Source organism: Cnephaeus nilssonii (assembly GCF_951640355.1).
Source record: "Cnephaeus nilssonii genome assembly, chromosome: 4".
Classification (NCBI taxonomy): Eukaryota; Metazoa; Chordata; class Mammalia; order Chiroptera; family Vespertilionidae; genus Cnephaeus; species Cnephaeus nilssonii.
The window spans coordinates 30,337,812-30,409,900 of NC_137075.1; the positions used below are offsets into that span (position 1 = coordinate 30,337,812).

A 72,089-nucleotide genomic window follows, 5' to 3' on the forward strand; every position below is an offset into this window, starting at 1 on the left:
TGTGAGTACTATCTTATTACTTCAATTTCTCCTGGACTGATGGCTACAGAGCTCATTTACTGATATTAATAGGACCTTTCTCTCTCTCTCTCTCTCTCTCTCTCTCTCTCTCTCTCTCTCTTGAACACAAATACACTGCTATATATATAAAAAACATTATAGCTTTACTAAATAGTTCTGTCCTAAATGAACTTAAAAATATGTTAAAATTACTTAGGAAATTCAAAAGACAAGCATATACTCAAAAGAATTATTGCTGAAGAAGTCATGACTCCTGTAAGGAGAGTTATGAGCCAAAGAGTGAACCTCATGTAGTCTCTGGCTGGTATTGTAAATAGATACATGCAGTACAGGGTCTTCTAGGAGGTATGCTGTTTTCATGTCTGCATAATTCTAGCATCAGGACCTTCACAGCAATAATCAGGAGCCCCTGCCAGTGATTTCACTTCTGGGAATATACCCCAAAAAACATGTGTTCATTGCAGAGTTATTTACAATAGCCAAGATCTAGAAGCAGCCCAAGTGCTCATCAGTAGATGAGTGGATAAAAAAGCAGTGGTACATTTGCACAATGGAATACTACTCAACTGTAGAAAAGAAGGAAATCTTACCTTTTGTGACTACATGAATGGACCTGGAGAGTATTATGCTAACAATAAGCCAATCAGAGAACCAGAAGTACCATATCATTTCACTTATATATGTAATCCAATAAACACACACAGACTAATAGATACAGAGAACTGTCTGACTGCTGTCAGACGGGAGGGGCTTGGGGGCTGAGTGAAAAAGGTGAAGGGATTAAGCAAAAAAATTCATAGACCTAGTACAGTGACTACCAGAGGGAAAAAACGGTGGGGGTAGGTAGAAGAGGGTAAAGTGGAGATAAATGGTGATGGAAGAAGACTAGACTATGGGTGGTGAACACACAATAGAATATACATATGACATATTATAGAACTGTACACTTGAAACTTAGATAATTTTATTAACCAATGTCACCTCAATAAATTCAATAAAATTTTTAATAAAAGAATCTTAAAACTCTAAGGAATAGATTTGTAATGTTACAATTTTCTGTAGCAGTTAGGTCTTATAAATATTTCCCAGTAGGTTTGTTCTGCCTCCCTATTTTTATCTTCTATTCCTAGGAGAAAGTGACATTAAAGTTGTGAAAAAATTGTATTTCTAACTGGGCTTCCAGTTTCTTTTTGACATTGAATGTGCAGAAATACTTTGATAATGAAACTCCTCTCCTGCATCTGAATTTCCATTAGGCCCTGTGGTAGGGAGGGGAAATAGAACTTTCCTATATTAAAAGGAAGAGATGCTTGGACACAGGATGGAATGGGATCAAGCCCAGATGTCTCATGTAGTCCAAGGTCATTCGCAAACCCCTTGAGACAAAAAGGTAGAACAGTCAAGCCTGACATAAAAGCTACTCTAATGATACCACCAGGTATTTGATTTGTGGTCTGCAAGAACCTCACTTTTTCTTCATCTTTTGAGTGAGAAGGACCAGAGGGCAGTTTTCACTGCTACAAATCTGGCATGATAGCAAAGCTATCATTAGTTTGTGAAATTGGACAATTTCTGGAATCACATTGTATGTTACAGAACTATCTTCTGATGAGATCTAGCCATTGTCAGGTACTCATTTTCTATTTTTGTTGTTGTTGTTAATCCTCACCCAAGAATATTTTTTTCATTGGCTTTTAGAGACAGTGGAAGGGACGGAGGTCGGGTGGGGTGGGGTGGGTGGGCAGGGGGATGGAGAGAGATGTGAGGGAGATACATCAATTGGTTGCCTCTGTCAAAGTTGGGGCACCTGCATAAAACCTGCAACCCATGCCCAGCCAGTGTTGCTCAGTGGTTGAGCATCCACCCACGAACCAGGAGGTCACTGTTGGATTCACCGTCAGGGCACATGCCCGGGTTGCAGGCTCTATCCCCAGTAGGGCGCATGCAGAAGACAGTTGATTAATGATTATCTCATCATTGATGTTTCTATCCCTATCTCCCTCTCCTTTCCTATCTCTGAAATTAATAAAAACATATATATATATATATATATATATATATATATATAATGTTAAACACACATATATATATATATATGTATATATATATATATATATATATATATATATATACATATATATATATATATATATAATATACAGTGAGTGGCCAGATTATTATGACCACCTGACTTTTGTAGGCAAACTAGCCGTATCCCATTCATATCCCATTCATATGGGATATGGAAGCCGAAGGCCTGTTCGAACACTTTTGCTGTCTGCAGTTACCAAGATAAAACGTCTCCAATTCGCACAGGAACACAAGGATTGGACAGTCGAGCATTGGAAAAAAGTCATGTGGTCCGATGAATCACGTTTACAGTTGCATCATGCAGATGGCAGAGTGAGAATTTCATGGAAACAGCATGAAAGCATGCACCCCACATGCATGAGTATAACCCTTCAAGCTTGTGGGGGCAAGTGTTATGGTTTGGGGCATATTTTCCTGGCATAATTTGGGCCCTTTAACTCATGTGGAACAACATCTGAATAGCACAACATACCTAAGTTGCTGATCAAGTTCATCCTATCATGTTGATGGCATATCCCAATGGAGATGGCTTCTTCCAACAAGACAATGCGCCATGCCACAGTGCTCGTATTGTGCAGGAGCTTGTATTGAACATGAGGGAGACTTTACCTTTGTTAGGTGGCCCCCACAATCACCAGATCTCAATCCAATTGAGCATTTGTGGGAAGAAGTTAAAAAAGCCATCAGGCAGCTGGTTCCACAACCATCAAATCTCATAGAACTGGACAGTGCTATTCATCAGGCATGGTGTCAGATTCCTTGCATCACCTTTCAACATCTCGAGGAGTCAATGCCAAGAAGAATCGCCGCAGTATTGAAGGCAAAAGGTGGCCCAACGAAGTACTGATGGGGTGATCAGAATAATCTGGCTACTCAGTGTATATATTAGAGGCCTGGTGCACGAAATTTATGCATGGGGGAAGGGGATCCCTTAGCCCGGCCTGCACCCTCTCACAATCAAGGACTCCTCAGGGGTGTCCAGCTGCCTGTTTAGGCCTGATCACTGAAGGATCAGGCCTAAACAGGCAGTTGGACATCCCTCTCGCAATCTGGGACCACTGGCTCCTAACCGCTCACCTGCCTACCTGCCTGATCGCCCCAACCACTTCCCTGCCTGCCTCATCCCCCCTAACCACTCTGCCTGCCTGCCTGATCACCCCTAACTGCTCACCTGCCTGCCTGATCACCCCTATCCACTCTACCTGTCTGCCTGATGGCCCCTAACCACTCACCTGCCTGCCTGTCTGCTTGCATACCTGCCTGCCTGATTGCCCCTAACTGCCTCTGCCTCAGCCCCCACTGCAGCTTCGTCTGGAAGGTCATCTGGAAGGACAATCAGAATGACATCCAGAAGGTCATTCGGCTGTCCGGTCTAATTAGCATATTCTGCTTTTATTATACTTATATATATCCTTGCAACTCAGGTAGGAGCCCTTGACCAGGAATTGAACTCACAACCCTTCAGAGTGCAGGCAGATGCTATAACCAGGAAGCCACATAAGCCAGGGTTCTCTGTATCTGTGAGTTAAAACTACTAAGAAAAAATCTGGCATATATAGTGAAATATCATATTTATATTTCTCTAGCTATTTTAACATCTCAATGGAACAAGATTACTAAAAGGTGGTATGCAGTATAAATCATTATTATTAAGCAATAATTATTAAATATTTCAAAGCTATGCAATGTTAAACAAGAAATGTTCACTTCCTAATCATTTGAGGAACAAAATTGTTCTAAGTGTAAATGCTGAATATTTTTTACCATATTGAGGGCAATCTTCTTAGAAGACTTCAATGTTAATTGTCAGCAACTTCACTTGCTATTCTTAGAAATAGAATCAAACTTCAATTAAGAAACCAGAACCTGTGGAAATGAGAGGGTTGGGTGATAAATGCTTCCCCATTCCTAGCAACTATTGTATTTTCTCTTCCACTCAAACAATGAAGAAGCAGGCAAATCTCCAAAGCTGAGCTTTTTTGGGGTGAGATTTTTCTCACAACTCCACACCTAATTATCTGTGAGTTCTATCAGCAGAGATGCTCAAGGTACTGCTTATTGAAACTGACCTGGTAGGCATCCCAGGTCTTAAGAATGAATGAATAAATAACTCTGCCGAATGCTGCTGAATATGTGATAACGCAATTAGTATTCCTGCCAAAAGAATTGAAAATGAGATGCTGCATCTCTAGGGACTTTTGTACTTCTCTGTAAATAGTTGCTCTTATAATGTGCAAGATACATACGAGCTAAGCAAAAAGGTTCTCTCTAAATTAAAGTGCTATTATGCTACAGATGATGTGGATGAAGGGCTTACTAAATTGTCACTCCCAGATTGACAGGAGAAAGCCATCTTTTGCAGATTGTCTAAGCACATTGAGCCCCAAAGGCATTTGGTTTCTTCAAAGGACAGAAAAAGCCATTTGGGTTAGAAATAATCCACCAGGGGAACACAACAGCGACCCATTGCTAGCATCTTCATGACTATAAAAATAAACATAAAATTTTATTTGATACTAAGCAGAAGGAAAACAAACTGTTTGAGATAAAGTACTTTCTTCTAGATTTCTAAGCGAGATTTTTTTTTTAAATGTGATGTTTCAAAATTATCTCAGATTGTTGCCTTGATTTGTTAAAACATTAAGGCATTTACCATATTGGCACCAAATCAAGTCAATCTAATCAATTTCCCCTTGGATACTTCAGTAACTTAGAATTTAAATGTTAATCAGTTCCATTTGGATTATTTACATACAGGTGCATAGGAAATAATCTAATGAATTGTTGTCCAATATTTGCTAGCTAAAACTGCAAAGACAAGAATTATATTTTCTTTCTTCCAGAGCATTTGCAAAGGATGAGTGAACTTCCTTCAGACTCAGCAGGATATCCTCAGGCTGGCTGTGTTTCAACTCAAAATGATTTCCTCCTCACAAATAAACATACGGATGCCAGTTTACCTCTCACTAGCAACAAGAATAGAAATGTATGTCTCATGGCTAAAGTCTCAAATCAGGAAAATATCTAGAGAGCAGCTGCTAGTAGGTTCAGTCACTTTAATGAAATCACTAGAAACTAAAATAAACAGAGGAGCGCAGACCAAACATTGCACCACGAATCAGAATAGTTGGTCTAGTGTTGCCACTAACAAGTTTTGTGACTCTGAGCAAGTCACATATGTTCTCTGAGCTTCAGTTTCCACCTGTGTAAAAGAAAATAGTTTGAACTGGTTGCTCCTTTATGTACTCAAATGTACTGAGTGCTTGCAATTTTACAGTTACTGTGATAGCTACTGGGATTTCTATTGGAGAACTGCCTCGTGGAGCCGGCACCCTGGTATGCTGAAGTAGGCTTTCTGGGCCTTTTTTGTTTAAATTGACACCTTCTTGGTTTATTGCTCTTAAAACTGACTGCGAAGAAAAGATGACTTTACATAAGTTGAACTACTCCTTCAAAACTTACAAAGCTAAGAACATGTGAATAATTAATGAATTTATAAGGATTGGCCTATTTTGAGTATCTCTGACTTTTATTAATGGAAGATTCTGTATCATTTAAAAACTAGAGGCCAGTGCACGAAATTCATGCATGAGTAGGGTCCCTAGGCCTGGCTGGCAATCATGACCAATGGGGGCCTTCCAACTGCCGGCCAGGGCCTCCCTTTTCTGGCTGCTGGCTGCTGGCCTGGGCCTTCCTTTGTTCCATTCCACCCTCTGGTGGTCAGTGCATGTCATAACAAGCGATAGAACTGGTTTCCCTGTGAAATTCCTGCAGGGACACCTTGCATATTAGCCTTTTATAAATATAGACTAGAGTCCCAGTGCACAAATTTGTGAAACAGTGGGTTCCTTGGCCGGGTCTGCGGGATCAGGCTGAAACTGGCTCTCCGACATCCCTGAGGGGTCCTGGACTGCGAGAGGGCGCAGGCCAGACCAAGGGACCCCACAAATGCATGATCAGGGCCAGGGAGGGACACGGGAGGTTGGCCAGCCGAGGAGGGAATGCAGTAGGGCTCCAGGGCATGCCCAGCCCGTCTCGCTCGGTCCCATTGGCTGGACCCCAGCAACAAGCTAACCTACTAGTCAGAGCATCTGCCCCCTGGTGGTCAGTGCACATCATAGCGACTGGTCAACCAGTCGGCTGTCTGCCCCCTGGTGGTCAGCACACATCATAGCGAGCGGTTGAGCAGCCTTAGCATATCATTAGCATATTACGCTTTTATTGGTTAAATGGATGACCAGACACCTAGCATATTAGACTTTTATTATATAGAATGGCTTCCAATCTTGGAGATGAGCTGATCACTAATCATTTTATAGATGTTAGTAAAACTTACCTGCATAGAGAGCACTATGCATTGTTTTGCCGAAACCGGTTTGGCTCAGTGGATAGAGCGTCGGTCTGCGGACTCAAGGGTCCCAGGTTCGATTCCGGTCAAGGGCATGTACCTTGGTTGCGGGCACATCCCCAGTAGGGGGTGTGCAAGAGGCAGCTGATCGATGTTTCTCTCTCATCGATGTTTCTAACTCTCTATCTCTCTCTCTTCCTCTCTGTAAAAAATCAATAAAATATATTTTAAAAAAAAGAGCACTATGCATTTTTTTTTTTAACTCTTGGTTCCCCAGTAACATGATCTTTATGTACTTAGATTACTTTCTCTTACTAATCTTTATTCATCTTAAACCAACCTTCTCTTTTTATCCAGGAACTTTGCAAGTTCCTACAGAAATATCTGTCGAATAATGTTAGCTTCCATTTAAAAAAGTGAGCAGCTACTATTTTGGGGACTTTATTTTTTAAATTTTATTCAATTATCGTTGACATTCAATATTATGTTAGTTTCAGGTGAACAGGGCAGTGGTTAGACAATCATATACTTTACAAAGTGATCCCTCAAGTAACTCTAATACCCACCTGTCTCCATACATAGTTATTACAATACTATTGACTATAATCCCTATGTTGTATTTTACATTGTCATAACTATTTTGTAACTGCCTATTTGTACTTCTTAATCCCTTCATCTTTCCAACCTAGCACACAAACCTCTCTCCCACCTAGCAACTGATTGTTTATTGAGCAATTACATGCAACAGTCTCTGAACTAGACTCTATATACATGCTCTGTCCTCAGATTTCTATAGTCCTAATGTTGTTATTCATCTTATTCATTCATTCCTTTATTTAGTAATTGATTCATTCGTTAATTTATTGCTTCATTTTTTTACATTTAAATTTAGTGGGGTGACATTGGTTAATAAGATTATACAGGTTTTAGTATACATTTCTGTGATACATGTTCTTTATATTGCATTGTGTGCTCACCACCCATAGTCAAACCATCTTCTGTCACCATATATTTGGTCCCCTTTATCCTTTATTACTCCACAGCCGCCTCCCCTCTGGTAACCACCATACTGTTGTCTGTGTCTACAAGTTTCAGTTTTATATCTCAACATATGAGTGAAATCATGTTTCTTAGCTTTATTTAATGCATGATTTTTGATCATTTATCATGTGTGTAGCATTATTCTAAGTGCTGGATATACAGCAATGAGCAAAACAGTTTCTGCCTTCACTATGAGCCTAACTTCCAGATAGATGACAAGTTTCTAGAAAGATGGGCCCATTTTATTTTTTTTTCCTTCATTTCTATTTGTTTTGTAATACATGCAGTAGAAAATAAATATTTGTTAAAAACCTATGGTTAAAGGGGCAAAAATATAAAAAAGTAGATGCAATAAGACTAACCACATGTATATTATGGGATATGAATTCTCATGTAGCAACTCTCCAGATAATTTGATTAAAATCAAGTGCTATTTTCATCACTGCCACTGTATTCACATTGAGCTGTGGTTTAAGCCCATCTTAGGAATGATTGAGAAGTAAAATGTGTGCTTTTTAGTGTCTAACTTATCCTTTCCTTCCTTTTTCCCTCCCTCCCTCCCTCCCTCCCTCCCTCCCTCCCTCCCTCCCTCCCTCCCTCCCTCCCTTCCTTTCTTCCTTTCTCCATTCCTTCCTTCCAGAAACATCTTTTTTCTTCTAGAAACATCTATTTTTTGTAATAGCATTTATTTCGGACTTTGTATTAATCATCTTACAAGTATTAACATTTAGGATATTAGTGGTAGAGGGGTATACATCCTATATAATAAAAGCCTAGGTGGCGTCATGCCCTCGCGCGACATTGACACAAGATGATTGCACACACAGTGGAGGCAGGGGTCCCGTGGCTCTGCGCAGCATGGAGGAGGCCAGTCTGGCATCTCCGTTGCCTTGCGCAGAGGAGGTGGATCCCAGTGGAGGAGGCGGGTTGTGGAGGGGAGGGCATTTGTGGGCGATCAGGCAGGCAGGGGAGGGCAGTTGGTAGAGATCAGGCAAGCATGGGAGGGCAGTTGTGGGCAATCAGGCTGGCATGGGAGGGCAGTTGTGAGCAATCAGGCCAGCAGGGATGGACAGTTGGGGGCAAAAAGGCTGGCAGGGGAGGGCAGTTGGGTGCCATCAGGCTGGCAGGGAAGGGCAGTTGAGGGTGATCAGGCCAGCAGGGGAGCAGTTAGGCATCAATCAGGTCGGCAGGGGAGTGGTTAGGGGGGGATCAGGCTGGCAGACAGAAGCGGTTAGGGGAAATCAGGCAGGCAGGCAGACAGGCGAGCGGTTAGGAGCCAGTGGTCCTGGATTGTGAGAGGGATGTCCCCCGAGGGGTCCCATATTGGAAAAGGTGCAGGTCGGACTGGGCCTCTAGTCCTACATAATAAAATGGTAATATGTAAATTACCATCACTCCGCTACGCCCATGATTGGGCCAGCAGGAGGCGCAGGGGGCGGGACTCAGGGTGGCCGGGGTAGCTGATTGGGCCAGCAGGACGCTGAACTCGCGGCGCCAGTGGCGCTGCGAGCTCAGCGTCTGTGCCATGGCTGCGCCGGAGGCTTTCGGAAGGCCTGGTGCACCGGCGGACAGCCAGCCAGCTCCCCCGCGATCAAAAGCCAAAGCGGGGGAGCTGGCCGGCTGTCTACTCCGGCACAAGGCCTTTCGAAAGCCTCCGCCGCGCAGGAGGCTTTCGGAAGGCCTGGTGCACTGGCGAACAGCCAGCCCGCTGGTGCACCAGGTGCATGATTAAATCATGCACTGGGCCTCTAGTTATATATAAAATAGAATTTCAAATATTGTAATTCAGCAGCAAGCATTTTCTAAACTTGACATACACTAACTTTTGAAAGTTTAATTCTAGAACCCAATAACCAAGGTACCTGAAAGATTATTGGCTGGAAAGTTTAAGGACAACAGAAAGAAAGGGAAACAAATCTATTTTTCTAAGGATATATCCAGCTGATCAAGCTTTCACTCTCAACAGCACACAGATTTCCTGACTTTCAATCTGACACCCATAAATATTCGAGCTCAGTGGGTCTTTGGGTTCCCCAGTCTCTATAAATATACTGTAGCTTTTGATTGTTTTTTGATGGAAGTTTATTTTATTTTATTTTTGCCTGCACAGTTGGCTTTGTTTTTTTTCTATGCTTTATAGACCCTTGTCTTTTTATTAGTTCAGTGTTCCCTGTTGATTTTGTGTTTTATATTCCTGCTGTCACCACCAGAACCTCACTGTAAACAAGAATGTTGTATCTCAGTGGGTTATTTTCTGTTAATGACCTGTGATACAGTATATAAATAAACCAAGGAGTCATCCACAGGTGCAGTTTATTAGAGTTATTGCACTGTGCCTTGGATAATGTGCCTCGGTTCTTTAAAACTTTGCTGCTTTGAGAAGCAAAGGGCCCAGCTAGCTGGCAGTTTTGAAGAGAGAAAAATGAGGCCATCATCTTGTAATAGATGGGAACCGGGCCTAATAATCATCATTTTAATTTCTCAGTGCCAGCATCTAGGTTGCCTTATGACTTAAAAAATTCCACTAAGCCAAATTACCTAGATAAAGATGTCTGGCCCGAATAGCTGTCTTGTGCAGGAGTTGAGAGTACACACATTGGTCCCTTCCCAGACATAAAAAATAAAACCGAGAGAAAAGCACACACACTATGGTGCTCAATTAGAACAAGAGGGATTGTTTGGGGTAGCACATGGGTGCATAATGAAGACTGATAATGATAGCTTATTAATGAATTCTCATAACCCCTAGCGAGGTAGGTATTAGTAAGACTCAGGTTCATGTGGGGCAATGGAGGCTAAGTAATTCGCCCAGGGCCTCCTGGTGAATTAGACCTATGTGGGAAACAGAGAGGCCAAATGAGCTTCTGCCACACCTTGTGCTGTACCCACTAGATCGTGGTCTGTCTTTGTCTTGGGATGAAATGAGCAGACGTGGAAGTGGAAGTGAAGAGTCGGAGACAGAAGGAATAGTTGGTAATGGTTTCAGAAGGGAACTGGAAAGTAAGAAAGGGCTCTGAGTACACTGGAACGTGCTTCAGGGAACAGATCTGGGCTTCTGGCCTTGAAGTAGATTAGGAATGGATTCTGCCACACATCGGAAGCGTTCAAAGCTCGGAGAAGACAAGAGAAGGAGCAAAGGTGAAGTGGAAAGTACAGTAGAGGAGACTAACTTTCTGGATATTTTATATTATTAATGTAGTGCACTGACAACATAATTTAGTTCCAAATCTTATCTTGTTGGTCATGCTGTGTAAAGAATAAGGCTGCAGCCTTCTCTCTTACTAATTGTGAGCAGAATATTAATAGATACTTCTTTATTTCTTCTATTTTCTTATTATTCATAATAAAATTATAATGTTCACTTATAAATATTTATAACTATCTAGTACTGGTGTTTTAAAAAAAAATCTCTACTTTATTTTACTTATTTTGCCACACATATCCAGGATAACTCTTTTCTGAACTAACAAAAGCAGCCCATGCATAACAAATCCCCAGTAATTTAAGATGTTTAAATAGTGTATGCACAGCCATACCTGTTGCTGGAATGATGAGTTTCACTTTGATGTATCTCAATCTTCAAATTTGTTATAGGTCCTTTATTAGACAGACACACTTATTTTTCTTTGCCGTGTTTGTTCTGGAAATATTTCTGCTTAGTGGAACTGCATGATCAGTTAGCTCCACTATTTTATCAAATATACCTAAAGCATGCAATCTATGCCACTACACAAAATTATTTTGGTGAGTTAGCATTCCAATATAATTAATTCAAATTTATTAATTGAACTGAGAGTAAACCTTTGATGCATAATCTTAGAAACAAAATATTAGCACATAGATTTCACAGTAGCCAAGTCATTCCTATTTCCAGTTACATGTTTTATTGTTTTACTTGCCATCCCACTATGTTGTCATTATTTAATTCTTGGGCAGCCTTATTGTTCAGTGAACACCTGTTACTTGATATGCTGATAGCAGAACAATGACATTTTTCTTTGTTATTGGTTTAAATAAGAGAAGCAGAGCTGTTGGAATGCAAAGCTCATACTTGAGTCCTCTGCTTATACACCTCATCTCTATAGAAATTTTCACTAATACACGCTTTTGGGGAATTGATGTCCAAGTCAGCAAAGACCTTCATCCATAAGTGTTTCTCTCTATATGAATTGTTTATGGGGCTTATTTCTTTATAATCTCCTTATTAATTATATACCAAGACATCAAGACGTGGTTAAGATGGTAAAAGAGAGGAAAGGCACCTGTAATAATGATTTCAGCCCTTTTTACTTTATGGAAACTTATAAATCATTATCTAACATTAAATCTACCAACTATTTGGCATAGCAGACAGAGAAATGAAAAATCTTACCTTTTGCTTGATTTGAGAAATGACTTCAGAGTGACATTTGAAACAAATGTTTGTATATTCTTGATTAAATGCATGCATGGATGTATATTAACATACATGATTTTTCTTAGTGATTTAAATGACATATTTCATAAAAAATTATAACAATATAGGAAAACACTATCAAAAGGGCCTCTAGAGGACAGAATAGTAAGATAATTAATTGAAAGAATCAAATAGCTCCTCCCTGTTGCTTCCCTTAGTTGGAACTTCTGGGAGCATCAGACACTAGGAGGTGCAGGGCTGAGTAGTTGAAAGTCTCTGGTAGGAAATGGCGTGCCAGAGGGAAGCAACAAAGTAGTCCAGGGAAAAGGATGGGATAATGCTACAGAAAGGCCCATGACACCTTCTGTGATTCACTGGAGGGTTGCGTGATGCATACATAGCTTTCTTCTTATTCCTCTCGTTATCTCACTACCAATATACCTGGTTTTCTCTGGAATAGGTAGGAATTTTGGTATTAGTAATCATAGTAGCTTAACTTTGAAAGAAAATCAGAGGTTTCCTGGAACTTGTTCCTAATGCCTAAATCCATATCACATTATCCTTGCTAAATTCTCTACCTGAATACTGGCAGCGACAGTGAATTTACCACATCTCAAAGTAGCTATTCCAAATTCCGCCTCTCTACAGCTTTCACTGATTTGTCTAGTCTGCCTTATGGGGCAACCATAATACACAACCCTTCTAGTTGTCATGCTTCTGCGTTTTGACATTAGTGAGTTCCTTTTCCTGATCTGAGATGCCATGTTCTGTAAGGTCTTTAGGACACGTGGCTCTGAGACTGCCCTTATCTGCTTGTCAAGATCCCAAAAATAAATATTTTCTAAGAATGGAAAAAATATTTCAGATATGGTCTAAACAATGCAGTTTATATTAAAAATACTGATCTCTAAGGTCTAGCTATCATATCTCTATTAATGCCATTTGAATTTGCTTTAAATGGTTGATCAATTATATTATAGAATTGGTCCATAGTGAACTTGAAGTCAGTTAAAACTTAAGGCCATATATAATATTCCAATTATGTCTTTCCTACCTTTTTTTATGTATCATAAGATTATTTTAATAAAGTGCTTAGAAAAGCAAGATAAAATAACCATTCTTTTTTTTAAAATATATTTTATTGATTTTTTACAGAGAGGAAGGGAGAGGGATAGAGAGTTAGAAACATCGATGAGAGAGAAACATCAATGAGCTGTCTCCTGCACAGCCCCCACTGGAGATGTGCCCGCAACCAAGGTACATGCCCTTGACTGGAATCAAACCTGGGGCCCTTCAGTCTGCAGGCCGACACTCCCTCCACTGAGCCAAACCGGGTAGGGCAAATAACCATTCTATTGTGTGCTTATAAGTTCTCTCTTGTGAATAAAATATGTGTGTTGGTTTGCAACCTTGGGAGCTTCCCAGGTTAAATCTAAAACTGGCATCTGAACATGGAGGGCAAGCAAGACCAAATAAAGAGCAGACCACTCCAGACTGGTATAGGTGGCAGGTCTAATAAGTGAGGGAATTTACATCTGAGGCTTATCTTTGGTGGCCACAAGAGCAGTAGATCTCAGCACTCACTCACCAGAACCTTAAGTTTATATAGAGGCCTTAACTGGGTTTATTCGCATGCACAGTCCAGATGGTGTCAACAACACCTACTCCCTCAAGGTTGTGTCCTTGAAACAGCGCCACCTGTGGTGATAGTGGGCAGAACATACATTCCGAGGACAGGGAAGAGGATAAAGAGCTTCCCATTGCCCAGGTCCAATTCAAGGGTCAACTGATAGTCATGTCTTCTCTATGACCTCCTCAAACATGTTAATTTCTGCATTTTTCACTTTGAGACATTGATATTCTGTAGCATTTGGGGGGGGGGGGGTGAAGGACAATAATTGTTAGGGGATTCAAGGAAATGTCCTCTGAGGAACTGTCAAAGGAACTGAAAAGTCAGCATAAAGAAGACATGATGTGACAGCTGTTTCTTTTGAGAGCACTCTTCGAATGTCTAACAACTGCTATCCAAAGATACAAGTTAAACTAACTGATATATGTTAAAATAAGGCAAAATTGAATCAACTATTAGGAAAAATTGTCTTACCATTAGATTTTTTTCAAAAGTGGCATAGCCAGTTTGGGCAATAGTGAGCTACCTGTCACTGATGGTTTAAAAAGTGGAAAATTACTGACTGAAAATACTGTTAAGGGCATTAACTTTTCTGATGGGGCCTTAGGCTAAATTATTTTTTTATATTAATGAGTTTACAAACATATTTGGAACCAAATCGCATTAACATTTATCCTCCTTAAATGTTATTTTATTACTTTAGCCCAGTCTTAATTTGTCGTATCTTGTAATTTGATGTAATTTGCATACTTTGTAAATGTTGTTTTTATATGGGCTCAAGTTGTTACTCAACACTGGGTAGCATGTGAAAGCCCATTAAGGTGTTAAGCAAAGAAGAGGTCCAGGTTGTAATAAAACACAAAAAGCATTTACTTGGGAAAAAAAGAGTTGCACTCAAGGAGATGCAGATTTAGGTAGCAACTTCAAACTGCCCTCTGGAGAGAACAAAGGCAAGGTTTATAAAGGCAAAAAGCAACCAAGTGTACTCCTTTCATGCAAATGAAAGATTGCTGGTGAGGTTAACAGAGATCGGTTAATTTCAATATTAATTAATTTCAAGGGGGCAAAAACTACAAGGAGGAGGCAAAGTCTATACGTGGCCATACAGCAGTTGTTCCAGGAGGTTCATGGTTCAGCCTTGAGATGAGTTTTTCAATAGGTTTAGCCACTTAATAGCAGCCCGATTTTCTTAACACCCTCCTGATTTTAAGTGGTCCTCTTCTCAATGCTTCTCCCATTTTATTTTCTCCATTATTATCAAAGGGAAAATTATTTAGTACACTTTTTACTATTTTATGCTACAAGATACGTTGGATGAATCTGTTCATATGAGCACACTTGTGCTGACTATAGATGTGCTGACTCTCTGACATAGAAACTACTGGAAGCTGTGGCCCAGATTGAGGGGTGGCATCAGGGCACAGTGGACTCCAAGTCTTGGGTCTGCTTATGGGGGAACAAAGAGTCCTGGGCTCAGTTAGAAATTCATATATTGTGAAGGCAAGACTATCCTGGACTGAAAAATGAAGCAGTGGTTTGGAGGAGGTTGGAGATGTAGGAGACTAGAGCTTCTACATTCAGAAAACAATGAAAGCAATAGTGGACATAGAAGAGGTGCAAGTGGTTAGTCAGCTGCAGAGCAGACAGGCTGAAGGGAGGTTTTATGGGGTCAGTCCAAAACAAACCTCATGGGCAAATCAGCTTTTGCTCCAGTATCCACTTAGATATGAGAGTGTGACCAATGGTAGACCCTCAAATTCTGTTTGTAACTTTTGCCTGCAACATACTTTCCTCCTTTTAGAAATTGGGACTTTTTCACATTTTGGGGCCTAATAATCTTTTTAATATATTTACAATTTTTTCAAGTTTTCTAAACAGTGACATAGGTTGTATCTGCACATTTTTTTCTGCCAATAAGAGATACCTCATTTGGACCTAAACATTTAAACAGTTTGGTTAAAAGATCCCAGAATCCCAAAACCTAAAAAGCTCTGAAACACTCAAGTTGTTTTTTTTCCCCCCCTTAAAGTTAGTTGTAATTTTTTCTTTTAACTTGTATTAATTGTACTTCTTTTAACTTGTATTAATTGTACTTCAGTGCCACTACTATATCCCACATGCCTTTTATGAGAATGAATATTTTCTGGCTTTTTTGTTATTTTGTGACTTTGGGTGTAATTGCATTAGGGAATAACAGAGGGGTGAAAATGCTGCCCCTCTATCAATATCAATAACCTAGAGAATAGAATTACTGTGGACGCTTCACTATGATAAATCTATGAAGTATGTTACCGAAAGGTAGGGTGTTGGAACCATGTAAGATTGAGAAAAACAAGTTGTTAAAGGTTTGCAGTGACAATGTGAATCCAAAAAAAGAAAAACTTGCATAGCATGAAGTCTAAATATCTTAACCATTTAATGATTGAGTTTGACATTAGAAAGATAATATAGGGACTGACTGGTTTGTTGATCATGAACAAGCTAGAATATACTAAAAAAAAGCATAAATTGAAGGTGAATATTTTCACTGGCACTGTGCTCCAACAAAAATCTTAAATATAGTCCATAAGTGAACAACAACAAAATAGGATATAAGGGATCCATTTCCTAGAATCTAATGCTATAGGCACACACCAATTGAAGATGTCAGAGATAGAGAAAGTTAGCAGAGATATGTTTGAAAGAGTTGTACAACTTATCTGTGCATTATTATGTGGATGAGAAATATTTTCTAGCAGTACAAGCTTGTTGTAAAAAAAAAAAAAGCTATGATGGAAAAAATTCCCATAAAATATTTTTACTTCTGGCCCCAAATCTCTCTCTGGGACTTCTTGTAAACATAAAATGTTTTGGCATTTGATTTCTCTCAATGAGATATTTAATCTTGTGATTACAAAGTTTTACCCTGTCCTACTCCAACCTGATACAAATGTTAGTGGTGACACTTATAAGGAAGAGAGAAATATTTTTCCTCTACCTATCTTAGTCTCATTGGCTACCACCCTGTAAATTAGACTGGCAAAAAACAAATTAACGGAGAAAAAGAAAAGAAAGCTTATTAACATGTGCATTGTACATACTCAAGGGAGCATTCAGAGATGAATAACTCAAAGGGGTGGTTAGAACTCATGCTTGTATAGTGTCTTAACAAAAGAACAATAGATTTTTAGAGAAGTAATATGACAAAGGAAAAGGATTTTGAGTTCATAAGGTGACAAATTATGAAAAGGTAAATATAGAAAAAAACTAATGGAAGATAGGAACTAGTTAGTAAAGTTTGTTGTGTAGATTTCTTTAGTTCTATCTCTAAGCTAATAAGAGCATCTTTTGTTCTTCCTGGTAGAGGGGGGAGGGAAGACACCTTTACACCTTTATATCCTGCATTTAATCTAATAGGAGAAAGGCAGAGAGCTTTTATTTTATTTTTGTATCTATTTTTTAAAATTAATACTTATGCTGAAATATTCCTGTCAGAGTGGCATATTTTGGGGTAGCATGTTCTATGCTTCACACAGATGTAACTCTTTCTTAAAGATACTCATGCAAACATAAGTTGTAAACATTTATGAAATGTATAGCACAAGTATAGTTTGAGTCTGTATATGTTTGGAATTTTTTGAAAATTAGAAAAAAATGTTTACCTCTCTATTTCATTTATCAGTTTATTTCTATGTATGTAAATGGTAAAGATACTTGAACTTATATATGACTTTTGGTGATTATTCATACATTTGGTTGGAGGAATTTTAATGTGGTTGATTAGGGGGTGCTACCACAAATTATTTTTTGAATATATAAATATATTGCCTTTGTGAAATTTTTAAGAATTGAATTTTGAAGTATTTTTGGCCTGCAGTTTTCAGATGTAGAGCTGTATATATTACTATGTGAATATTTATTTATTTTATCCCCATTAGATTATAAGTTTCACAAAAACAGGAATTTTGTATATGCCTTGTTTTCATTTCAATACCAGCAAATTTCTACATGCCTAGTAGGAGGTAAAGATCTATTTAGGAATGACTTAAAATAGGATGTTACTCTTAAATTTTCTCCTTTATTATCCTAAAGTATAATTTCTCTCTATCCTATTCTTCCATGTCTAGTTTGAAAGCCATTCACATTCCTGAAAATGATATTGGTTTGCATCCTCTCAGACATCTGATGTCCTGATATCCTTTTATCTAAGCTCCAGGCACATCCCTCTCTTCCTTGTTAGTCATCCTGTTGGACATATTTAAGTCTAGGTTTCTTTTTCAATGCTTCCCACTCCAATTCTTAAATCAGCTTGGATGCTCATCTTTTTAAATTATTCATAGGTTAATACCAAACTTTTGTGTGCTCTTGGCTTTGTGTCCCTGTTTCAAATTATGCACATTCAGTTTAAAATGTAAACTAATCAGATGGCCCTCTGAGTAACTGAAGTATTTCTTTGATACTTTTATTCCCTCATGGATCATTTGTAACTGTGTGATCCCAATGCCATTTCTAGAATCTATTGTATAAGTCAACTTTTCTCACAAAACTTCTTATCATGATGCCACACCAATCATTTCTTTAAGCGATTTGAAATGTACCTAATCTGAAGGAAAAGCAGTGAGTTGCATTGTTACTATTTACCAGGTGTTACCTCGCTTTAATAGTAATATCTCATTTAATTCTTATAGTGTCCTTAAAACTGAAATTCTTTTTTTTATTGATGATAAGACTAAAACTCAGAAAGAGTAAGTAAATTGCCCATGTCTTCCTAACTCCGAGGTCACTTTCACTCTATTACACTATATTTTCAACCATATCTAATGTTACCTTTACTTGTTATCATGAACTCCTATCTAAACATGTCACTCCTACCGAGGTTCCTGTACCTTTAAATTAAAACCTGTTTTATTTTCCTTGTTAAACACAATAATATCCCATATAGGCTTTTTTTGGAATTATTCCTTTTGTTTCATCTATGATTATAACTGTCAAAAAGTTATGAATTTCACAATTTTTTTGTTTATTTTTCCAGTAGGATTAATACTTTTTGCCTCTCTTCAACCTGTATTTAGAGAGGGAAAGTTTGAGTAAGACACTATCATTTGTTGAGTATATATTTTGACAAATGCTATTTCTTAATTTTTATTAGTTTGTTTATTTTTAGAAAACGTAAGATATTATATTCAAATGATTGTTCTTTTTCTTTCCACTTAATTGGATTAGAATGCTTCTTTTTAAACAAATATGATTAGTTGAATTGCCTTTCCATCTTTGCCTCCACTTCCTCCTTCTCACACATCAAATAAACAAGGCTACATGTGAGAAAGAAAGATATATCGTTTTGCCTATGTATATTTAGAATTTCTCATTATAGACATGAATGTCATGTTACCAAATTTCAGAGCATCCTATATAATAAAAGCCTAATATGCAAATAGACCAAATGGCAGAACAACCAGTAGAAGAACTGGGAGGTGACAGGTGGCAGGGCCGGCTGGTGAGTGGGCCGGTGCTGCCCCCCAATTGCCCCACCCCCTGATTGCCAAGCTGGTCGCCTCCCACAGAGGGAGGCCACTAGCAGGGGTGGCAGGGATGGGCCCAGCTAGCAGGCGGTGCCAGGCTGGCCAAGGCGGCTGCCAGTGGGCCCCCTCCTCCCGATCGCCCCGCTGGTCACCCCACAGATTGACCCTAATCACCAGCCAGGCCTAGGGACCCTATCCATGTACAAATTTCATGCACCGGGCCTCTAGTATAAGATAAAATGAACTTCCTTGTTCAACATTTCAAGTTGACTTTGCTACCTAGTATATGGATTGTAAGATGTTCAAAGACAATCAGAAATCTTTTTTTTTTTCTTCTTACTGGATTTCCTGATATTGTTACCTGAGAGCATGTGGAAAAAACATGTACTCTACTAGTAGGTTCTACTAGTATATCACATGTTGTCCTAGCTAATGTTTCAGATTTACTTATGAATGTAATGTATTTTTCCATATATTAATCAACTCCATTTAAAGTCTTTGTTCAATTGGGCAACTTACTTGCCAATAACATATTCCGCAGTGCTCCTTCTGTGCCTTCTCTCTCATATCTGGGAAACAATTTTACTTTCAGGAAGATAAAGCTCTAATGAGCACTTAGGAATCTTTGTTCAAAGATGTCCAGTCTACCAGGGATCAGCTATGAAGGTGTCTGAAGTGTGAATTACTTACTGATTAAAAGCCAACACTGAATTGTTCTGGTGGGGTTTTTTTTTTGGTGTTTTTTGTTTTGTTTTGTTTTTGAGGTCAACAATCAAATTCAATCTATGTTTAAAATTCCACCTAATGCTAAAGACTTTTTAAAAAAATAAACAAAGCCATTATTTTTCATTCTTTTTTACTGAGAAGAATATTTCAAATTCACAGCTTTCAAACTTTGTGGTGAATGAAAAATAATGCTTTAATAAATCTTGACCCATTTGCAAACAATGCATAATTAGATACTTTAAATAATACACTTGCTGACTCTCCAGGTCTAAAAATGTATTTTATAAACAATGGATTATTACTAAATGGTTTTATAATTATTAGAAGTTAAATATTTTAAATAATTTTATAAACAAAATCATAAAGCATTTGTAGGAGTTTTAAGGCATTTTAAAAGTGCAAAGAATACAAAAGAGTGATGAGTCAATCTCTTTCTTTCTTTCACTGAATTTTAGAAAAATTCCAGCTTTTAATTAGCTGGCAAAAGTATGGGGAAATCCACAACTATGTGTATACCTGATGTTCTTTCTCATTAGACAGAAAGCAACACCAGCTGAGATGCTATTTAGATCAGATGGAGTTCAGTCTGAATGAGGAATCAATCTTTTTAGGTGGCACAATTGATACTGTTAATAACCTGGTTATTATTAACAGGAAAGGAGGAAAGGGGAAAGTACTTAATACAGGCATGCCATTTACATAGCCTTGCCAGGAAGCTGCAGTTAACATTCTCCAAGTCTGTTCCCACAGATTGCTGGGGGAAGGGACTGGGCAATAGATGCATGCCCAGTAAGGTCTGGGTAACGTGGGAGTCTATCAGTCACACCTGGGAACAAGTAGCATGGCCACTACAAAATCTGAAATGCTTAACTCCTGAACAAAGGAGACCCCTCCCCCTTCTCTCTTGTGCTCTTGGCCCCTTACTCTCTTGGAACTAAAGACTCATGGCCATGTGGGACCCACAGAATGGATTGATGGAGGGAATCCAGCTTGATGCTACATTGGATGGACTCAGCTCTACCATAGAACAGAAACTCTGGACACTGGCCCTGCTTTTGCCTCTACTAAAGCCCCAGCTACACATTTTCCAGAACTGGTTTAAAGACAATGGGACTTTGCAAACTGAGGGATGTAACTCCATGAAAATAAAGCTTTTACTGCATCTCATCTTCCCCTGGGCCCACCAGGGTGTGTGGAAAGCTTGGCCTCCTCCATCGCCAGGGAAACCCAAGCCTCCCTCCTGCTCACTCGGTGGCCGCAGCCATCTTGGTTGGGGTTAATTTGCATACTCGCTCTGATTGGCTGGTGGGCGTGGCTTATGGGTATAGCTTGTGGGTATAGCAGAGTGATGGTTAATTTGCATATCACTCTTTTATTAGATAGGATCAGTTTCATTTTCATGTTAATGGCTATTAGAGAAAAGTTTCAGGGAACTCAGAGAGTTTGAGGTCATCTGAGGTCATCTTAAATGGACTAGTTTCTAAGGCTGCCTCAGTGTAAACTAATACCGCTGGTTGGTTCATCTTATGCAAAAGAGATACAGATCTCCCTGAAAGCTTCTATTTTTCTTTCCTCTCCTCCTTCTGCTTAAGGAACTGAATAGAAACATTAAAGTTTAAATTAAAAGACTCTTCTCTCATTCAATTTGGAGATGGGAAATTGGAGAATGTTTATAGAGAACTTCCAAAAGCTTGGTACCTAAATGTATTCTCTGGGAGGATTTCCCTAATGATGGGGCATCACTTGAATGCACCAAAGCTTCATCATTTACTAGGTAATAGTTTTGATACACAAGTAGGCCTCCACAGAAATAGGCTTGAACCAATGACAAGCAACAGTGTTTTCTTTGTGATAAGTTGACAAAAAGTCCAATCCTGAGAATCTCTTACATTATTTAGAGGACAGTGATCAAAGACAGAAGAGAAGAAAGGACTGGCAGCCCTGTATAGTCTCCACTGCTACTGAGGTAGTGTCAGTAATAGGGAATTCAGTTACTACCAGGCAGAGCTGAAGAGCAGCTTTAAACTTCACATTCATGTATCTTCTGGAAAAGTCAGGGCAGAAGTGGAAAAAAAATCAGCAACATCTCTTCCTGGAGTTTTTTCCTTTTTTTTTTTAAGTATGTCTTCCTTCCTTCCTTCCTTCCTTCTTTCCTTCCTTCCTTCCTTCCTTCCTTCCTTCCTTCCTTCCTTCCTTCCTTCCTTCCTTTCTTTCTTTCTTTCTTTCTTTCTTTCTTTCTTTCTTTCTTTCTTTCTTTCTTTCCCTTTCTTTCTTTCTTTTTTTCTTTCTTTCTTTTTAAATCCTCACCTAAAGATATTTTTCCATTGATTTTAGAGAGAGTAGAAGAGAGAGGGAAAGATAGAGAGGAACATCAATGTCAGAGAAACACATTGATGCACCCTGACCAGGGCCCAGATCAGGGAGGAGCCTGCAACCAAGGTATGTGCCCTCGACAGGAATCGAACCTGGGACTCTTGGGTCCTCAGGCTGACACTTGATTCACTGAGCAAAACTGGCTAGGGCATCTTCCTGGAGTTCTTAAAATCAGCTACCAACTGTGCTTCTCAATAGGACTGGGGTAAATATGAGTTTAGATAGAACAAAACAAAAGAATTGGGATGTCACTGGTATGCTATGGGAATGATACAAAAATGCCAAGGGTTGGCAAATGAGGGTGGTTTCAATCTAGAGAAAATTGAGTAATTCCCTTTTCCAATTTATACAATGTTCTATTGTCCAGCTAATCTTCCTAAAGTCTGATTTTTCTCCACATCACATTTTGCTTAAAATTTCCTGTGCTTCCCCATTGCTCATACATTCTAGTGTTACAAGATAACTCCACCAACTTATGGGACACTTTAAAAATTGCTCACTAAATTTAAATCTCATGTTATAAAATGTTTATTGGCAACTATACTATCACTTCCTCAAAATTTAAACAGTTATAAGCTATACAACACATATCATTCTAGCAGATCTTAATCATTATCAATGAAATATTAATTTATTTATGTATTTGCATTTATATTATAAAAACAAACATTTTCTTTTTAGATGAGACATGTATATGGTGATGCCTTACAACTAAAAAACATACTTCCAGTTTATTCTTTCTTATATGTTGCAGTTGGTTATTTTTTCATTGACCAGATTCATTCAATGACTTTTACAGTTTTCTATTTCACTCTTCCTCTTTAAAAAAAATGTTTTGCTGTTTTCAATATTTTCTTGATTTTACAGCGGTTTCCATTTGATTTTATAATCTAAGTGACCATATTCCAATATTTTGCTTCATGTTTTCTCAGCAATCTTACAAAGGTTTTATCTGTGTTCATGCTTCTTAAAATTTTTAAGCATTTGAGTAAGTAAAGGTTCAGAAATGTATACGATATTTATATATGATATTAAATTAAATTCTTATATATATATATATAACCTAAGATCAGAAGAATTATAATAAATTGGAGGATAGATAATTGTGTTTATACTATATTGTACCACTTTTTAAAAAATATGTTTTTATTATTTCAGAGAGGAAGTGAGAAGGAGAGAGAGATAGAAACATAAATGATGAGAGAGAATCTTTGATTGGCTGCCTCCTGCACAACCACACTGGGTAGTCAGCCCACAACCTGGGCATGTGTCCTGACGGGGAATCAAACCATGACCTTCTGATTCCTAGGTTGATGCTCAACCACTGAACCACATGGGCCGGGCTATTGTACCACTTTTGTGCTTATATCACAACATAATAATTAAGCTTTTATTGAAATAAAGGGCCACTATAAAGGGAAGTAGAATAACTCATGAGTTTGGATAACTCATGATTTGGAATTTAAGTCCTTAAACAATTTAGTTCAACTAGATCTTTCTAACTTAATACTATTTATTTCTCTATATAAAACTTCAACGTACTGTCCAATCACAACAGAACAGTCTTCCTGTTTCTCCACCTTGCTTATATTATTTCTCCTATAATAGTACTTAACCCCTCTGTTTCTTCTTTTCAGAACTATCTATGCTACCTGGGTCCCCTCTGTCATGCTCCAGTCTCATGTATGCCTTCTTGGATCTCCTGAAACCGTGTCATATACCCCCTTTTACAGTTAATCATAGTCATATGCATGTCCTTTGCTGGCAGCTTGCTTTGCAGACAATTGTCCATGTCTTTACTTCCTTCCTTCCCAGCTATATTATATAGCCTAAGAGGACAAAAACAGGGGAATCCCACTTTCATAGTAGCTGGTGATAATTTGATAGCTGTTGGAGAATAGCTGTTGGAGAGTAAATGACTTATAGAATAGCAATAAATATGCCTGGTCATCTGAGGGGGGGGGGAATAAAAGTTTTTAGATATATTTGTTTTTGAGGTTATCACTTCTTTAATGGAACAAGTGAAAAGGAAGATAAAGCAAAGGACTACTGCCTCTGACATTATGAGAATGTTCTAGGTCTTTGTTGAATGTACTATTGAGCTTTGTAACTTGAATCCTTGTCAGCATGGCTGTATTAATTATACCACTCTTCTGGATTTTATCTTATACTGAAATCTGAATGAGGGCATAGCTCTCCTAAAACAGGTAGCAGAATGAGCTGAGTGAAGGTATAGCTTATCAAAGAGGAAAGAGAAATGATGGATAGAGAAGGCCAAACAGATTAACTTGACAGTTTGTTTGGAATTCTTTGTATGAGGTATAAAGCCACTCTCCTACCTAAATTTGAGAATGTACAAATGATTTTCTGCTTCCCTAGTTTGATGTTCAGTGTCGACTTAAGCTCCCTTACTGTGTCTGAATACCTCCCATTGCCTGCTGTGAATATAGAATGCCTTCTCAGCAATAAGTAGACCCTTCAGGATACAGGATATAGCCCTGAGGATACAGGAAAGATTGTGGCACTCTTAGGAAACCATGAAAAGACCTTTTTGAAGCTATTGCTTTCTTAGAAGAAGAACCAACTTAGAAGGTGATTGGGTGAGGGCAGCCCTGATAATTGATAATTAATTTTCTATGAAGTCAAGACAGTGCTAATAGTAGGAAGGTCTTGGTTGCTTTGTTTTGCTTTGTTTTTTATAACAATGCATATGTTGGGCTCCACGGATATTGGAATGGTATTTGAGAGAGCTCAGTCACAGTAGCTGGATCAGCTGAAAAGGGCAGCAGGAACTGCAACTCTTTGTAGAAAGTTTCTATGCCTGGTAAGCTCCCATGGTGTCCCTATTTTGTTGGCTTTGAATGAGGCAGAACATTGTTTCCCAAAAATACTCTCACTTTCATTATGATCACCATTGTCATTATCATCATTATTGCTATTCTCTGAATCACCCATCACAGCAAACTTTTATATATTGACTGTGCCTGAATATAAGCACTTCAGTTACTTTTTCAAACAAGAGTCTGCAGGGTCACCCAGCCTTTGTAGCTTCATAGGCAGGGGCACTCCAATTACAGACAAATGTTCTGAAATTACCTTTGTGCTCCATTCACAAATCACACAGATGCATTTTTCCCATTAAATGTGATTCCATCATGGGAGCAAGGCAAAGTGGCACATATATATTATCCCGTAGAAGGTAAGGCCATACTAAGACTGTCCTATTCACTAGACAAAAATAGAACAAATGTCAAAAGTTGAGGTATTATGGGAGCAGATAAGTTCTACCTTGAAGGCCAAGGTGTTTCTGTACACCCAAAAGTTTCAAATCAAGTGTTTATTGCCTAAAACATGTCTGAGAAAATTAATGAGCTAAGTTATTACCCACCATGTCTGCAGTTTTTCCATTACCAGCTATAAAAGCAGGTAGCAATCTCACTCTACCTTGAAGGCATCATTCATTATAAATTACTTTCCTTCAATCATGAGTGGAATATAGTGAAAGGAAAAATACCAAAAAAAGGTCTTCATGTGCTTTGCTAGGAGACAAAAATAGGAGCATTGAGCATCCATGTTATTGTTAAACTTCCTCAAATGAGATATTTTGAATTCAAATGATTCATTAGTAACTGGGTCCTTGGTGTTATTTGAAACCATATTTTCTTTTCTTATATTTTTTTAAAAACCGATAAAAGCCAGAGGCAAACTTTCCTATCTAGAATAGTAACTCATGTTATGAGTGGAGACATATTTTTATTTGTATCTTGGCTCAGTCCTACTTTTGGTCCAAACAAGTGTTGTTGAAGATTAAAGGTAGAGGTGAGGAGAAAGTGTTCTGTGATTAAATCTGCTCCTGACCTGTTAGGGAAAGCCAAAATATAGATTTCTTCTTACGGGAACCATGCTTGTTTATAGTTCTAGATTATTTTTAGAGGAGGGCAAAAATCACCCTATGTTGATGGATGTCTGTTATCATGGAGAAGTCTTCAAGATGGCCAATCTATAACCAAGAGTGAAAACTGCATGGCCAATCACATAGACACCCCAACTTAAATCCAAATACATCTGCATATACAGATGAACTTGACCTACATGATTGCCAGACTTTTTAAAAGAATTTTTATTGATTTTATTTTAGTGAGAGAGGAAGGGAGACAGAGAGAGATGAGAGTGGAACATCCATTGGCTACCTCCTGCATGCCTTCTACAAGGGGATCGGGCCCAAACCCTTTTGGTGCACCGGATGACACCCAACCAACTGAGTCGCATCAGTCAGGGCAAGATTGCCAGATTTTCCCCTTATCCGGTGCTAGTTAAATCTAGACTTAACTTTTGCATTGTATTTGATTGGAGTGCATGATTTTTCACTGAAATAGGCAAGACTCTGGGACCATTGTTTAGTCTTATGGAGATAGCAAAGTTCGTGGAGCACAGAAGTTCCTCAGGATGATCCTTGTGATAGGGTATGAAATACTAATATTTTAACATATTTCTTCATTTGTGTTTTTTACCTTTTCTCCCACTTTATTTTTTAAAAATGTATCTTCATTGTTGAAAGTATTACAGATTTCCCCCATTTTTCCCCATTGGCCCCTTCTAGCCTAACCCCACCCCCAGAAAGAGAAATAAAGACACTCAAAGAGCTTACTAAAATTAAGTGCAGGAATAATTAAGGCTAGCTTAAGTGCTATTATTTTCTCTTATATTGACTATAACATACCCTCTCCCAGGCAGTAGGGGTGCTTGATGGATAGTCCCCTTAGAAAATGTGTGGTCATATCTGATAAGCATAGGCAGTATAACATCATTTATTTTTATCAAAGCTTCTCAGGCAGGAAAATTAAGATATAGAGATTATGATTCAATCTGTACGAACTAGGATCTTTATTCAGCAGTTTTTATAATATATGTACTTGAATATTTTCCTATACTTAAAACCTTGAAATTTCCAAGTTTTAAAATTGCTGCTAGTTTTCTTAGAGTACCAATGATAGTAACAATTTATTCTTAAATCTCCAATTTAGTACTGAATTCATCTTAGTGACTAAAATACATTACATATCTATAGCAGTAGTGGTTTGTGAAGGAATAAAATATCGTAATGAATAGAAATGCATTCTATATTCTATTTTTGTTTTTCATTTGTTCATTTAACAAATCATCATCTTCTTTGCACCATACAGTCTGCCAGAATTGGAGGCTATATAAGCTTTTAGTAGTCAGCTTACACTAAGTTTTACTGCAATAACAAAGAACCACTAAAAATCTTAGATGCCTACAGTGACCAAACCTTATTTGTTGCTTATATTAGATATCTTTTTTTTTCTCAGAGTTTAGGACTTTTAATTTGTCCCATAGCTGTTGAAGCAAAATTATGATAAAACATTCTGCTTTCCTTTATACCCCAACACACACACACACACACACACACACACACACACACACACACAAACTATTTGTAGGAACAAAAATGGTTTTGTACACTGGAAGAAAGAATATAAATTCAAAACTTACAGATAAAGGTTAGCTCTATCATGTATCTTTTGAAGGTTAGCTTTGACGCTGCTCCATGCCAATCTTCATTTTGCAATTTAGGCTGAAGGAGCATTCCCTATCCACTCATAACAGTCTCATTGTCATAGGAAAATAATAAAGATAGGATCCTGTGCTGGCTTTTAAAATATCTGCTTGAAAGTGGCTTATGTTACTTTGACTCACATTTCATTGGCCAAATTAAGTCACATCTACAAACCACTTAGTAAGAACAATCTTTCTGTCAAGAGGTCTTGGGAGTGAAGAGTCGTGAATGTATTTGATGATAACACAACTCACAACATTACCATAGGGAGCTTAGAGTCTAAATGGAATGCTGTAAGTTATGATACAGAAGTGCTACAGAGCATGCGACAAAGAGTTTTATATTAGCATCTATTAGGGTTCTTTGCCTTGCTCCCCATTAAACATTGCAAATGTGTGCCCTTTTAGTAAATGTTCCTGTTTTACTCATACTGAGTTAAGGCAGGCATTTGCCAAGAGAAAACCAATTTAAGCCAGGTTTTATGATAAAAATATAGCACTTAGAAATGTAGATCAGATAAATAGCAATTTCTCCATTGCCATGGCATATTGACTGACTGTCCAATCCAATTGATTGTACAGATATTGACCATGAGGATCACAGGAGGAAAAAGCTCTGATTTAATGGATAAATGACTGATTCAATAGTCACATATCAATATGGCTCTTGGTTATCCAATAACTATAGATCTTCTTAAAACCAAATATAAAGGGCAAAAAAGTGGAAGCATATTAATATTCTCATGAGGTACCTCCCCGACCCTTATGAGGTCAATGCTGGTTTGCTCTTAGCTCAGGCCTTTGTATCAGTCCATCCAATTCCAGAAGAATGCATATTGCAGACTGAAGTCTAAACTTCATCTGAAAAGTCTCATGCAATTTCATTTAGTATGAAATGCCTCTAACATCTAATAATATTTGATAATATTCAGTTGCCCAAAGGGGCTGATAGTTAAATTGAAAACTTGTGATTCAGTTTAGTCATCCTTAGAATTTATATTGTCAGTAAATGTATCATAGAAATCATTTAACTGCTAAAGAAAGATAAAATCTGTGAAAATGGTGGGATTTGCAAAACTTTCATTATATGCTTAACATTTGATGAGCTCCTAAATTAAATACAATGTACAGAGATTCATTGCTTAATGAAGGCTATTTTTTTAAAAATAAGTAAAATAGAGTGCTTATACTTTGATTGAAACTAAAATTACAAGTGAAATTCAGGTTTGGTCTAAGGGAGGAGATTGACCATTTTGATAAATTAAACGGACCAAATAGATTTAGAAAGTAATAGTATATAGGATGACCCTGTGTTATCAATGAAGGAACTGCAGACTGAAAAACAAGGCACGTAAACTGTACTCAGCTCTTCTTTCACAGAAATATGCTATCAGAGCAAATAATCTGCTGAGCCCAGGTCTTACCAATTTTGAGATCGAGTGATTTGGATCAAATGCTGATACATTTTCTGAAAATCATATTCGTTTTTATTCCTTTCTTCATTGATTGAAGTATAATAATTGAACTATTAAATGTTCTAGACACAAAGTAGGGACTGGATAATGTATCAATGAATAAAATAATCATGGTTCCTTCTCTTAAGAGTTTGGCACCAGCTAATGGCGACAAAAATAAACAAATTGTGAGTATCATTAAAGAAATAAAGCCCAGAAGTCTGGGACCATGCTCTGGAGTCACTGCGGGGGGGGGGGGGGGGGGGGAAGCAAACTCAGTAGGTGAGGACAAAAATGTCAGAAATGAACCAGAGGAGAGTAGTGTCCTGGAGGCAGGGGGTAATTATATTTCAAGAAGGGTGTGTCTACTTCACTGAATTTTATGAGTGACAGATAAAATTAGAAAAGAAAAAATAGTCTTCTTAACAACATAGACATCATTGATCATCCTATCTAATAATAGACAAATATGCAAATTGACCATACCTCCGACATACCCATAAGCCACACCCACCATCCAATCAGAGTGAGTATGCAAATTAACCCAAACCAAGATGGCTTCAGCCACAGAGAGCAAGGTTTCCTAGGTAACAGAGGAAGCTAAGCTTTCAGCCTGCCCTTGCCAGGCCTAAGCCTCCACTCAAGCTACAAAGTTTCAATTATAGAAGGTAAACAAATTCAAACAAATGGCGGCAGGATGGAGCTTGAGAGAGCAGGCCAGAGTTGCCGCCGGCAACAGGGGAAGCAAAGCTTTCCACACACCCTGGCCGGGCCCACCCGCTTAAGGCAACAAAGTTTCAATTATAACCCCAACACAAATGGCTACCGGCCTCGGACGGAGCCCCAGGCTTGGCTCCGCTCCAGGCTACAAAGTTTCAATTGTAGAAGGAAAATAAATTCCAGATACCAGGGCCTCTGCTTGGGTTGCCAGGGGGCGTGGCCGGCCTGCAAACCACCACAGGCCACCCCACACCCCAAGGGAATCCCCACCTGATCCGGGACGCCCTTCAGGGCAAACCAGCTGGCCCCCACCCCTGTACCAGGCCTCTATCCTATCTAATAAAAGAGTAATATGCAGATTGATCATCACTGCAACACACAATATAGCTGCCCCCATGTGGTCAAAGATCCTGCCCCCATGTGGACACGAGATGGCCACCACAAGATGGCCAGCAGGAGAGGGCAGTTGGGAGGCACCTTGCCTGCAAGGGAGGGCAGTTGAGAGGGACCAAGCCTGCAAGGGAGGGCAGTTGGAGGTGATCAACCCTGCAGGAGAGGGCAGTTAGGAGTGACCAGGCCGGCAGAGGAGGGAAGTTGGGGGCAAACAGGCTGGCAGCAGAGTGGTTAGGGGGTGATCAGGCGGGCAGGCAGAAGTGGTTAGGGGTAATCAGGAAGGCAGGCAGGCAAGCAGTTGGGAGCCAGCAGTCCTGGATTGTGAGAGGGATGTCCGACTGCCCGTTTAGGCCCGATCCCGGGCCTAAACGGGCAGTCGGACATTTCTCGAGGGGTCCCATATTGGAGAGGGTACAGGCTGGGCTGAGGGACAACCCCCTCCGTGCACGAATTTCATGCACTGGGCCTCTAGTCTTGGAATAAATAGCTTTTCAGTGGGAGGGTGAGGGAGAGGTAGCCCAAACCGGAGTGGAATGATGAGTGAATGTGATGAGAGGTAGTGGAGACAGGAGGTATAAACACTGATTTTATACCTGTTCTGTAGTCAAATATGGAAAAGGTGATATCTTGAGGATTCTTCTTGAATAATAAATACAAACATATTTGCTGCTAATGGGAAAGGTAAGACAGAGGAAGAGTTTGATGGTGCAATTAAAAAGGGTATGCAAAGCCTGGGAGAAGTGAGGTGGGGAGTTTAATCTTTAATAGAAGCATATATTTCCTCAATAACAGAGAAGGAGGTAAAGATGGGTACAGATGCAGGGAAGTGGAAAATGAGGACATTTTGGTTTTGTCATTGAAGTGTAATGCAGATGCATGACCTGAGAGGGAGGGCAGGTTTGGGGCAGGGATTTTGAGAGAAGAGAAATGTCTAGGCAAGGTGTAGAGAGCTTTAGGAAGCATTTACACATATGGGTGTTCCTAGCTTTGGGTGAAGGCTTGATACACATTTTTGGACAAATAGATTAAAGTATGACATTTTAGTTATAAAAACAGATTCACAGTTAATTTTCCATGGAAAACTAAGAAATACATTTGCACATATTAGACTTAGTTTAAAAATACATTCACAACAATCTCTTAAAGGGTCAACTATAAGAACCATGTTTGCCAATTCGCTCCAGCCATGGCATACAGAATATATCATTTTCTAGACCCCAGGCTAGAAGAAAACAGTCTGATTAGGTATCTTCTAATTGTCCAAATCCTCTAACCTGTGTAAAAAAAAAACTTATGCAGTCAAATGATTTGCTATATATATATATATATATATATATATATATATATATATATATATCAGAAATGACATGATTATATACAGATAACCATTTTGTCCATATTTATAACATTTATCATTTTGTATTTTTAAAATATATTTTTCTGTTACCTTATAAAAGCCCCTTTTAGTAGTTCTACTTGAGAAGGTTTTCCAAACCCATTTCCTAAGATAGCATTCTGAGTAAAAATGCTCAAAACCCCCTGGTAAGCCTCAGAGTATTGATTATCTTCTAATCTAGTTTTGACTTTGCCTTGAAACTTCAGCAATAAAAGATTTAAAAGATTTTGCCCTTCTCTAAAAGCTATCATCTGTAATCCTTCCACTTGCCCATTTCAGAGTCCAGATGACTAAATGTCACATTCACTTACCTTTATAAACCCCCAAATCCAAGTTTCTAATATCAACACTTGTCTCACTCATCACTCTTGCTTCTCAATTCCCAATTTATTGGTAATTCTTTACCGCCCCTTGCCACTTACTGTCTGCAGGGTTTGAGTGGTCAGAGCAGCTAAGCAGGCTTCTGGAGTCAAACAGCTTTAAAAGTTCCACAAATTTCATACAGGAAATGGGAACATATAAAAACAGTGCATGTCAAAATGTCATCCCGTGTTGACAGTAAATCACTTAGCCAACATTTAGTTTGTCTTTGTTGTTCCATCAGGAACCACTCACAGATGCTGTGTGTGTGTCTGTGTGTGTGAGAGTGCATGTGTGTTTCAAAGTCATTTCTTAAGCCCTCAGAAAATGCTGCAGTTTTATCCTCCATTCTTCTTTCTTTAACCTTTTACAAATAGCCAAAATAATGTATGGATGTGCGATTTCACTGTCCTTTTCTCTCAAATGCGGGCAATAAAAGTTGATTTGCACTAACAAGCTAAAAGCTCTGAGTGCTACCAGACCGTGAGATGCATTTCAGCGGGGAGGGCAGCTATCAGATCCTATGATGGTAGAAAGCATTTTCACAATAGACACCACAAAGATTTATAATCCAAGGCTGGAATCCAATCTATTTTTCAGAAGCCAGCTGGTATGAAAAAAAAAAGATTTAACTGAAAATTGGTCAGAGTGGAGACTACCTTCTTCTGTTGCTTTGGATTTCAGTATAGTCCATGCACCATGGCTGCTGCAATTCAAGCTCTCCCTATTGTCCTCCATCCTCTCTGCAAGGATTCTGGTTATGGTAGATTCACAGCAATCATAACAAGGCATCAAAAATGTTTGTGGGAAAATACATGCTAGAAATAGCCTATGTTTATGCCATTGGCTGGCAGTTAAAATGTCCATTTCTACCAAGAAAAGTAGAAAATGTAGTCAAAGAATATGTTAAAAATGATAATGTGCATCTACCCTTCCCATTTTACATTTAATTGGCAGATTTGCTAAAGGAGAAAAGATGTTAATTTGAAAAGATGTCGTTGTGGTCCTGCATAGAATTATGGGCTAGAAACACAAAGCTGCCAATTTGCTAATGTAGATTAGTCTCAAGTATATATAAGGCTTCTTAAAGGTGAAAGTATAACTGGATAGTTTTAAATCTCAACTAATATACAAAATAGACATATAAACACTAGGTAGCCATCATGATTATGTTATTCAGGTAAACAAAACGGTGTCCCAAGAAAGGATGGAGCTCCCATGAAGAAAGGAATGTCCTCTAGACAGATGAATATAGTCCATACTGATAAAGAGGCTACCCTATTTTGCATCGTGGTCTTTCTCTAATCAAACAAAATCAGTGGGACACAACCAGAATATCACACAGTTTAGAAAATAATGCTGGTTAAACCATGCAGTCACTTCATGCCATATAGATGGGAAATAAAGTGATAGTGGTCTAATAGCCTGAGCAGTGGAGCCAAATCCCAGCTGCCATTTGCATCTTGTGCAAATTGGGATAAAATATTTAACCTCATGAAGTCTCAACCTCCTTCTCTGTATAAAGGGACTCGTAATAGGATCCCTTTTATGTGAGGATTATTTGACAATATATGCAAAATTCTTGCTGGCACATCTTAGCTCTCAAATATTAAATATTATTAAGTAACTAGAGGCCCAGTGCACAAAATTCATGTGGGGGGGGGAGGGATTTCCTCAGCCCGACCTGCACCCTCTCCAATCCGGGATCAGGCCTAAACTGGCAGTTGGACATCCCTCTAGCATCTCTCTCGCAATCCAGGACCTCTGGCTCCTAACCGCTCACCTGCCTGCCTGCCCTAACCACTCTGCCTGCCTGCCTGATCCGCCTAACTGCCCTCCCCTGCCAGCTTGGTCACCCCTAACTGCCCTCCCCTGCTGGCCTGGTCACCCCTATTAACTTTTTTTATTTTAATCTTATCCCCTTCACACACAATTGTATTTGATTTCCTTATTGGCTTCTCCCTCTCACACAACTTTTTTCTCTCCTTTATGTAACACTTTTTTCCTACTGACTCATCATTTATAAACTTTTCTTTCCTCCTTATTTCCTACTTCTGTTCCATCATCCTTCTTCCCATATTTCTCCTACTCTTCCTCCCTCCCTACACTCCTTCTTTCCTTTAACTTTACCCCTGACCTCCCTCCCCTTTTCCTTCTTTCCCACCTTAAATTTTTCTTCACTTCCTCCCTTGGACCTGCTTTACTCCCCCCCTTCCCACCCATTTCTTCCTTCTTCCCATTCTCCTTTTAAGCTCTAACAGCTCCCCTTTAAAACTTTTCTTCCCTCCCTCTTTCTCTCTCATCCTACCTTTCCCATACATTCTTCTCTACTAACTTCCACTGTTTTAATATCTATCTGCCTAATTATTCTCTATCATTTATCTTTTTCTTTTCTAACTCCTACTTTTAAAATCTGTCCCCAGTACACAACTATACTTGATTTTCATTATAGCTCCTACAGTTCACTCATGCATCCTCTTTCCTTCTTTAACTCTGTTCTCTACTGACTCCTTTATAAAGTTCTTCCCTCCCTCCCTTCTTAAAGCTTCCATTTGGGGGGGCATTAACCCCCAGCCCAGGGTTCAGCCCTGGCCAGGTGTTTGCCATCCCCTCTTCTCTGGCCTCCCCACCTCTATCCTGCTCCCATTCCCTGCCCAGGACGCCTGGCCCAGGGAGGGTGGCCTAGGCCCCCGCAGCCCAGGCACTGCTGCTGCTGCTGCAAAGTAGGAGTGCTGCCACCCAGAAGGCCTTGGACTGTCCACCACTCCGTTCCAGACCAGTGGGCACCTCCCCACCAATGGCCTGTGCTGGGGGCTACTGCCCTCCTCCCACATCTGGGCGGGGCTCCTGCCCCGCCCCCCTCTGGGTGCACCTGCCCACCCCGAACTCCCACTCCCTGCTGTTGCCACCCCCTCCCACATGCAGCCCCTCGTTTCCTTCCCTTTTCCATTCCTGCGTCATTTTCTTGTTCCCTTTCTGAATTTCTGTTTCTCTGCGTGGCCTGTCTGCATGCAGGCCTGCCTTCCTCTCCCTCTCCTTTCTTATCTCCTCCTATTGTATCCTATCCTACCCTGGGCCTTGCAACTGCCTGAGCAGAGGGCGGGAATGCAGCCTGCTGATCCAGTCGTGACGTGACACTGTAACGGATAATTTGCATATTTCTCTATTATTAGTATAGATTGCAAACATATAATAAAGAAGAACAGTACATGTGGCTTTGAGAATTTTTTATACCACAAATAAATATCATACTTTCATAATTAACATTTTGTAGTAATAGGAGGAGGAGGGAGAGGAGCAGTGGTGGTGGTGGCACTAGGTACATAGTGGGATTTGCAACATCTTAATGTTGAAACAGAGTGAGATGGAGATTAGTCTGCAGAGATTTATTGGGAAGTGCTTCCTGAAACAACACCTATAGTGGTGTGAGGTAACTGGGATTTGGCAGAAAGAAATGTTGAGCTGTGATGTGGCTGCAATGGAGAACTCAATCATCTCAGGGTGTTCTCTGAAGTTGTGAAGCCTTCAGAAATACCTCAAATTGCCTAGTATTGTGCGAAGGGGACAGGAGACCTTTGTTCCCCATCAGTCAATATGTGGATACAGGCTGCTTGAGGGGAGACCATAATCCTGGGCAAGGCAGCTCTTCAGTGTTAGCAATTTTGGGGGGTGTAAGTTCCTGGTAACACACACCACAGCTTTGACTTCAGGTCATTACTTGTGTTGCTCAGATCCTCTTGCTTTATGTAAGCTCAACTAATCCTGGAACAGCTTTCTTCAGGATTCTGGTTAGACTCTTTTTTTCTGGGGAAATTTACAAAAAATAAAATAAAAATAGCACAGTCCCAGTTACAACAGTTGCCCTTGCGGCTACAAGAGATTTTCATCATCCCCTCTTATTCTACCTATTGTAGATACCCGTTGCCATTGGCTAGCAGCTCTCTGCTCTAACAGACTTGCCCAGTGATATGACCCTGGCCCCCAACCCTCAGGTCTTGAGGACTGATTGTTGTGCTCGTCTCAGGCTGGGGCTGCTATACTTATTCACTTGAAATTGTGCAGGAAGAGTACCTATCACCTTGGTGCAAATACAGTCTTCCCTTCTCTGCTAAGAATGTGGTTCCTTTCGTGGCCTGCTGGCCTCTTGGCACAAGGAACCTAAAGGAATTTCTGGCAGAGTAACTTAAAACTTAATGGGATTTTTGCAACATCCCCCCACCCCTGCCCGCCACCCTAGAAACTAAGATATATGGTCTCTCTCAGCTTACAATGGTGGGGATGAGAAAAATAAAATCTTTCAAGTGGGTCACTGGGAGTGTGATGAGTTCTTTACCTGTCACCAACCAGCCAAGCTATTTGTTATTACCCATGGGTCTTGGTGTATTCTTACCTCAGGTGACTTTTCTTTCCACAGAGAGTGGGAGAGTTTCCCTTACCACTGTCTTTCAGGAATATCCCTGAGTGGGGCTGATATGTAGCAGCAACATTTCTTTTCCAGCTTTCACATGTTCTCCCTTTGTCATCTAGTCAGAGGGGTCCCCCGTATAACCACAGGTGTGCTCTGACAAAGGGCAGCAGGGCCATGGGGGTGGATCACAGAGAGGACTGGGCGAACTTGCTCTTGAGTTATGATTCTGCTCAAGCTGACGTGTACTGCCACTGAATTACTCAGTGGTCTAGGCGCCCTTCTCGCCAGCACATCCATTATTACTTGGGTAAATGGCATGTCCTCTGTGCTCTTCCCTCACATGTGGTTGGCCGATGACATTTTCAGTTTCACATAGTATTATAAGCTAAATTGTGCCCTCCTCAAAAGGAAAAAATATATATATGTCGAAGCCTTAACCCCAGTGCTTCAGAATGTGACTGTATTTGGAGATTGGGCCTTTAAAGTGGTGATCAAGTTAAAATGATGCCATTGGGGTAGGCCCTAATCCAGTCTTACTGGTGTCTTTATAAAAAGAGGAAACTCACACACACAAAGAGACACCAGGAAGTGGGCACACAGAAAAAAGACCATGTGAGGACACAGCAAGAAGGCAACCAGAAGAAACCAAATGTGCCAAAACCTTGATCTTTGACTTATAGCCTCTAGAACTGTAAGAAAAAAATCTCTGCTGTTGAAGCCACCCAGTCTGTGGTATTTCGTTATGGCAATCTAATACAACGTCATCTTCATTCTACCATATATACTTCCTTGAGCCCTTTAATCCCTACATCTAATCTCTTCATCATTTCTTCATCACTGTGGGAGATTGTTTTCTCCAAGATTTTAATAGCCAACCTAGTAATGTGTTAGCATTATCTTGCAGGGTCCTTGCCAGAGTGTTAGCTTTTTGTATCACTAGTTTGCTTCCATATCAATAAGCTCATCTTTATTGAACTTTATGTTTCACCTCATACACTCTCCTAGATCCTTCCAGGACATGTTGGTTAGGTCCTGAAGCTCATTCAAGTTATATTCCCTTTCCTTGCACATCCCTGATTGGGTTTTGTTGTGACTTGATCTTAGTTATTGAACTGCTATCCAGGAAAGAGAGTGAGGTAGATCCTGGGAACTGGGGTTAGGGATGAGGTATGTGGTCTTGCAAAGCAGAGGACTCTAGATATCTTTAAGCAATGGAGGAGCACCCAACTTTAACAAGGAAGAGCTGGCCAGTTCTCAGGCTCAAAGGATTCAGGGAAATTTCAGATTTGAAGGTTTAAAGTTTATTGATCAGGGGTCTCCATCCCAATTTCAGGGTCTAATTCCATTTCAATTATATATGACCTGGTATAGCAAACTTGCCAGTGTTGCAAATTCAATGTTCTCTGGAACTCTGTTAGGTTAATAAGTATTATTAAATAAGTATTTAGAAATAAATATTAATAAGCTTAATATATAACTAAGAAGGGCCTCTCATTTTATTTTAACTTGATTATTACTCATCTTCAGTCTTTCATGACTTTCTCCAGTGCATCAATAGATGTCATATAAAAATTCTCATAATTGCTAGCTTTCTGAAAACCTCTAAAATGATGGAGATCTTGCAACTGCCAGTATATTCCATTCCAGTAAATCAGATTCTAGTTCACCACCATGACAATTATTCCTACTTCATGCCAAGGGCTGTCAGTACTAAACTTACAAGTAGTGATTGTTCTTCATTGCCAGCCTGCTACTAGGTGATCCAACTCCAAACTCTCATTTTAGATTTTCCTTAATAGGATTACTCAAGGCACCAACAGTTTCAGACTGGGTTCCCTGATAACAGTCTCTGAAATGAAGGTTTGCATTCAGCTGTATGTTGAGGAGTGCTTTTAAGAACAACAGAGTGAGGGAAGTAGGACTGGGTAAAGGGAAAATTTGAATTGTGATGGAATTACAGTAAGTGTTTCAGCCAATCCTAAGAAGAAATTTAAAATTGGAATTGGCTCTTCAGATTTGTTCCAAGTTGAAGTAAGTTTCTTGAGCTTTTATTCTCCTTCATTAAGTAGTCACTGAATGAGGGCTAACCCCAGGGAGGGCCATACTGTGGCCGTCAGTAGTAGGCTATTTCTGGGGAAGGGCTCAGCTGTGAGCTGTCAGCAGGTAACACCCCTAGAAGCTAGGACAATAAGCAGCTCAGTCCTAACAGGGAATTTTGGAGGTACACTACAGGATCCACTGTAAGAGATAATTACTAAGTCATCCCTGTCATCTGAATAGTCATCATTCCTATTTCAGCCCCTCCAATTATAGAAGTTGCATAAAAATAAGTTATTTAAGAGATATTTTTAATAATAATGTAACTTATAAAACAAGTTTTTGCTTGAATAACCCTTACTAAACTAGCATGTACCCTGCCTACCAAGTTTGCTTATCAATTGTTTGATGAACATGAGAAAATTTAATGCAAACCAATTGTACAAGTGAGTAATAAATAATTTGATTATCAGAAGTTTTATAAAGATTTTGAGAAAACTGATGGTATCCTGGAATATTTTATAAAAATATTTTTTGTGTGATTACCTTGCAAGAAAATATATGCAGGGAAAACTGAGAAGTAATATGATTTTAGAATTTTGTGGAAAAGACCAGCATTTTATTCATTCTTTGCTTAAAATATTAGTGCATAATTGCAATTTGAACTTAGATAGATGCTATAGAACCAAACAATTTTATTTAAGAATTTCTAGTTCAAAATTAAAGTCTCAAGCTTAGTTTTCAGTTATTTCACGGAATATTTTTTCTTCATAATTTTTTCTCAAATATCAATGACTTTCAGTTATGATTCTATACATAGAAATAGACAGCCAGATAGCACCTGTATAAAGTCTATGTTTTGATGTAATTTTAGTAGTTCTCTAGTGTTTATATAGAATGGAAAAAAAAGTTTATTTAGATTTTATTTTTAGAAAAAAAACTTTAAGCAAGTCTAAGTAAGCTCCAATTCCATTAAAAGTAATAGAAGGAGATAGAGATCAGCTCTAAGTAAATTCTTTGCAAAGGAATTTATCTTTCAATTATTCACCTCTTCTGGAAGATAAGAAAGGTTTTCTTAACCAATTAATTGAGACTGTTAACTAATTGTCATGGCAAACAAATTCAAATTTTACATCAGGAAACCACTTTTTAATTGCAAACTTGGTAAGAACACCATAAAAAGAACACCATAAACTTGTGTAGTGATGATATAGCATTTCCAGGATTCCTGCTGCATTTCATGATTAACAAATTTAAACACATGGCTTATTGGGAAAAACAGTGGGAATCAGTGACAGATAGCTACTGATTCAGATTCTAAAACAGCTATTCCCCAGTTTTCTAATGAAAGAGGTGACTGGTATTTTACTGTGTCTTTATTACTACTCAATAGATTAGTTGAGTTGGCAATAGGGGGCCAAGAATTTGTCAGTAAGTTTTCCTGGAATCTATGGGGCCAATCTGAGATCACCATAGCAACATCCTGAAAGAAATCTAGAATTTACTGAGTTTTTTACTCTTCATTAGCTAACTTCACTTCGTTCATGAGTTTACATATCTGCTTAGACCTCTAGATACTAAGCTCTTAGAAAGGAGTCATTTATTTATCTTTGTTTCAATACATGGACTAGGGAGATATTTCACACATAACATTCATTTATGTCTTTGATTAAAAAAAATCCAATTTTATATGGTAAATTTTTTTTATCACAATATTTTTTATTCCACTAAAAAGTCTGTATATTTCAATAAGTCATAAAAGTAGTTATTGATCATTGACCAGGTAGTCACTGTGCTTAATGTATGTGTGCTTATGTGTGTGTAGTTTGTATGTGGATAAATACTAATGGTTTTTGAATGCATAGATATGCAAAAAATTATAAACTGAACTTGTCACTAGATAATCAATGTAAAAGTTAGAACTTGAGCCCTGCTTTAGGAGGAAATGGGTAGGGAAGTAAAGAGACAGCAAGATCCTCAATATTTGGATAGGGACAATCACACAGTGAAAAACTTTGCCCTGACAAAGCTAATATACAAAGTGTTCCCACTGTCAATTTAGTAAACCAACTTGGTCATCAAGGCACTGAAGAAGAGTTTTGATTAATTGTAACACCCTGGAATATTGATAAATTGAGTTCAGACTGATGTTCCTCTTAAAGCTGGAATCATCCCCAGAACAATGTGTATGAAACCAATGAAATCGGGCTAGTTGAATGGTATCTCAGCTGTCCAGATAAAGTTAATGCCAGTATCAGAGTACAAAAACAATGGTCATATGGCTGCTATTATTACTACTAGTAATAACCCTGATGAGTTTATATTGAGTTTTAATGGATAGTGATTTTTATTGCCCAGCATCCAACTCAGTAACTTCAATTTCTGGGTGGACATTACTACTGTGTTGCCACTGGCTATTGAGGTCCACATAAAAAATAAACATCATTAGTTGAGTCTTAATTATAAGGCTTTAGACAAAAAAAAAAAAAACTATTATGGAAATTTCATGATTATTCCAGAGAGAGAGAAAGAGAGAAATGAGAGGGAAGCATTGATCAGTTGCCTCCCACACACTCCATGACAGGGGATAGAACCCTCAACATTTTGGTGTATAGAATGACATTCCAACCAACTGAGCCACACCAGCCCGGGCTTATTATGGAACTTTTGCAACAAATATTAAGTCCTGAAATCTGATTCATCTCTAATTGATTAAATCCGTCAATAAGTATAAGATGTAGTGAAGACAGGGGGGATGTAGAAGTGTATCTGGGACAAGCTTCATCCTGTTTCTATAACATTCACTGTAAGGGGAAATTTTGAAAAACTTTTTATTATGAATATTTTAAAACATATGTATACCTAGATAGGAGAGTAAAAATGAATTCTCATAAACCCATCAAAACTTCAATAATTATCAATACTTTGCAACTCCTGTTTCATCTATGTGTCTATCCACACCCTCTCTCTCCCTCAAGGATTATGTTGAAGTAAATCTTGAGTTCATTTCCAGTATGTACTGGTGACTGATCTTGAAGGAAATTAACTAGAAGACGTTCAAATTATTATAGACTGTGGCAGCCTGAAGAATACTACCAAGATGAAATTTGAAGTTTCTAAGCCAAACTGAGTAGCCCAACCATCCTAATAGGTTAAGATAAAAATTACTCTTAATTTTTGTAGAGAGGACTTCCTCTGCTCTTCACAGGAAAACTTCATCTACCTCAGGAGGAAAAGATTGTGCCAATGAAGCTTATGAGCTGATGGCCAGTGGAGGGTGGAGGATTCCGACAATCACTAGCCACGGCAGATCACCCACCTGTCTTTATCACATTCAGGATCCACCAGAGGTCAGGGAAGGGGATGCAAATTCTGACTATCAAGCTTTGGTGAAAGGAGAGCCTGAGATGAAGTAGATGATTCTAATGAGGAATTTTCTGCTAACTCAATACAGATAAGGAAAGTGATGTCCATGGAATGGTGACTAAGTAGGGCAAAGAGACTACAGTGAGCTGCCCCAGGCACCGAGGGGAACTCAGCTGCCTACTCCTGTGTCTGTTTCCTTATGCAGTAGGTAACAAATATGTATTTTGTTGCTATGAAGACAAGCTTTTGCCATAGGTAAGTAGCCTAATCACGGTTTTCAAGTACCATATAAGTTAAAAAATTTTCATTCAATATTTAACTCATATTTTCCATTGGCTTTGAATATTATGGATGATTTTTACCTATTTTATCTTCTATAAATTTTATATTTTTGCATTTTACTTTAGGTTTTAGATCCATTTTGAGTTAATTTTTGTGAAAGGTCTAAGGTTCTAATGTAGATTCTTTTTTCTTTGCATGTAATTGTCCAGTTGTTCTAGCACCATTTGTTGAAAAGATGATCTTTTCTCTATTGAATTGCCTTTGTTCCTAGACAAAGATCATTCAAAAACTATATTTCTGAACTTTCTATTCTGTTCTGAACTTTCTATTCTGTTCGTTTTAGTTATTTGTCAGTCTTTTTGCTAAGACCACATTACCTTGATCATCATAGCTTTATATTAAGTCTTAAAATCAGGTAGTGTTAATCTGTTGATTTTATTCTTCAGTATTGTGTTTGCCTTTCATATAAACTTTTGAATACAGTTGACCCTTAAACAATATAGATTTGAACTGCATGAGTCCACTTATACACAATTTTTTTCAGTAAATATGTACGGTACTGCAAATTTATCTTTTCTTAAAAACTTTCTTTTCTATATCTCACTTTATTGTAGGAATACAGCATATGATACAAATAACATACAAAATAAGTGTTAATTAATTGTTTATGTTATTGGTAAGACTTCTGATCAATAGTAGGCTATTAGTGGTTAAGTTTTTAGTGAGTCAAAAGTTATACCTGGGTTTTTTTCCTTGTGAGTTTTTGTCAGCATCCCTAACCCCTGTGTTGCTCAAGGGCAAACTAGTGTGTTGATATTTACAAAATAATCTGGTTGGCATTGCATTGAATCTGTATATCATTTTGGGAAAACTGTTATCTTAATAATGTCATATTATTTTCCTGAAATGGAATATATCTTAATTTATTTACATCTTTCATCAAAGTTTTATAATCCTATAAAATAAAAGCCCAGCGACTGAAACGACAGAACAACCAGAATGACCAGAGACCAGAACCATCACAGCCCCTCACCCAGGCTGGCCCTGCCCCTTAGTAAACGGTTAAGGGCAATCAGGCAGGCAGACGAGTGGTTAGGGGTGATCAGGCAGGCAGGCAGAGCCCCAGTGATTAATTGCCTCAAAGAGGGAGACCCAGGCCGCCCACCACAGCCTGCGGGAGGAATGCTCAGCAGCTGCGACGGGAGGCGCTGGCAGCAGTGGACACTGCAGGGTGGGGCTGGTGCCACGGTGGCTCCTGAGTGGGCACAGTGCCTGCAGCCTGGCCCAGGCCCTGGGGTCGCCACCTCCACCCATAGCTTCCGCAGGGCTGGACTGCTACTCCTCCTGCTATGATGCCTGGGCAGATCCTGGATCCTTCCATGACTGCGGGTTCTCTGCCAGGGCTCAGCCCCCTGACCGGACTCCCCAGCTTGGCCCTGACTGCAGAGGAGCTGAAATACGCTGACATCCACAACATTGGGGCCATGATCACCCCTTTGTGCTTCCTGGAGGTGAAACTGGGCAAGAGGCCTCAACCTGTGAAAAGTGAGCTAGATGAGGAAGAGGAGTGGAGAAAAAGGCGCTGGGAAAAGAGCAAAGTGGTGGCAGCCTGAAGCCTGAACAAGAAGAAGGAGTGGACAGAGTTTCTGGAGCAGGAATCTGAGTGGCTGGTGCTCATGAATGTGGAGCTGAAAACCCAGATGGAGAAGCTGAAGCAGGAGCAGCAGCAGCTCATTCTGACGCTCAACCGGCATCACCCCACCTGCATCGTCAGGACCGACAGTGTTAAGACCCCCAACTCAGAAGTCAACCCACTGCTGGAGCAGCTGGAGAAGAAGTGACCATGGGCTGGAAGGAGGAAGAGGAGGAGGAGCAGGAGATAAGGAGAGGGAGGAGGAGGAGGGTCCCAGAGGGCTCTTCCTTGCTGCATGAAAAACTCTTCAATGAGCCTCAGCACAGCCAGCACTGGACAGGCTTTTTTGTGAAACTCAGATCAGCCACACCAGGAAGAAACCCAGGCTGTTTAAACCCAGGACCAAGCTAGTCCTGTTCTACTTGGGGCCAGGCTTGCAGGAGGCAGGACAGAGGCTCTGGGCCCGAGAGACGCCCAACCAGGCAGCTGTGGGCACTTCTCCAGCATCTCCGCCAGGGCACCCACCCAAAGGACCTCGGAGCATCCAGAAAAAGCCATGAGTTGCAACCAAAATTAGGCTGAGTATGGGACTCAGGGTGAAACTGCAATCTGCCTGCCCCCAGCCCTGACCCTGACCCTGATCCTGATGCAAGGCTGGAGAGGGCACAGTGCCAGGCCCTGCTGTACCCACCCACCGTGGTCCAGCTCAGTCCTGCCTGAAGTGGCAGCTGGGGCACACCCTCGCTGGCCCTGCTGGAGGTGCTGTGGGAAGGAGGCACGGGCGCCCTTCCAAAGCACATACTCCCTGAATGTTTACAGACTGGCTGTCCTGGCAGGGCTTTCAACTGCACATGTCTTTTATACTTCCTTTTTTTAAAAAATATTTTTTACAGGAAAAAGATTTTATACAAACAATATATAAATGGATTTCTATAATCACTTGATTTGATACAGTATAAAGATGCTATGGTTTGCTTGTTACAAACAGATATTCAGCAGTTATGGCCGTTGCGTGTACCTTCTAAGTACTGTAGTCTCTGGGTGTTGGGAGTGGCAGGGGCTGGGGTGTGGTGCATTTCCATCTTCGTAAACCCGTCATTGTACTCAGTTCTGTATTGCTCAGTAAACATTACTCTTACTTAAAAAAAAAGAAAAAGAGGGAGGCCCAGGCTACCCAGCTGGTGGCGCTGCAGCGGGTGGGCAGGGCCTCCCTCTGTGGGGTGATCGATCTGGGGGCCCTGCCATCAATCGCCCCACAGAGGGAGACACAAGCCACTGGCCAGCGATGCTGTGGAGGGTGTGCAGGGCCAGCCAGCGATAGCCCCTCAGAGGGAGGCCCAGGCCAGCCAAGCAATCACACCCCACACCTGTCGCCTGCAGAGGGAGGCGACTGATGGCAGGGGAGGAGGGGGGGCAGTGCTGCACAGATGGCAAGCATTGACAGTGGCAGGGGTGGGGCCAATTGCCAGCAGCCAGGGGAAGGAAAGCCTCGATAGGCCCTGATCTCAGGCCAGGCCTAGGGGTCCTACCCGAGTGGTCCCAGATTACGAGAGGCTACAGGCTGGGCTGAGGGACCCACCCAAATGCATGAATTTTCATGCACCGGGCCTCTAGTTTTTCTAATAAAGATCTTATAAATATTTTGTAGATTTATATCTAAGTATTTCATTATTTTGGTGCTAATACAAATATTTTGCTTTAAATTTCAAATTATACTTGTTCATTGCTAGTATACAGAAATGCAATTGACTTTTCTATATTGACCTTGTATCCTTTAACCTTGCTATAATTGCCTATTAGTTTCTACTTCTTTTGTCTATTCTTTCATATTTTTATGTAGACAATTATATTTCTAAATGAAGACACTTTTATTTTTTTCCTTCCTAATCTACATATTTTTTATGCTATTTTCTTCTCTTGTTGAATTCACTAAGACTTCTTGTGTGATAGTAAATAGCAGTGATGAGAGAGGCACCCTTGTTTTGTTCCCCATTTTAGAGAGAAACAGATATTTTATCATTATTAAGTGTAGAGTTAGCTTTATGTTTTCTGTAGATATTATTTATTAAGTTAAAAAATTTTCCTTTGTTTCTAATTTTCTGAGAATCTTTATTATTAATGGGTGTTGGAGTCTGTTGAATGCTTTTTCTGCATCTATTGGTATTATATATGATTTTTTCTCTTTAACCTGTCAATGTGGTAGAATCTGTATACTAACCCTAATATATAAAAACCCTGGGCCTGTCCCATCCACAATGACTGGGAGGCTAAACCTACCAGAAGTCAGTCCTTCAGTTAGCTCTGGGTTGCTGTGGCAACCCAGCACTGACTGCTACGGCTGCAGGCACGGTGACCCTGCACTGACTGCTGAGGGGGCTGCGAATCAGGCCTGGAGAGAGCCCTGAAGAGAGAAGCAGGGTCTGATCCATAGCCTCTGTGGCAGCTGTTGATCAGCACTTGCCTCTCTCTTTCTTTCCGGGCCTGGTCAGCAGCCATGCCTCCATTTCTCTCCAGGCCTCCACTATGGCTGCTGATCAGCCCAGCCTTTCTGATCAGGCCCCATTGATAGGCCCAGAGATACTGACTGTCATAGAAACCAACCAATCAGAACCAAATATGGGTCAACTGTGAGGAGCCAATGGCTGCCTAGGATGTGGAGCTTTTGACGCTGACAGGCATAGAAACTGACCAATCAGAACCAAATCTGGGTCAACTGTGAGGAGCCAATGGCTTCCTAGGAGGCAGAGCTTTTGACACTAACTGGCATAGAAACTGACCAATCAGAACCAAATTGGCCAGCAGAGGAGGGCAGTTGGGAGCGAGATCAGGCCTGCAGGGGAGGGCAGTTGGGGGTGAGATCAGGCCAACAGGGGAGAGCAGTTAGGGGTTATCAGGCAGGAAGAGGAAGTTGGGGGCCATCAGGCTAGCAGGGAGGGCAGTTGGGGCAACCAGGCCAGCAGTGGAAGGCAGTTGGGGGTGAGATCAGGCCAGCAGGGGAGGGCAGTTGGGGTTAATCGGGCCAGCAGGGGAGCAGTTAGGGAGTGATCAGGCTGGCAGGCAGAAGTGGTTAGGGGCAATCAGACAGGCAGGCAGGTGAGCAGTTAGGAGCCAGCAGTCCTGGATTGTGAGAGGGATGTCCGACTGCTAGTTTAAGCCCAATCTCTGTGGGATCCAGCCTAAACCGGCAGTCAGACATCCCCCGAGAGGTCCCAGATTGGAGAGGGTGCAGGCTGGGCTGAGGGACACCCCTCCCCCAGTGCATGAATTTCATGCACCAGGCCTCTAGTATATATATAAAAGCCAAGCAACTGGAACAACAGGGAATGACGGAATCACTGGAACGACCAGAACAACCAGTCACTATGATGGGCACTGCAGTGACCAACTGGCCCCATTGGGGCCCCCAACCTCTTGTGGCCCCTCCTCCTGGCCAGTCCCGCCCCCAACCAGCCACCCCCACCCCCCTGATTTGGGGCGAGGCCAGCTGGCTAACCTCCCACAGCTCCTCCCCTCCCTATTGGCCGCCCCTATTGGCCCCCATCGGGGAGGATTGGCCAGACCCCACCCATGCATGAATTTGTGCACCGGGCCTCTAGTATTAATAGAATTTCAAATGTTGGACCAGCCTTACATACCTCAAATAAATTCCACTTGGTCATGGGTATGATTCTTTCTGTATAAAGTTTGATTTTATTTGTTAATATTTTGCTAAGGATTTTTGCATCTATAATCATAACAAATACTAGTCTGTAATTTTCCTTCTTAGTAATGTCTTTTTTGGTTGCTATTAAGATCATGCTTCTCAGTAGAATGAGTTAGAAAATATTTCCTTTGCTTTTATTATCTGGAAGAGATTTTAAAGAATTGGTCTCGCCCTGGCCAGTTTGGCTCAGTGGATAGAGCGTCGACCTGCGGACTCAAGGGTCCCGGGTTCAATTCCGGTCAAGATCATGTACCTTCGTTGCGGGCACATCCCCAGTGGGGTGTGTGCAGGAGGCAGCTGATTGATGTTTCTCTCTCATCGATGTTTCTGGCTCTATCTCCCTCTTCCTTCCTCTCTGCAAAAAATCAATAAAATATATTAAAAAAAAATTGGTCTCTATCTTCTTTCACTTCCTTGCTGTGCTTGCTTTTTGCAGAGCCCAAAGGTGCTGATGAAGGGTAGAGTGAAGAAGATAAGATTTGTAAGCACAGCTGAAACTCAGATGGGAAGTTAAGCTTTCCTGATAAGACCTTATAATTTCTATGTTGGTGCCGTTATAACCTATTGATAACTAATCATTCCTACTAGTAATGGCTCCACATGCAACATGCTTGTTCTATATAGTCTAACTAGTTTATGAATAGAGAAAGAGAAAGGTCTTGAAACAATTATTACAGATATAAACCAAAGAAACAGTGGGTAATGAAATATTGATTATGCATTAACTTGGTAAGCTCTGGTTGCAGATGTAATGTTACAACTCCATCAACAAATCATCTTAAAACAAAGTAAATGTTATGTTCAATAATGTTTGAAAACAAAGTAAAAATAGGTACTTTTTAATGTATTTGCATAGCATTTTAAAATTAACCACATGTCAGCCCTAGCTGGTTTGACTCAGTGGATAGAGCATCAGCCTGTGGACTGAAGGGTCCCAGGTTTGATTCCGGACAAGGGCACATGCCTGGGGTTGCAGGCTCGATCACCAGTAGGGGGCATGCAGGAGGCAGCCAATCAATGATTCTCTCTCATCATTGATGTTTCTATCTTTCTCTCCCTCTCCGTTCTTGTCTGAAATCAATTAAAATATATTTTAAAAAATTAACCACATGTCAGAATAAAATAAACCACCACTTTACTTTTACTCCATTTCCAGATCTGAAAGGTGAGGATCATAATCTAGTAGGATTTTTAAGAGAATAAGATAATTTTATTAATTTTTTTCTTTTCATTATCTACTGTTTTAATTATTTCAGTGGATAAAAAAATGAGTCAAACACAGCTCTTGCCTTCAAATAGCTTGTACTTTAGAAAATGATGATACAATTACAAATATCATTATAAAACAAAGGTCAGCAAGCTAGGTGACTTGAAAAGGGTACCAGCACTGCAGCAGGGCAAGGGTCAGCTCACTTTTACTATAAAGGACCACATAGTAAATATTTTAACCTTTGGAGGTTATACAGTCTCTGCTCTCTCTCTGCTCAACTCTGCTTTTGTAGCACTAATGCAGCCATAGACAATGCATACACGAATGAGCATGGCTGTGTCCCAATAAATATTTATAAAACCAGGGGGCTGGGAGGATTTGTTTCATGGGCTGTAATTTGCCAAGACCTGCTCCAGGGTCTCAAAGGAAAGAGAAAAAAATATTGTGAAAATAGTTTTCAGATTATAGAGCTCTGTTCGAATGTAAAGTTATTATTCATTGAGTTTATTGAAGACTGATACAGTGTCTAACTTGATGTTAATGTACAACTAATAGTCCTTGGCTGATAAGCCAATTTGTTGTCAGGTGAAGCAAGGGAGTCTGACTACAATAATTAAGGATAATAAACCACACTCATCCTTTGCTTAGAGAAAGGGAAAAGGAAATACATCCATTATTTTAAAAAATCTTTTCTGAAGGGCTTTATCTTCCCAAGAGTTTAGCAAATGTTAAATACATCTTTGTCACTTCCCCATGATGAACTTGGGGATTTAATCAAATTCCCAACTTAATATGAGAACCTACTAACCCTCCCTCTCCCCACCTCTGTTAATTGTTCTTGAATCCTAACCCTTCCTGGTGCTAAGTCAGGAGTCAGGAGTTCTGAAAGCTCAGCCAACAGTACCTCAATTTGGCAAGTCTCCCCATGTTCTAACTCTTGTCTTTTTCTCTTCCTCTTTCTCACTCAGTGATTTAAATTCATTTAAGTTTGTTTCTCTTCAAAACTGTTTCCGTTTTTCAGACTTTAGAAAGTAGGTCTTTTGTCTCTCACATTTGGAGCCAAGTAGATGGCTTTTAGCTGTTCAATGGAACATCATATTTTATCATCATGAGACTAAACGGCTGCAAGTTTTTAAATTGAGGGGTTTGCCCACCAGAGTGGTCTCTAAGGCAGTCTGATCTCTATGTTCACTACCACTGTATTTTCAGATTTGGCTCCTTGGACCACAAATCTGTTTTAACAGCTTAGACATCTTGACAACTATTTTCTGTAGCATATCCAGAGTAGATGTGCAAAATGTTAGCAACCTATTTACCCCATGGTGGAACCCATTAGCACACAAGTGGTTCAACTGGAATTATGCATGTTTTTCACTCATTATAATTGGTTAACATTATTTAATCGCTCTGTCCCTTTAGATAGATGCAGCTCATTGGAAAGTATGATTACCACTGTTCCACAATAACGAAAGCTTTGCAGGGAATTCATATTCAAGGAACAGCAGAAATTTCCATTGCTATATCAATTACCACTCTGCAGAATTTCAGGATCCAACAAATCTTTTCATCCTGTTCTTAAAAGCATTGTATTACTAAGAATTGGTGTGCTTTACCTTTTTAAGAAGGTTCATCTGCATGCATCTTATATCTATTGCTTCTCACTTTACATCATCTTCCAAGGTTTATTTTAAATATGAAATGTCTCTTAACTAATGTAGATAAAAATCAGTAACCCATTTTACAATTATTTTCTTGGTGATTTTTCACCAATACTTTCCATTATTTTAAGAGCTTTGTTCCTGCCAGACAGCTAGGTGAAGGTCTGCAATCCATACCTCATACTTGACATTCCAATTCTGCAGAGTACATTTAATGCCTACTTTCATATCAGTAACTGATTATAATCTCTTAGTGGGTAGGAACCAGAGCTGTTTAATTTTCTATGTGCAGCTCTCAGATAGCAACAAGTTCAGGGATTCAGCAAACACATATATTTGCAGAACGATAAATAGTTTTTGCAAAAAAATACCCAGTAAAGTGAAAAATTATCAATTTCATCCCATCTTAAATTCAGAGAGAGAAAAATAAAAAATAAAAGAAGATGCAGGTATACTTGTCTTGGTCCTGAGGCAAAGGAAGGCCCTTGCCTGCACAGATTATAAAATATATATAATCATGAGGGCATCACCCTGGTATATGCACCAACCTGATAATAAAATTTGAAATCATATTTTGCAAGAAACATTTACTGCTCTAGCATGAGAATATTGAGTTTTATAACTGGAAAGTAGACTCAAAAGGTTGTTAAGAGTTTTTCAAGTCTTAGCTAATGAGCCACATTTAAGTAAAGGATATTCTTATCCTTACTGTGAAAACTAGAAGATGCTCTAAATTATTAAAACTGTGACTTGTGGGCATGTTAGCCAGTTCCCTATGGCAAATGCATATGAGGAAAACTATTTGAAGTATCATAACTGGCAGCAGAGACTTGAGACTATGAGGGAAGGAGTGTCCAGAAGATTTTGTTCTGTAATTTAAATAATAAGGGAAGGTTTTGGGAGGGTTTGTTTTGCACATTTTTCCTGTTGTGTCTCCTTGTCTTTTTCTTTATATAAGGATTTACACATTTAACTAAATATTTCTAAATAAGAAAATAATGTAAGGAGGAGAATTTTATCACCATAAAGTTATAGAATTTGGGGGGGGGGGGATAGACCAGAGAAGCATCCATTAATAATCTCCTATTTTTGATAAATACAAATTTGTGTATATCAGAATAATAATAAATGGAAGAGTAATTTAGACATGTCATTTGACTTTGAGAATTTTTAAATTTTTACTACGATTAGAGACATAAATTGGTTCTACTTTGTCAGAATTGGTTAGTTATTAACAGATTATAAACTTTTAACTGTTAAGTTTTATAAATATTTACTAGAAGCCCGGTGCACGAAATTCGTGCACGGAGGGGGGTTGTGCCTCAGCCCAGCCTGCACCCTCTCCAATCTGGGACCCCTGGAGGGCAGTCGGACATCCCTCTCACAATCCAGGACTGCTGGCTCCCAACTGCTTGCCTTCCTGCCTTCCTGATTGCCCCTAACCGCTTCTGCCTGCCTTCCTGATTGCCCCTAACCGCTTCTGCCTGCCTTCCTGATTGCCCCTAACCGCTTCTGCCTGCCAGCCTGATCACCCCCTAACCACTCAGCTGCCAGCCTGGTTGATGCTTAACTGCTCCCCTGCCAGCCTGTTTGCCCCCAACTTCCCTCCTCTGCCGGCCTGGTCACCCCTAACTGCCCTCTCCTGCAGGGTTGATCACCTCCAACTGCCCTCCCTTGCAGGCCTGGTCCCTCTCAACTGCCCTCCCTTGCAGGCCCGGTGCTTCCCAACTGCCCTCTCCATATTGTAGTTGCCATCTGGTGTCCACATGGGGGCAGGATCTTTGACCACATGGGGGCAGACATATTATGTGTTGGAGTGATGGTCAATCTGCATATTACTCTTTTATTAGATAGGATAGAGGCCTGGTGCATGGGTGGGGGCCAGCTGGTTTGCCCTGAAGGGTGTCCCGGATCAGGTGGGGGTTCCCTTGGGGCGTGGGTCGGCCTGAGCAAGGGGCCTGTGGTGGTTTGCAGGCCAGCCACGCCCCCTGGCAACCCAAGTGGAGGCCCTGGTATCTGGAATTTATTTTCCTTCTACAATTGAAACTTTGTAGCCTGGAGCGGAGCCAAGGCTGCTGCTCCCTCCTGCCGGCAGCCATTTCTGATGCAGTTAATTCGCCTTCTATAATTGAAACTTTGTAGCCTTAAGCGGAGACCTGGGCCCGGCCAGGGTGTGCGGAAAGCTTTGCTTCCCCTGTTGCCGCCGGCAACCCTGGCCTGCTCTCTCAAGCTCTGTTCTGCCGCCATTTCTGTTTGAATTTGTTTACTTTCTGTAATTGAAACTTTGTAGCTTGAGTGGAGGCTTAGGCCTGGCAAGAGCAGGCAGAAAGCTTGGCTTGCTCTGTTACCTGGGAAACCTTGCTCTCTGTGGCTGTAGCCATCTTGGTTGGGTTAATTTGCATACTTGCTCTGATTGGCTTGTGGGTGTGGCTTGTGGGGGTGTCAATGGTATGGTCAATTTGCATATTACCTTTTTATTAGGTAGGATTGAATTTGTTACTAATAGAGATATTGAGCTGGATTAGCATTAGATACTACCCTCAAGGTATATGTGAGTTCCAGTTGCTCCATATCCTTGCCATCACCTGGTAGGCTTAGTCTACTAATAGGGTACACAGATATCTCATTATGGTTTTTAATTTGAATTTAACTAATGAATAATGATGATGAGCATTTTTTGTGTGCGTACTTGTACTTAATTTAACATTTTTATTCTGTTCATATTATTTGCCTATTTTATTGGGTTATTCTATTCTTACTACTGAGCTTTGGGAGAGCATTCTATATTACTGGGAAGCCCCCCTCCCTTTTTTGTCAAATATGTAGTTTTCAGATACATCCTCCCAGTCTAAAACTTGTCTTTTTATTCTGTTAATGGTGTCTCTTTAAAGAAGTCCTTCATTTTGATGTTCATTTTCTATTTTTTTTTAATGTATTATGCTTTTGTGTTGAATCTAAGATATCATTTCCCAACCCAAGGTCATGATGATTTTCTCCTAAGCTTTATTCTAGAAATTTTATAATTTTAAGTCTTTCATGCATGTCTATGATCTGCTTTGAATTAGTTTTTGTGTATGATGCAAGATAGTAATCAAAGTTCAGTTTTGTATATGGATACCCAATTATTCTAGCATCATTTAATGAAATCACTATCTTGTTTTTCACTGAAACACCTTTGTAGCTTTTTAAAAAAATCAATTGGCAGTATAAGTGTGTATTTTCTTTAACTTTATTCAGTTCCCTTCATCTATTGGTATATATTTATGTCAGTACCATATAGTGATTTATGGAGTCAGGTAATGTAAGTTCTCCCACTTTGTTTCTCTTTTTCAAAGTTGTTTTGGCTACTTTAGTTCCTTTATTATTCTATATGAATTTTAGAAAGTCTTGTCTGTATCTAAAAGAAAGGCTACTGTGAATTTATTGGGATATTGTTGAATCTATAGATCAAATCTGGGAGAATTAACATTTTAATAATGTTGAGTTTTTTTATTAATGAGTACAGTATATTCTACATTTACATAGGTTTATTTTGATTTCTTTCAGCAGTATTTTATAATTTTCAGCATAAAAGTCTTATATATCTTTCAATAAACTTTTACCTAATTATTTAATAATTTGAAAATATTTAAAATAGTATTTAAAAGTTTTGATTTCCAATTTCTCATTGATTTTGATGTATAGATCTATATTGCACAGTCTTGTTAAATTCCCTTATTAGTTGCAGTAGCTGTTTTTGTAATTTCAATTGGATATCTTATGGAGATGATAATATCATCTGAGAAAAAAAAGATAGTTTATTTCTTCCTTTCCAATATTGATGCTTTCTATTTCTTTGGCTTGCCTTAGTACTTAAAAGAACATCAAGTATAAAGTTTAATAGAAGTGATGAGAACAGACATTCTTACCTTGTTCCTGATCTCAGGGTGAAAGCATCGCCTTTTACCTTTGCTATATTAGCTATAGGTTTTTCAAAGATACCCATTATGAGGGTGAGCAAATTCTCCCTATTCCTAATTTACTGAGGGTTTTTATTTAGGAATAAATTTGGAATATTGTCAAAAGCTTATTTTGCATGTATTGAGATGATCATATAGTTTAACTTTTTTAGTCTCTTAATATGGTGAATTACATTGATTTCCTAATTTAAAACCAACCATTCACTCAGGGGATAAATCACATTTGGCCATGACATATTATCTTTTTATATATTGTTGTATTTACTAGTATTTGCTAAATTATTTTAAATAAATTTTTTGCATCTGTGTTTATGAGGGACATTTTTTCTCTTGAAATGCTTTTGTGTGTTTGAAATAATGTTGTCCTCATTGAACAGGTTGGGAAGTATTCATATCTCTTTGATTTTCTGGGAGAGTTTTAATAGAATTGTAGAAAAATAAGTCAAAAATTGATTTTTTATGTCAACACAATTAAACCTTTAATTGGACTTCTAAGAAAATAAGGAGATGACTCAAATAACTAAAACCATGAATAAAAGAGAGGACATCATGACCAACTTTTTATAAATAAAATATATCATAAGGGAATACACAACTCTATACCAACAAATTAGATAACTTGAATGAAACAGACAAAATTATAGAAAGGCATAAATTACTGAAACTGACTCAAAAGATATAAAAAATCTGAATAAACCCACAGGGAGTGGGCCTAAGCCGCAGTCTGGCCTCCCTCTGTGGGAGGTGACCAGGCTAATCAGGGGAAGGCACCAGCCCCATCACCCCGCTGCTGCACCCACAGCCAGCCACTGCAGCCACCAAGGTGTTTTCATCAACACGGACTCCAGTCCCTTCACCATGAAAAAATGACAACTTTCTTTAGGCATTTTCAAGATGTGCCTTTCATAGGATATGACATTTCTTTCTTTCTTTTTTCTCATCACCTGAGGATATGTTTCCATTGATTTTTAGAGAGCTTGGAAGAGAGAGGGAGAGACAGAGAAGAACATCAATGTGAAAGGGACACTTTGATTGGTTGCCTCCTGCATGAGCCCTGACCTGGGCCCTGGCCAGGGAGGAGCCTGTAACCTAGGTACATGCCCTCGATTAGAATCAAACCCAGACCCTGCGGTTGGCAGGCTGAGGCTCTATCCACTGAGTCAAACCGGCTAGGGCAGGATATGACATTTCTTAGCCCCTCCAGCAGCAGACCTTAGTTTATTCCTCCAGGAGTGAGGTGGAAAAACCCTAGATCACCTTCTTGGATTCTTATTACCCAAGTTACCAAGAATACTGTGAGTGGCGGCATACAGGGAGCTTAGCCAATGAGCAGTCAGAAAAGGTGTTTCCTCTGCAGCACATGCGCAGAAGACCCCCTGCGTTGTGTCTGCTGGGCTGGGGGCGTTCTGTCCACGGGGCTTCTGTTCGCTGGGCAGGGGCATGCCCCGAGCCACATGGCAGCGGCCACCAGGGGCACGCCCCCGGCCTGGTGGCCCCGCATTGTGTCTGCTGGGCTTCTGTCAGCTAGGCTGGGGGCTTGCCCCGAGCCGCACGGTGGCCACTGGGAGCACACCCCCAGCCTGGCGGCCCCGTGTTGTGTCTGCAGCCCTCCTCCTTCCAGGGCCGGGGCACGGGACATTATGGGCACTGCCATCTTTGTCGCAGAGTGATGGTTAATTTGCATATTACCCTTTTATTAGATTAGATTCTACCAAATATTTTAAAAATGATCACCAACCCTTCACAAACTCTTTCAAAAAATAAGAGGTAACATTTTCTAATTCATTCCATTAGTTCAACATTTATTTAATATAAAACTAGACTACAATATTGAAATGAAAGAAAACTACAGACCAACATTTCTTATGAATGCAGAAGCAAAATTCCTCAACAAAATATTAGCAAACTGAGTTCAGCAATATAGAGAAAATTGTGCATCCATGAGCAAGAGGAATTTTTTATGGGAATTTAAGGTTGGCATAATATCTGATAAACCATCAATGTAATATGCCATATTACTGAGTAAAGAACTACAACCATATCATCATGTTAATCAATGCAGAAAAAATTGAAAATATTCAACTTTTGCATGATAAAAATTCTCAAAAAACTGCGAATACAGGGAATGTCAAATAGATAAAAAGCACATATGAAAAAACTCACAGCTAACCACATAGTTAATGGTAATAAAATGAAAGGTTTTCCTCAAAGATTGGGAAATGACATGTATGTGTGCTCTTATTAGTTCTATTTAACACAGTACATCCATTGTTTGAATATACAACATTTTATTCATCCATTCACCAATAGTTGAACATTTGGGTTGTTTCTACTTTTTGGTTACTATGATCATTTGTTCAAGGTTTTCAGTGGACCTATTTTCATTTCTCTTGGATTTATAGTGGAATTATTGGGCCATATGGTAAATCTATATTTAATCCTTTGAGAAACCAACAAATTATTTTCCAAAGTGGCTGCCCCTTTTTACATTCTCACCAACAATGTAGGAGGGTCCCAGTTTCTCCATATCCTCAGTTCATCCTAGTGTGTGTGAAGTATAATCTCATTGTGGGTTTGATTTGTATTTCCCTAATGGCTAATGATGAGCATCTTTTCATGTGCTTACTGGCCTGTGTTTATCTTTTTCAGATAAATGTTTCTTTAGATCTTCTATCCATATTTTAATTGTTTATTTATTATTGAGTTGGAGGAGTTCTTTACATATTATATATTCTCATATATTCTGGATTTGAATCCCTTATCAGATATATGATTTAAAATATTTACTCTTAATCTGTGAGTTGTCCTTCTATTTTCTTCTTATTATGATCTGTAGCGTGAAAGTTTTTAGCTTATATGAAATCCAATTTATCTTTTTTTTCTATTATCACTTTTGCTGTCATATCTGAGAAACCATCATCTAACTCAAGGTAATAAAGATGTATGCCTGTTTTCTTCTGAATGTTGACAAATGAATTAATAACAATCTGATTTAAATTGTTATTTCTTGATATGGAGGAACTATATGGTTTCTGTAGAGTACCTAAGTAGGAAGTAGTTGTAAAATTCATAAGTAATATGACTCTAAGGAGAAAAAAAATAAGTCAAAGAAAGGCCTAAGGGAAAAGTCAAATAAAATTAAAACATAAATATAAATATATATTGAAAGAGAATTACAAGTTTGGTCCAACTTAGTATTTTAAATTAGTGGTAACAATATTAAGTCTATATCATAAAAAATATATAATTCTTTAATAATTTACAAAAAAAGTAGTTTAACCTAATTTAGACAAAGAAATAAATTGTTAGGTATGATTTATTTGTGAGCTGGTCACTTAATACATAAAGCTGTGCTTACACTTTCCAAAATATTCAGGGGGGAGCAGAATATAATTAATAGTTAATCAATACATAACAAGTAAAACTAACAGGTATAATTATTTTTCCCCAAAGATTATTTTATGGAATCAGTTGACCAAATCGACCAGTTGCTTTGCAATCTGAAAAGTAAACCAAAACCAATTAATAGGTCTCCAGAATAGAATTAACTAATCTCCTCCTCCTCCTCCTCCTCCTCCTCCTCCTCCTCCTCCTCCTCCTCCTCCTTCTCCTCCTTGCCTCCCATATGTGCCCCGACCAGGGCTGGGGTTCAAGCCTGCAACCGAGGTATGTGTCCTTGAGTGTATTCGAACCCGGGATCTTTCAGTCCACAGGTCAATGCTCTATCCACTGAGCCAAACTAGCCAGAGCTAATGTTATTATTCTTGTTATTTTATGTCTTGAGAAAAGAAAGAAAAAATTATCCTGGTCAGTGTGGCTCAGTTGGTTGAGCATCATCCTGTGCACCAGAAGGTTGCTAGTTCAATTCTGGTGGGGGCACATAACTGAGTTGTGGGCTGGATCCCCAGTAGGGGCATGCAGGATGTTTTTCTCTGGCATTGTTCTCTCTCTCTCTCTCTCTCTCTCTCTCTCTCTCTCTCTCTCTCTCTCCTCTCCCTCCCTCTTTAAAATCCATAAAAACATATTTTTAAAAAAGAATTATAAGATAATATTACATATAATTCAATAGAAATAAAAAGAAAAAATGACTAAGAAATCTGGAAAAAGCTAATATGTTAATTTAATGTAATTTATTTTTCTATGAGAGGCATGTAGTAAATACCATATGTAATTTCTTATACTGAAGAAGGAATGGGAATCAATTTGAGTTGTGAATATTTAGTCATCTTATTTGGGCCTAGTGAACATTTTCACACATACACAAAATAATGCCACAATCGCATAATTAGGAAATCTCCCAAATGGAGATTTAGAAGATAGAGGGGGGGGGGAAATACAGAAGCTACTTTGAATTCCATAATAGAAAAAATTGCCATGGTACACTGCAAGCTAATCAGAGCATATCCAATGCTGTAAAGCTACTACTATAAATACACACACAGATCCACACATACTCAGATTTGATGGCCTTTCTTCTGTAAAATGGAGTGTGCTGAACTTTATGCTCAAGTATCTCCTAAATGTCACTACATTTAGAGGTTCAGGCAATTTTCCTACTTCAGGATTTCTAAAAAGTAAGCACTTGCTTTCCTCTCTTCTCTGGCCCCTAAAAGTATAGATGCACAAATACATATACTTATGTATTATTAATACAAAATATTTTAAATTATAGATCATCTCCTAATTTCATGTTATCTTTAACTCATTCAATAGTAACACACCGGGAAATAGAATGAGAAAAAGATCCAATAAAAGAGAATGAAGTCATAACAAAAAGCTAAAATCTAGAAGAACACTCATTTTTCTCACCTGGAACAAGGATTGTGAAATGGTGTCCAGGCCCAATCTATCCTCAAGTGTGTTTCTTCTCCCTACCCCCTTCTTTTTATAAAGGAGTGCAAACGTTTTCAAAACATGTTGAGTTGGTTGCCAGTATTTGGAAAGCAGATGTTTCAAGTAAAAATCCAGGTTCCTGGCATCTTTTTAAGAAATGGGAAGAGCTGGAAACAGACCTAAATTCTTTAAGATACTCATTGGCTAGCCAGCTCTGGGCAGTAGGGGCACCACCCTTGGGTATGGCCTGAGCCTCTCCAGCTTACTGCTGAATCCATTCTGCCCACCTCACTCATCCTACCTTATAATAGACAAATATGCAAATTGACCTCACCTTCGCTACACCCAAGCCACGCCCACCAACCAAGCCATGCCCACCAACCAATCAGTACGAGTATGCAAATTACCCCAACAAAGATGGCGGCTAATTTGCATATCAAGACAGCATAGAAAGAAGCCAAGAGATGCTGAAGGGGGCAAAGCTGCGGAGAAGCAAGCAAGATGGGGGGAGGAGAAGGGAGGAGTGGAGGCGGGGCCGTGGGAGAAGGAAGGAGAGTGGGGTGGGCTGGCAGAGAAGGCGGGCCGGGGGACAAGGGAGGAGCGGAGGTGGGGCCGGGGGAGAAGGAAGGAGAGTGGGGCGGGCTGGCGGAGAAGGCGGGCCGGGGGACAAGGGAGGAGCGGAGGCAGGGCGGGCTGGCGGAGAAGGCGGGCCAGGGGACAAGGGAGGAGCGGAGGAGGGGCGGGCTGGCGGAGAAGGCGGGCCGGGGGACAAGGGAGGAGCGGAGGTGGGGAGGGCTGGCGGAGAAGGTGGGCCAGGGGACAAGGGAGGAGCAGAGGCGGGGCGGGGTAGAGTGCAGCAGGAAACCCTATTGCAGGATTTTTCCTGCAATGGGAACGCTAGTCCTATCTAATAAAAGAGTAATATGCAAATTGACCATACCTCTGCTACACCCATAAGCCACGCCCACCAGCCAATCAGGAATGAGTATGCAAATTAACCCAGCCAAGATGGCTGTGGCCACGGAGCGAACAGGAGGCTTGGGTTTCCCTGGCAATGGAGGAAGCCAAGCTTCCTGCAAACCCTGGCCAGCCCAGACCTCTGCTCAAGGCTACAAAGTTTCAATTATAGAAGATAAATAAATCCCAACAAAAATGGCTGTGGCGACGGAGAGAACAGAAGGCTTACGTTTCCCCGCAATGGAGGAAGCCAAACTTCCTGCACACCCTGGCCAGCCCAGGCCTCCGCTCAGTGCTACAAAGTTTCAATTATAGAAGATAAATAAATCCCAGATACCAGGGCCTCTGCTTGGGTAGCCAGGGGGCGTGGCCAGCCTGCAAACCACCACAGGCCCCCGCCCAGGCCACCCCACACCCAAGGAAACCTCTACCCTGATCCAGGACACCCTTCAGGGCAAACCAGCTGGCCCCCACCCGTGCACCAGGCCTCTATCCTATCTAATAAAAGAGTAATATGCAAATTGACCATCACTCCAACACACAAGATGGCTGCCCCCATTTGGTCAAAAATGGCTGCCCTCATGTGGACACAAGATGGCCACCACAAGATTGCCAGCAGTGGAGGGCAGTTGGGAGGGATCAGGCCAGCAGGGGAGGGCAGTTGGGAGGGACCAGGTATGCAAGGGAGGGCAGTTGGGGGAGATCAAGCCTGCAGGGGATGGCAGTTAGGAGTGACCAGGCCAGCAGAGGAGGAAAGTTGGGGGCGACCGGCCCTGCAGGGAAGGGCAGTTGGGGGAGACCCAGGCCTGCAGGGGAGAGCAGTTGGGGGGGGGGACCAGGCCTGCAGGGAGGGCAGTTAGGGGTGACCAGGCCTGTAGGGGAGGGCAGTTAGGGGCAAACAGGCTGGCAGGGGAGCAGTTAGGCATCAATCAGGCTGGCAGGGGAGTGGTTAGGGGGTTAAAAGGCTGGCAGGCAGAAGCAGTTAGGGGCAATCAGTAAGGCAGGCAGGTGAGCAGTTGGGAGCCAGCAGTCCTGGATTGTGAGAGGGATGTCCACCTCCCCGTTTAGGTCCGATCTTACCAGATTGGAGTGGGTGCAGACTGGGCTGAGGGACACCACCCCCTGTGCATGAATTTCATGCACCGGGCCTCCTAGTATATTATAGTCCCTGCCTGACCTCTGTGAGCATTTGAGTTTACATCCATTTTTTTACACCCAAACGAACTGTTTTCTTCTGTTTTACAGCCAACAATTCTCTCAGCATTTAATTAAAATAAATTATAAGCCTAGGAGCAGTCTGTGTTTCAGAAATGAAAAGAAAATTTTAATACTGCTTTCACAGTTAATATGTAATCACTGAGTAAATTATTGCTATGCTTAGAGCTTCTTTAGGACCCTGTCCAGGAAGGAATGTAGAAAGTCGTTCTTGTTTTCATATGAATTGCTGAAATAGAGCCTCTATTTAAAGTATTGGAAGAAATGAGAAAAGTGATATGTATTTCGGTGTTCTGAACAGCATGACAAAACAAGTGAAAACAGGTGTGCAAACAGCAGTAGGAAGTAATCAAAAACAAGATTGCTAAGATCACAAATGCCATTGGTACTTTATGATGGCCTGGAGCAACAACTGAAACACTTCTCTTGTAGTCATTGCATCTCCAGACTTCAGTATTCATTTTTCCTTATGAATGAAATTTGTTTTTAAAAAAGTATAAAAGACTTTTGCCTTTTCTATGAACACTTTGAAATAGCTTGCCCTGATATGTGGCTTAATCGAGAGCAGTGATCCTGGTTGAAATATAAAACCAAAATCAAAACGTGCTTTTGAAAGTATAGTTCTAAAGAAACTGCAAGCCATAAAGTTGAAAAATCTTCTGTTTATGGAATATATCTTTCACATTTAAGGAAAATTCTAGATCCCAGGAAAATCTTTGAAAGATATCAAATTTAAAGACCCTAAGCTCCCCTCGCAAGCTTTACAACATCAACCTTTTTAAAGTTTTGATCTGAAGTCAGGTAAACCTCTGAGGTAGAAATTTCATTGAAACTGAAAAAGGCAAGCAAAAGGAAACACAGGTAGGTGCTAACGGAGCACAAGTGTAATTGAAGCTCACTGACCTTTACTCCCCAAATTCCCAAGGATGCACAGCTCTGGGCATGTCTGCATATAATGCTTTTGTTATGAGAACACATACCATGGAGTGTGATTGCCTTGAAAGAGAATGCAAGTAGAACCCAGGCATGGATCACCAGAATGGGTTTTCAAAGACATTGACATTACAAACATTATCTTTGCTGGGTTCATTTCCCTCCTCCTCCTCCTCCTCCTCCTCCTCCTCCTCCTCCTTCTTCTTCTTTGTCATTTAACTTTTAGGTTTTTAAACACTCCTTCAGTTAAATCAATAAAATGATGAAATGCTTTCACATGAACTGAAACTTTAAAAGGACATGAACAATTCTAGAAAAACCTGCACATAACCAAGGGTACAAACAAAATAAGGAGCTTGAAACTCTCAGAATAATGTCTATTTGGTTAAAAACTCCAACTAACCTGTCTGATACCTACACATGTGCACATCAACAAAAAAGAGTGCTTTTAAATTTATCATCCAACCAGGAAGACCAATAGCAAGAGGATAGGATTATTGTTGGGAAAGATGACAACAGATAACAGAGGGGACAAACACCCCACTCAACTCTGTTTTACTTTTATCAAAGAAAAAGACCTTCAAATTTCTGACCAGAAAATGTCAGGACATAGGAAAAAAGCACTAAACTCAGATTAATTTATGCCTGGAAGTTGCATATTATTTCACAGCCACAACAATTAATCATGGAGAGAGATGAAAAATGGAATTGATGTCACAAAACTAAAAATGAGCAAATATTCAAATCTTCCAAAAAACAAAGATTGGGTAGTAAATAGCTTTCAGAAAAGGTATAATTATTAGTAATAAACACACATAATTTAAGTCTAAGATATAATAATAGAAGAATCTCAAATTTGGTAGTTTGAGTTAAAACTACAGTTCCTTTTCAAGAGGTAATTAGTATGTTGATATTTCAGGAAAAATATTTAAGAATATTTAAGAATAATTAATTTCTTAAAACATTTGTCAAGATCTCCCATGAATTTCCTGAAGAAACTGTTTATAATTCAAAGTATATGATATGGGTATAATAATAACAGAAAGTTATCACAAGACAAAATAACTGGCATGAGGACTGAAAACAATATTTAGTGACTCTAATGCTTATAGATTACTAGAGGCCCAGTGCATAAATTTGAGCACAGGGAGGGCGGGGGAAGGGTAGGGAACACAGGAGGTTGGCCGACAGGCCCCGATCTAGTTGTGTAGATGTGCTGAGGTAGTGGCAAGCAAAGACCACAGACAGAGCACCCCAAAACGGCCTGAACACCAGCTATCCTCTGAGATGGAAATACAGCTCTACTTCGCTGCCCGCACTCAGGTGGCCTCACTCTCCTGGGGCGGAGTTGCTGACAGATAGGTGGTCTCTCCTACCTCAGCCACACATTTTTCTCGGGGCTCCGCCCCAAGCATGATAGGTAGCTGACTTCAGCCAATGGTGGGACACTGCCTTAGGAGTGCTAGCCAATCAGCGGTTGGGAACCTGGAAAGGCACAGAGCCAAGCTAGAAGTGGTTGAAGGGGGCAGAAGGGTGAGCGGTGCACTCGGTGCGGTGGCAGAGGTAAGATGGCGGTGGTGCTTATTTTACGTTTTTGAGGTTAGGCTGCTGCCTTGCCCCTTTTGCCCCTCTGAACTGCTACTCTGTCTTAATCAACGTCAGGGTCACTCTCCTCCTACAGGCTTCCCAGACCCAGATTCTCCGGTGCCCAGAGCCTTAGCTGGGGGGAGGGACCAGCCAGGGGGAGGGATCTTGAGAGGTTGGCTGGCCACCAGAGGGGAGGGACCGCAGGAGGTTGGCTGGCATAAGAGGTTGGCTGTGGAAGTGCACTGACCACCAGGGGGCAACTCCTGCATTAATGCGCATCATAGTGGCTGGTCGACAGGTTGTTCCAGTTGTTCGGTTGTAATGGTCACTTAGGCTTTTATATTTATAGACTAGAGGCCCATTGCACAAAGAGATTCGTGCAATAGGCCTTCCTTCCCTTGGCTTCCAGCACCAGTTTTCCTCCGGCACCCAGGACCCAGGCCTTTGCTCCGGCCAGAGTCTGCCTTCTTCGTCTTCGCTGAAGACTCCAGCTGGAGTCTGCCATCGTCATCTTTGCTACTTTGCTGCAGACTCAGGCCAGAGTCTGCCATCTTCGTCTTTGCTGCAGACTCCGGCTGGAGTCTGCCATCTTTGCTGCAGACTGCAGTCTTTGTCTTTGCTGCAGACTCTAGCTGGAGTCTGCCATCTTTGTCTTCGCTGCAGACTCTGGAGTCTGCAGTCTTGTCTTTGCTGTGGCACTCTGCTCCTGTAGATCCCTTCCCCCCACCCGCCCTCCCTCTCTTAGCAGGCGTTCTGCCCCGCCTGGCCACTCCGCACCTGGAGCAGCTGGGCGGCCGCCATCTTTGGCCTTCTAATTTGCATACTCACTCTGATTGGCTGTGGGTGTAGCGGAGGTACAGTCAATTTACATGATTGTCTATTATTAGGTAAGACTAGAGGCCCAGTGCACAAAATTCATGCACAGAGGGGGGGTTCCTCAGCCTGGCCTGCACCCTCTCCAATCTAGGACCCCTTGGGGGATGTCTGATTGCTAGTTTAGGCCTGATCACAATCTGGGATGACTGGCTCCTAACCACTCACCTGCCTGCCTGCCTGATGGCCCCTAACCCCTCTGCCTGCCAGCCTGATTGCCCCTACCTTGCCCCCCTGCTGGCCTGATCACCCCTATCTTGCCCCCTTGCCTGCCTGATCGCCCCTAACCTATCTGCCTGCCTGCCTGATTGCCCCTAACTTCCCTCCCCTGCTGGCCTGATCTCACCCCCAACTGCCCTCCCCTGTCGGTCTGATCTCGCCCCCAACTGCCCTCCCCTGCTGGTCTAGTTGTCTCCAACTGCCCTCCCCTGCTGGCCTGATCTCACCCCCAACATCCCTCCCTTGTTGGCCTGATCTTGCCCCCAACTGTTCTCCCCTGCCAGCCTGATTGCCTCTAACTGCCTCTGTCTGCCTGATCGCCCCTAACTGCCCTCCCATGATGGCCTGATTGCCACTAACCCTGTGCCGGTCTAATCTTGCCCCCAACTTCCCTCCCCTGACAGCCTGATTGCCCCGAACTGCTTCTGCTTTAGCCCCCACCACCATGGCTTTGTCCAGAAGGAAGTCAGATGTCTGGAAGATGGCCGGTCGACCCAGTCTAATTAGCATATTACCCTTTTATTAGTATAGAAAGATTATATAGGATAGGATTGCTTAAATGGAGGGGGAGCCTTTTTCAGCAGGAGGAGATGCTCTTGGCAGATAAAAACACATAATCCCTATATCTGGACTGATAGCCAGCCATATGCACTATACCGCCAAACTGGTCATTAAAAAATTGAATCACTTTCTTACACCTAACACCAAACAGCTGTTTCCCTTAAAACCCCTCCTCAGCCCCCACCTTGGGTTCTTCCTTTGCAGTTCACCCAGAGTAGGTTCTGATTGGTTGGTTTCTATGCCAGTCAGCATCTCTGGGCCTATCTCTGGGCCTGATCAGAGAGGCAGGGCTGATCAGCAGCCGCCCCAGGCTGCTGGCGAGCAGGCTGAACTGCTGACTCCTGTTTCTCTCTCCGGGCCTTGCCAGCAGCCATGGCCGCTGCTGATCAGCCCCACCTCTCTCTCTCTCTCCAAGAGGTCAGCAGTTCAGCCTGCTCACCTGCTGCACATGCAGCCTGGTGTTCGGTTAAGCCTTCGGTCGTTACAACCCTGGCTCTTTATATATATAGATAGCACAAAGCATAACAATAAAGAAAGTCAATTTGAGAATGTAAAGTTAATATATCATCACAGGTACAATTGACACATGGTACCATCCCAGAACCTAAATAATTAAAGCATAAAAAGCGTGAAATCCCAAAGATTCAGGCTTGTGAGAAGAAAGGCAGAGAAGCAGTATATATTTAAACAATTTCCTGCAGGAAAATGTACAAACCTGAAGTTGAATCCTATTTGGGCAAATTTTGAGTGAGAATAAGAGGGCAGGGAAACAAAACTACTGATACAGCTACGTAAGTGTGTTAAAGACCACTCATCCAGAGAGGAAAGGGTGGTGGAGCACAGGGGTAGGCACTCAGGCTATTATAGAGTTGGAGGTGGGACTCCTCTCTGAACAGCTGTGAAAAAAATTTAGACAAAAACAGAGCATTCAAAAATTTATTTTTCACCTTTCAGAAGAATAGAAATGATAAGGGAAATTGTTGCTCCTTATTTCATTTTTATCATTATGAAAAAATCAGTTAATGTAATTGAAATGACAGAACCTGGGGGAAAATGTAGTTACTTCAAAATGTATGAGACATCCTCTGTATCTAACCCTCCTAGAGAATTAAAAAATATATATATCGTGGATATAGTAGAAATTCTATTTCTGCATTACCTCATTTTCTGTCAATATTAAACTCTTTTCACAATTTAATATTTAAGTATCCTAGGCCCTTGTAATAAACAAAGTTTAATACTTCAACCAAAACAAATCCTTTTGCTTTTTGCAAATGTGCATCTATGTCAAGATGCATGGGAGGAAAAAGAAAACATTCTTACAAATTCTAAAGAAAAATAATACTTTTTGTTGTGGTTTGTTTTGGAGGAAATAATGTAAGGACAATTGTACTGGCAACATTAGTAATAGCTGCTGTATAAACTCTAAAATATTAGTGGCTTTGAAAATAGAAGTATAGTTCTCAGTCATTTAAAGTTCAGTCATTTGTGGTTGGGGTAGGGTAGGTTGTTCAAGGAGTAGGAAGTAAGCTCTGCTCCAGTCAATCATTCAGCATCCCAGGCAGATAGAGGCTCTGTTTATCTACATGGCTTGGTTTCTTAGATGGGCTGAGTGTCAAGAAAGAGGGTATGGAGGATTATATGGGAAGTTCCTATTGACTAGTCCTGGAAATGATATATATCCTTGTGCCCAGATTTCATTGGCTACAGTTGTATAGCTATATTCCATTGACCACATAGATGCAAGGGGAACTTGGACTTATAAACACTGTCTAGACAAGTAATTCTCTGCAACAGTTCTGAAACCATAGATAGGAGCATGAGTCTTTGATTGAAAACCAGTTATGTGTGCCACTCTTACATGGAGTTATTCTGATATAGATAATTCAAAACCTGTTAATGTACAGATAATATGTTTCTTTGCTGACATTTATTACTGTTATTCTCTGAAGAGTAGAAATCCATTGAGAAACACTAAATGTTATTAGTTTAATGAGGAAAATTGTTTTTAATGTTCTCAGAGGCACTGTTATTAAGTAATATCAAACATTTAACCTATCTCATTGAATTGTAGAATTTTAGAACTAGAAGAAACCTTGGAGAATGTCTAGTGCCACACCATTTTCTAACAGATAGAATCACATGTTGTATATTATTCAGTTAGGCCAGTGGTCGGCAAACTCATTAGTCAACAGAGCCAAATATCAACAGTACAACAATTGAAATTTCTTTTGAGAGCTGAAAACCGACTTCTGCTCATGGGCCACAAAGTTTCAATAGCACTTTACATGCGTGCCCGCACGTGGTATTTTGTGGAAGAGCCACACTCAAGGGGACAAAGAGCCGCATGTGGCTCACGAGCCACGGTTTGCCGACCACTGAGTTAGGCTATAAATTTATTGTTGAATGAAGAAATACTGGGTGGGGCAAAAGTAGATTTACAGCAGTTCAAATGGAAAATATTATAATTAATAAATAATACAAGATTAAACTCTGTGTTTCACATATTCACAACTTAAACCTACTTTTGCCCCACTCTATAAATGAAACCACTCTTTTTCCTGTGAATAAATGAAACCCACAGAAAAAGCTAGGCACTTAATGAGTCATGTTAACTGTTTCAAGCTTCTACATTACTAGACATATCCTCATTCTGACATTGTGCAGTGTGGAAAGGGACAATGATAATTTTTCAGCTTGTCCCACGTGCCTGTGTTATTTGATTTATGTGCTGTACCTGCCTCCTATGACGCTGTCTGAATTCATAAATCTGAGTAAAAGAACAGGGACCCATAACTCAAAGAGGATGAGATAGGCTAAACCCTGAGGCTGAGAATGTACTGTGGAGTCAGAACTCTGTTCCCTTATGAATACTCATGGGTAGAAAATTTGCTAAAGGTTAAGAATTCATCACAATGGGTCCCAGTCAAGATACATGTCAGAGTTCCAAGAATAGATTTTATTTTTTCTTACTTCCAACTTTTGTGTAATCCACATAATTTTTGTTGTTTTGCTTTTAAAAAATAAGGTAAACTCGATACAAACTGGTATTCTAATGTACACCTTGCATCATGCATGCCTATTTGTTAGTGTCCACCATATGCAGGATTATGTCCTCTATAGTATTATGGGGAAAGAAAAAATTATAGGACACAGAGTATAAATTCTCAAATTTATCATGTAGTCAAGGATATGACAATTCATGAAACAATAATGAAAGTATGTGGGCGATATATGAAAAGGATCTTAGGGATATAAAACACTTAAAAGTACAGAAACTCAAAGAGGAAGAGTTCAGTGAGATATTACAGGACCGTGTAATATAAGCAAGACAAGTAATAAGTGTGTGCTGCAAACAAGTTGCTTTATATTCATAAAAAGCTTTTGGAGGAGGCAAATCTTATCATTTCTGAAATCTTTGATCTGCCTTCCTTTTTGTCTTTATTACTAGAGGCCTGGTGCACGAAATTCATGCACGTCCCTCAGCCCAGCCTGCACCCTCTCCAATCTGGTAGGATCAGGCCTAAACGGGCAGTCGGACATCCCTCTCACAATTCAGGACTGCTGGCTCCGAACTCCTTGCCTGCCTGCCTTCCTGATTGCCCCTAACCGCTTCTGCCTACAAGCCTGATCACCCCCTAACCACTCCCCTGCCAGCCTGATTGATGCCTAACTGCTCCCCTGCCAGCCTGTTTGCCCCTAACTGCCCTCCCCTGCAGGCCTGGTCCCCCCCTAACTATTCTCCCTTGCAGGCCTGGGTCCCCCCCAACTGCCCTTCCCTACAGGCCCGGTCGCCCCCAACTTCCCTCCTCTTCCAGCTTGGTCACCCCAAACTGCCATCCCCTGAAGGCCTGCCCCTCCCCAAACTGCCCACCCCTGCTGGCCATCTTGTGTCCACATGGGGGCAGGATCTTTGACCACATAGGGGCAGCCATCTTGTGTGTTGGAGTGACAGTCAATTTGCATATTACTCTTTTATTAGATAGGATAGAGGCCTGATGCACGGGTGGGGGCCAGCTGGTTTGCCCTGAAGGGTGTCCAGGATCAGGGTGGGGGTTCCCTTAGGGTGTGGGGCAGCCTGGGCGAGGGGCCTGTGGTGGTTTGCAGGCCAGCCACTCCCCCCTGGCGACCCAAGCGGAGGGCCTGGTATCTGGGATTTATTTATCTTCTATAATTGAAACTTTGTAGCCTTGAGTGGAGGCCTGGGCCTGCCAGGGTGTGCAGAAAGCTTGGCTTCCTCCATTGCCAGGGGCAACTCAAGCCTCCTGCTCGCTCTGTGGCCGTAGCTATCTTGGTTGGGGTTAATTTGCATGCTTGCTCCTGATTGGCTGGTGGGTGTGGCTTGTGGGTGTAGCAAAGTGGTGGTTAATTTGCATATTGCTCTTTTATTAGATAGGATAATTAGGTCTGCATCTCAATATTTATTATAACTTATACTAAAAATATGAGATTTATATTTTATTTTACTCTGTCACAAACAGTAGCCTCATCTCTGTCCAGTGACAAACAGATGACCTGGCTTTCAGGATGTGAAGGTTAGGCATATCCTTAATTGGTTCACTCAACAAGTAATTTGAACGTAAAGTATTTATTAAGTTTTCTTCTATGTAGGGGACCATTCCAGTGGTAGGAACATAATGCTGAAGGAATATAGATAGAGAAGTCAGGATGGCTGAGCAGTCTAAGGTGCTGTGTTCAGAAAGATAGAAACCTAGTCTTCATCATTTTGAGATTTCCCAACTGTGGAGTCAACAGATATTTCCATCAGCAATGATGTGAAATTACAGTAAGTACTATGATGAAAAATGTGTGATATTCCTTCAAAACAAATAGCCAAAGACTGTAGTCTGGTATCCGGGAGGTTAGAAGAGACTTTCTGTAGGAAACCACATTAATGTTAAAACATGAATGATATCAATGAAATGGCCATTTAAAGATGAAGGTGTGTGTGTGTGTGTGTGTGTTCTAGTCGGAGAAAACAAGAAAAGGCACAAGTGGTTTTGCCAGTTCTCAGAAGCTCAGTGAGGTAGCCTCCCTCTGCCCGTAAGTAAGAAAAAGATATAATCCAGCCATCTCAAACTGTAGTCAGGGAGTCTGGAAGGTCGATATTTTTTGTAATAATACTTAAGATGTTATTTGCTTTTTTGGGTCTCATTTTCTCATGGAAGTTTTCCAAAAATTACACAACATGTGATATCACAACAGATTGAATCTTGAAACAAACAAAGAGAATCCAGCTGTTTTCTATTAGGCTACACATTAAAGAGATTTCCAAAAATGTAAAACAATGTCACCTTCTCACTGATTAGTTTTAGAAAATAACATTTGTAGAAATGTGTTAGTTATATAAACATACAATGTATTTATTTTGATTTCTAAATCAATTAGTAAATATATATTTTTATATGTCTCAGTTTTAATTTATAACATGTAAATGCTCAGAGGTATAAGTCACATAAACAAAAGCTATTTCAAGTTCTATTAATTGTTAATAAGGTTAAGGAGTTGGGCACAAAAAGCTCCAGTACCACTATTGCCCAAAATGGGGACACTTTGAAAGTGAAAGGGAATATACTACTAATAACTGTACCAAATAACAAAGTGACAATACATCCCAGTTTGCTTAGGATGATCCAAGTTTATGCATTGTTTTCTAGTACACTTTATTAATAGCCTTCAGTTTCACTGTCAAAATGCCCTGATTTGGAGGATTAGCCGTATAGTCACCATAATTATAGGACTAATTCAATGGTGGGCTTGCCAAATCTCATTTAGGATTGCTATCAAAGAGAAGTCAGAACATGAATTCAATGGGAAATGGGTATGAGGGGTCTTGTGGAGGCAAATATGTCTGACCATCAAATTTTTGCTTTGCTCCTTTCATTTGTAATGGTCTCAGACTATAGCATTATGAGTTTAGATCTCTCTGGTATGAGAAGAGCACTGTTAATTTGAGGTTTAGAAAAACAGATTTTATCCTGCATCAACTCTAGTAGTTACCAGGACATACAAAGAATAAATAACTTCAGCCTTTGAGAGAATGTTGAGAGGAATAAATACTAGTTCCTGGGCTGCATTTTATAGAAGGTCACTGCAAAGTATGGGTGCTTGTTATGAAAACAGGAGAAATCTCTATATTTCGATAAAAATAAGGTCACTATCTAAACAGAATCCTTCAAGCAAAAAAAAAAAAAAAAAGAAAAGAAATAAAATAACTGCCTAAAGTACCAGAAGGAAAAGGTATTGTGCTAAATATTTTCTTCTATTCCCAAAGGTTGAGATAGCTAACATTTACAGAACAATGATGCACAAATCTATAATAGCACAGATAACAAATAGCATAGATATGTTGCAGAGTCGCTTGGAGTATGTTTTAAGAAACAATAGAAACATTACAAGCAAAATGTATGTGTGTGTGTGTGTGTGTGTGTGTGTGTGTGTGTGTGTGTATGAGAGAGAGAGAGAGAGAGAGAGAGAGAGAGAGAGAGACAGAGAGAGACAGAGAGAGACAGAGAGAAACCAAAAATCCAATAACGAGGGGGAGGGTGAAAAAGAATGAAAGAGCACGAGAGAAGCAAGAGCCCTATGTGAAGGTACACCTTGTTTCTTGCGCACATCAAGGACTTCT

At 40.3% G+C, this 72,089-nt stretch overlaps 1 pseudogene across 1 annotated transcript; it reads left to right on the top strand.

The window, feature by feature from the left end:
* The first annotated feature begins 8,359 nt into the window (after window positions 1-8,359).
* Window positions 8,360-43,961, top strand: LOC307097639 (jun dimerization protein 2-like; annotated as a pseudogene). Its single transcript has 4 exons — window positions 8,360-8,423; window positions 10,394-10,501; window positions 41,656-41,822; window positions 43,446-43,961. The product of its transcript is annotated as a jun dimerization protein 2-like (transcript).
* The last annotated feature ends 28,128 nt before the right edge of the window (window positions 43,962-72,089 follow it).